This window comes from Narcine bancroftii, chromosome 3 (genome assembly GCF_036971445.1).
Source record: "Narcine bancroftii isolate sNarBan1 chromosome 3, sNarBan1.hap1, whole genome shotgun sequence".
NCBI lineage: Eukaryota > Metazoa > Chordata > Chondrichthyes > Torpediniformes > Narcinidae > Narcine > Narcine bancroftii.
The window spans coordinates 67,984,623-68,056,711 of NC_091471.1; the positions used below are offsets into that span (position 1 = coordinate 67,984,623).

The following is a 72,089-nucleotide window of genomic DNA, read 5'->3' on the forward strand; positions in this document are numbered from 1 at the left end:
TTCCCCAGCATTTCATCTTGTAAAGTGCAACACTTAAAATCCACATGCAATTTCTCCACCCATATCTACAACTGATCTACAGTGTATCCTGCCATGTCTTTAATAGCCAGCTGCACTATCCACAACTCCACCAATCATCACATTATCTGCAAACATACCTCAGCCACCCACCCTTCTGCTGTTTCATCCAGTTCATTTATGTAAATCCCAGCCCTGATCCACCACAATCCTCTGAGGGCAAGTCAATTCTGAATTTAAGCTATCAATTCACCATGGATCCCATGGATCTTCATTCTCGATCAGCCTACCATGTAGGACATTGTAATTTTGAAATAGATATTTAACTTGTGTTACACATAACAATCAAGTTTATCTGCCCTAAAATGTGATCAAATTAGTTCATTGTGCTCGAGGCCACGAAGTTTCCTTCTCCTTAAATGTCCACTGCCGCAAACTACAGAGAGCAAAAAAAGCTAAAAATATCAGATTCAATTGTTGACATGGCATATTAATTTATAAAAGCTGCCTTACAGTTCCCAGGGAAATGTTGACATTTTACCTTGTATGTCAAAGCTCATTCCAAAGCTACAAGCATTTTATGTTAATCATTTCCCCATACAGTCACAAACAGCACACTAATGTGCAAAGGTCATCTGTCTTATTAAACTTGATCTTCACATTTACTGCCTTCAGCATATTTTAGCTGAAACAATTTCAGTTGGATTTTGACATCCTATCAAGGTTACCTAAAATGTAAATCGAAATAGTCTCTTAAATTTATTAAATAACTGAATTATACGACATCCTTTTATTCCCTTGTCAGTCAAAAATATTTGAAAATATGAACCTAAAACTTTTGGCTACATGTATTGTCAAAGCTTTGATACGAATGCTGCATATTCTAAAATAAGTAAATGAAATAACTTTAAACTGCGGCTTTAATTTAAACTAACTTACTTGTAAAGCTGGATTCTGTGATTTTCAAAAAGAAAATGCAGTTTCTCTAAAAATTCATAAACATTATTAAATTGGTATAAAGATTAATATCCATGTTACTTGCAAGTAATCCATCAGAGTTTACAAACAAGAATTATGTGAGTATCATCTTCAAAACTGTTTTTCATTGTTTCATTTATTGCCAGTGTGACTTACTTTAAAAAAAATAATTTTCTAAAATCTTTCAGAAGAGGAAGTACATTTTATGTGAATTATAGATAGTGTAGTCATGAATATTTTATTGCTATTTATCCCTTGGAGAAAAGCATTTTCAAAATCGCAGTAAATTCAACATGATTAATATCTGTCCATAAACTAATATAGCTCTTAAGTTACAGTTGTTTGTGTATGATTTTCAAATACATGATTATTTATACATACCTATTTATTTTCAGCTTTTTTCAAAATGAAATGTGAGTGGTCAATTGTAGTAAATTTTGATCTTTAATGTTTATAGGCTGCGTATATAATCGAGTTGCTGAAAAATCCATGAGGGCATTTGATATGTGCCTTTCACCAGTAAATGGTAAGAATGCAGAACTCCTGACCATAATCAGTGAGAGCATTTAAGGGTTAGCTAGATAAAGTCAAGGGGGAAAGGTATGAGAGCAGGGTTTGAATAAAGCATAGGAGAATGTGGATTTTAGTCAGAAAATGTGGATGTATTGGAAAGATTTAATTCTCATCAATGATACCATTGCAGCAGGATTAAAATCATATTTTTAAAAACATTATTATTAAGCCCATCTAATTTTGCCTAACAGCTGCCCTGCAAAGATGGTGGAGCTGCAAATTCTTGCAACACCATAGTTGTGTTGTTGAGTTTGTGCTTGAAAGGCTGTTGGATGTGGCATTTCATTATCCTGATGCAACAAAATGATAGAGCTATCCGTATAATCTCCTGTCAGGACGGTTTATGACATTGGAATAATGGGATTTCTATGCATCTGCTACTTTGGCCCTTCAAAGTATTGGAGTTTGCAGGTTTTGGAGGTATTGCTGAAGAGCTGATGAATAAGACGCTGATCAAGCAGATTGCTTTGTTCGAGACATTGTTGAGCCTTGAGCATTGTTACAGCTGTACCTTCTGAACAGCGATCTATTGTTAGGAATTAAAGTACCTTTAAAGAAATTGCTCGAGACAAAAATTGAGAACAAAGAACATTTATTACTACAACAATGCAAAGTTGGGTGCTTCTCCTTACCCTGGGAATACACACACATACTGGGGCTCACCCAACTTTTATACAGTCAATTTCAGTATCAGAATGCCCTCCCCCTTACATTCTTCTGCCCCCTGGATGGGTTTGGCATAGGTAATTCTTCCTGCCTACGTGCAGTTTCAGTACACTTGGAGAACCAGGGGGTATCCTGTGGGTGCCCCATCATGTCATTGTCCTTATTCACACCTTCCTGATTCTCTGGGCTACAGTCTCTTAATATGCAGAGTTGACTCATTCTATCTAGGGTTGGCTAATTTCATATGTATAAATCTGTGTATGGTTAGCTAATTAGAAATGTATGACTTGGTACTTCTGTCCAGGGCTAGGAGACCCTTATCTGATCCAGACTACCTCAACTTCCTACATTCTATTGTACCTTACCATTCCTTATCTTAGTCCTATGGTCTTGTCACAAAGGATAGAAGATTCTTATGTTAATCGTGCTGACTCTGCTTTCCTGCATCCTAAGCCCCAAACTTATCCTGTTTGAACTGGTTTCAGCCATTTTACTGATGAACTTTAGTTTCTTCCATGTTCATAATTTTAGATCAATTTTCCCATCTCTCACAATCCTCACTTTTCTTTTAGATCAGTAATACTGATCTTTCACCATGATCAGTGTTACTGATCTTTGGTTACTAGTGTCAGTGTGACTGATCCCCCCCCCCCTCTCCTCACTTTTCTTTTAGATCAGTAACACTGATCTTTCAAGTGTAAGGTGTAGTTTTACCCAGCTGGTCAATAACCGAATTGTAATGTCTGTGTAAAGTCTTTAGGTAGGGGAGCACCATGAAGGTCAGGGGAGTGAGTCCAGCTGCTTATTAGGGTTTGGAGTATCAGGCTCCAGTTCTCAGTAAAGAGTCTAGTCCATCCCATACGTTGAAATATTGAAGCAGTGTCTTTGAAGCACACGACCTTTGTAAGTGTTGTCCCGACGAAGTCTGTGAGAGGCGCTGCCTACAGCAGCGAACGAGTAGCAGTCTCTGAGAAGCGCTGCCTTCAGCAGCGAACGAGTAGCAGTAGTCAGGCGGTTCCGTTTGATTGTGGCTCGTATCTGATGTCCTCTTCAGCCCCGAACCCTAGGGCCACCGATCTCCGAAGGCTGTTTGGAGCCTGATATTAAAGTGTCAAGCAGCTCACGTTGTTGGAAACTGGTGCTCCCCTTCATGGGGTGATGAAAAGTGACCAAGCAGGGGGGGGATTGTTTCTTGTGATTTAACTGTGTGTTGCAGCTTGTCTGCTAACATTAGCATATATATCATTGAACTTGTGAGTTGCAGCCTGTCTGTGTACATTAGCATATGTATTAACTCTCTCTCTCTCTGTTACATGTACAATGCTGACTACCATTCTGTCTGTCTTTGTCCCACCATGTCCTTTGTGCTATCGCTTCAAAACTCCTGTCTTTAATACCTGTGTAGGCTATGATACAAATTAGATGTACTCCACTAAAGCTGTTTAATTCCCCTGGTCCGTATTGGGATCCCTTATATCCCATTATGATTATACATTAAATCTATGCCCTGTCTACATTCTAAAGGAGCTGAATTGTAACCTCTGCTGCCCCTATTCCAGGGGGGCTTAAAACATTAACGAACAATATTCCAAAAAATGAGTAAAACAACAATGAAAGTAAAACCCATTGAAAGCAGCAATAAAATATAACAATAACTGAATAAACAACAATAAATGTAAAGCTCATTGAAAACAGCAATAAAATACACAAAAACTGAATAAACCACGATAAATGTAAAGCTCATTGAAAACAGCAATAAAATACACAAAAACTGAATAAACCACGATAAATGTAAAGCTCATTGAAAACAGCAATAAAATACACAAAAACTGAATAAACCACGATAAATGTAAAGCTCATTGAAAACAGCAATAAAATACACAAAACTGAATAAACCATTAAAAAAAACGAATAAAATTGTAACATTATGGCACTTTGTCATTAATTCTTTGAATGTGGGTCCAGCCTTTCTCTCTTGTTCTTACTGCGGTGTCTGTAATTAAAAGTACACAGAAGGGACCATCCCAGGCAGGTTTTAGTTGATCCTCTTGCCATGCTTTTACATATAACCAATCACTAGATTTTAATAAAATGAATAACAATCTGACTTTCCTTTGTGTTAGTGTAAAAATTGTAAAATGAAACACAAACCATATTTGCATGGGTTTTGAATATGTTAGACCTTATTAAAATGCAGTTGGAGCTGCTTGTCTGTATGGGGCACAACCCTCCAATTTGTTAGAGTGAGTACATAACAGACATTGCAGCACAAGAGCCCCTGCAAGAGAACTTGAAACATATTCAACCTTTAGTTCTGCCTTAAGTAAAATGCCTTGTGCCACAGCTCACAGGAGCTGGCCTTATTTAAAACAGTCTGTAAAACAGGCACCAAAAAAAGTTAAAAGATGTTCTTATGAAGATTGCACACACAATAATTTAAGTACAGGCTAGTTTCTATTATATTCCACTTAAAAGTTCTGCTGCATGAATCCTGGAGCTTGTGGAGTCATTATTGAATCAAGAAATATTGGTACCATGCCAATCTCATTCTAACATGCCAATTTCTCCAGTCCTTAAGTCAAGATGTACTGAATAGCATCTGGTACAAGATCTGTGAGTTCTTAATGATATTATTATTCTTATGCACCCAATTGTTCTGAACTATGCCACCAATTTAAATCATATTCCACCTATTGCAGTACTCACACACCACCATAGACCAGTTCGCAGGTTTATTTCTCCATTAAGCTGAATCCAGTTGCGCAGGATTTACCTCCGTGATTATTTACCATGTAACATCCGCACTACCGGATTTAAATATAAACCTGATGAATGGGGGAAAGTTATCATGAATTAAATAACAGCGGCAATACAGAGAAATTGTGCTGAGGCATTAATTTCACTCCGGAGGAAAATGCACCAGAGAAATGAATGATTAAACTTATAGGAATCCCCATAGGAATCCCCAGAGGTATCTTTATTCTCCAGAGGTGGGTGATCTTTAAACTCACGGACCTTGACTGCTGAATGTGTAGAAGAAATGTATTAAATGTGTTGATAGGGCTCCATACCTCTAACTGCAAGACAAGAGCCTGAAGCCTCAATTTCAAGTGCCACAGTGCACTTAAAGGGACATGCACACTCCCCCTTCAACTGGCTGATCCAGCCACTTTACACATCAGATCCTTTCTTTATCTCACATACACTTAAAGTTAAGATGTATAGAACTCACCCTATTTGCGCAAACATTTCTCCCTGCAAATGTTATAACATCACTATTCTCAGGTACTCCCTGTGCAAAATCACTTTTAAATACAATTTATTTCATAAATTGGAATTAACTGGTAGTTAAATTCGCTAATTCTACAGTATTGAAAAACGATCATTTATGACATTTAATTTTTAGCATGAATTTTAATCAATATTGGTCAGTGACTGAAGTGGGAAGTCGTGATTTATGAAATTATCTCTGGTCTCTACTCTCCCACTCCCTGCACTTCTCCCAACATTCAGGAGCTGGCACACAGTCCCTGCCTTTTTTTTTCTCATGTTACTCATCTACTATTCCTTTAACTGCTTGCATCAAAATGTTAGCCTTTGCTTTCTGCTTATCCTCAGATGTCTGGACAAATGCTTTTTGTGTGATCTGTAGAAGCTGGGTTATTCCCTGCTCATGCCAATTTTCTGTCTTTTGTAATTTTCTCTTAATGTCTGGGGCTGAGTTGGTAACAAAACCTGTTAGTACCAATTGTTCCCCTGCTGGGGATTCTATGTCGAGACCCCCATATTGTATATATATTTGGTCCCAAAAATTGGTCTAACTGTTCAGCACATCCCTGGGGATCTTCTATCAGGGAGGTCAGTTCTTTCTTAAAGTTACACACTTCAGTACTGGTCAGGGGCACATTTACGAAACCGAGACCCTCTCCCATGGGAACTTCCCACAGTGGTCTCATCCAATTGGTTTCTAGCTTATTAGGTCTGGGTTCCTGCTCCCTGGGAAATGAATCAAAGGGTTCTGCCCTTTCTTCCTGAAGAGTCTCACGCTGTTCTGAATTAAAGTTACCTCTCTCTCCTGCCAACAGAGGTGGTAATCGAGTGCTTTGTGAGCAAGTTATCATACCACTCCTGCTCTCTTCTCTCTTCTCTAGTGGTGGGGGAGGTGGGGAAGGTGCAGAAGGGTAGGTCATAGGAGGGGAAGGAAAGATAGGAGCCGGCATAGGAGGAACATAGGGTGGAGGGAGGGAATGTAACACATCCCAACCCTGTGATTCAGGGACAAGAGGTTCCTCCTCTCTCTTATCCCTGGATTCTTTCTCATTCAAAACCAGCTGTTCAATGGATCCCTTGAGCCAGCAGGCTGCATATTCCCTGCTCTCAACATTGTCTGGCTGGTTTTGATAGAGCCATAAGTTCAAAGCTTCACACATCCATTCATCCTCGGATCCGAATTTTGGCCAGTACACGGAGCTCCCTTTAACCGGGTATCCCACCCATTCATTACAACAATACCTGACCGTCGTCAGTTTGTCTTTACCGCGGGTCTTTCCTGTGCCCCACTCAGATAACATCATCCCAAGCGGGCTGTACGTAGCTATCTGGTGGTCACGTCCTGTGTCAGGACTCTCATCTCTACTGCCCGCTATTCCCATACTTAGGAACAAGTAAAATACTCTTACCGAGTTCTGGCAGTACTGCTCTAGCGCGCGTCCTTCCGCCGTTTGTTCTCAATGCCTCTTCTCGGATATCACTCGCTTCTTCCACTGACCAGCCACCCGTCGCCCGTGAGTCCAGCTGAATCAGCCGGGGTGCACCTACTCTCGTCGTCGGGGTACTCTGTCAGTGGAGGGAGTGTGATCCCGGACGAGCCCCCATTTGTTAGGAATTAAAGTACCTTTAAAGAAATTGCTCGAGACAAAAATTGAGAACAAAGAACATTTATTACTACAACAATGCAAAGTTGGGTGCTTCCCCTTACCCTGGGAATACACACACATACTGGGGCTCACCCAACTTTTATACAGTCAATTTCAGTATCAGAATGCCCTCCCCCTTACATTCTTCTGCCCCCTGGATGGGTTTGGCATAGGTAATTCTTCCTGCCTACGTGCAGTTTCAGTACACTTGGAGGACCAGGGGGTATCCTGTGGGTGCCCCATCATGTCATTGTCCTTATTCACACCTTCCTGATTCTCTGGGCTACAGTCTCTTAATATGCAGAGTTGACTCATTCTATCTAGGGTTGGCTAATTTCATATGTATAAATCTGTGTATGGTTAGCTAATTAGAAATGTATGACTTGGTACTTCTGTCCAGGGCTAGGAGACCCTTATCTGATCCAGACTACCTCAACTTCCTACATTCTATTGTACCTTACCATTCCTTATCTTAGTCCTATGGTCTTGTCACAAAGGATAGAAGATTCTTATGTTAATCGTGCTGACTCTGCTTTCCTGCATCCTAAGCCCCAAACTTATCCTGTTTGAACTGGTTTCAGCCATTTTACTGATGAACTTTAGTTTCTTCCATGTTCATAATTTTAGATCAATTTTCCCATCTCTCACACTATCAACCTCCTGTGAGAGATGGGAAAATTGATCTAAAATTATGAACATGGAAGAAACTAAAGTTCATCAGTAAAATGGCTGTAACCAGTTCAAACAGGATAAGCTTGGGGCTTAGGATGCAGGAAAGCAGAGTCAGCACGATTAACATAAGAATCTTCTAGTCTTTGTGACAAGACCATAGCACTAAGATAAGGAATGGTAAGGTACAATAGAATGTAGGAAGTTGAGGTAGTCTGGATCAGATAAGGGTCTCCTAGCCCTGGACAGAAGTACCAAGTCATACATTTCTAATTAGCTAACCATACACAGATTTATACATATGAAATTAGCCAACCCTAGATAGAATGAGTCAACTCTGCATATCAAGAGACTGTAGCCCAGAGAATCAGGAAGGTGTGAATAAGGACAATGACCTGATGGGGCACCCACAGGATACCCCCTGGTCCTCCAAGTGTACTGAAACTGCACGTAGGCAGGAAGGATTACCTATGCCAAACCCATCCAGGGGGCAGAAGAATGTAAGGGGGAGGGCACTCTGATACTGAAATTGACTGTATAAAAGTTGGGTGAGCCCCAGTGTATGTGTGTATTCCCAGGGTAAGGGGAAGCACCCAACTTTGCATTGTTGTAGTAATAAATGTTCTTTGTTCTCAATTTTTGTCTCGAGCAATTTCTTTAAAGGTACTTTAATTTCTAACACTCCTAACTCAGACATCTTAGGTAGGAACAAGCTAAGGGAATTAAGAAATTAACATTTGCTCTCCTGCCCCATTTTATTGAAAGCTTTCAACTAATTTAAGTAAACGAGAGGTTTTTTTTTTAAAAGCATCATTCTTATCACAGTTTAAAGCAGAAAAGATTTATTAGCAGAAAGTTTGAAAAGCACAAGTTGATCTCGACACAGTATTAGAATAAGGCTGAAACCCAGGTATGACGATGAGAAAAATGGTAAGAGGAACCACTGCTCCAAAGATAAGCAGCGAGAAACAGTAAAAGGTAGTTTAATTTCTAAATATTTGGTACTTCCACTGTAGCTACATAGCATGGCTACCGGCCCGATGGCCCAGCTTGTCCATGCCAATCAGGATGCCTTTGTGAACCACTTCCATTTTCTCATGCTGGGCCCATATCCCTCTAAACCTTGCTTACAAACATAGAACCATGGAACACTACAGCATGGAAACAGGGCCTTCAGTCCTTTTAGTCTGTGCTGAATTATTATTCAACTTACTCCCACTGAACTGCACCCATACTACATCCCTCCTTACTTGTCCAATGTTTTTTAAATGTCAAAATTGAACTTGCATTCATCACTTCAGCTGGCAGCTCATTCCACATTCCCACTACTCTCTGTGTGAAGAAGTTTATCCTAATGCTCCCCTTAAACTTTTTCTCCTTCATCCTTAACCCATGTTCTCTAGTTTTTAACTCATCCAACCTCAGTGAAAAAAGCCTGCTTGCATTTACTCTATCTGTACCCATTATAATTTTGTGTACCTCTATCAAATCTCCCCTCATTTTTCAAGGGTAGTGATCTCTGCAGTACTCCTGATGCCATGTGTTAGTTAACTCAGAAAAAGGAAGATAGGCCAGATTAATTTGTGTTAAGGAGCAGGGACAGGAATCCAGGTTTATGGATCATTTGGATCTCTTCTGGGGGGGGAGTCAACCTGTTCAAGTGAGATGAGGGGCACTTGAACCAGAGAGTGACCAGGTTCACTCAAGCTATACTGGTGGGTTTAAACTAGATTGGCATGAGGGTGGGATCCTATGCAGGGCTGAGGCAGGTGAGAGATTAGAATTTTATGACATGTTCATTTCAATAAATTCCAATTGGTGTGAAAGATGATGAGAGAAAGTTTAGAGGGCAGGAGAAAGACAGAGAGTGTGGCGGCTCACCACAAGACAGGCGAACCGGCCTCATTTGTAAGCCACGCGGCGGGGCAGCCGGCAAAAATGGCGCCATCGGGGGGTTTCCCTTCCTTCCAGCTCGGGGCTCAGAAACCCATGCTTGGGGACCACATGATGCCCGGGATACATCAGCGCCCTCCAGCGCGATTCTCAGCCAGGTCCGGGTTGGGAATATAAGTGCAGCCCAGCAGCTTGCAATAAATCAGTCTGCTCACTGAGCTCAAACCATCTGGTTGTGTGTGTTATTGAAGGAGTAGTGTAGCCGCCACTACAAGAGCATGGAAGGACTGTTGGTTTTAACTGCATTTATTTAAATGCTAAAGGCTTGTCATGTAAGATGGATGAACTTATAAGCAATTGATTGGATTGTGGTAACCATTATTGAAACCTTGTTAAAAGAGAGGCGGGGGGGCGTGGCAAGATGGCGTAAGGAATAGACGTGCCTTTCAGCCCTCTCCCGACTCTTTGGTATTGTTTTGTCTTTAAATGCCCGTTAAAACCTTTTCAAGGTTAGATATAGTTAGAGCTGTTAAACTAGTTTTCAATGCTACAATTGTTGAAAAAAAGCAAGAAAAAAACGGCAACAGATCATTAAGAAATTACATTTTCCGAAGATATCAGCCTGTTTACAAGAAGCCAGGACTCAGCGTGGAATGGATCCAGGAGGAGAAGCACAGGAATCAGCAGCGGAGCTCCATTCTCTGCCGGTAGGGCTCTTTAAAAATGGCGCCCGGCAGCCCTTAGAACAAAGGGCTCGCTGGGCGCGTGTATTTCAATCAATGCCCACTATGAGCGCTGTTACAGAGCCTTTGACAGCTGAAACAGCTGGGAAGCCATCAGCTGAAGGCTTGCAGTTAAAGGGACGTCCACTGACTGATGTAGCGGTGGCGCTGCGAAGTGCACCACCTGCAATGAAGATTTCTACAGACTTTAATGTGTCGGAGATGCTTGACAGAATATGGCTTGGGGATAACCCTCACCATCAACCTCCAGATATTACTGGGGAGGTTATGGCAGGGGTTTCTACACGAAGTCACACTGCAAGAAAAGCAGTTAAATTAAGGGAGGGAATACAAGATCCTTTGGCTATTCAGAAACAACAGGACCCTATTGTGTCTGAATCTACTTCAGTGGATAAGTTTCTTAAGAGTCTTGAATCTAAGTTAGCTGTTCCATTGAAAGAATTTGCTAAAACTTTAGATCAACTTGATACTAAACTTAATAACTTGGTGGATATTAATACTCAACAGATGGCTGATTATGGAGCTTTTAAGCTTAAAACGAGTGAAAGACTTGATTTTTGTGACCAAGGTTTAGTTGAGGTACAAGATCAATTACAAGATGTCAATAAAACAATTGAAACTTTACAAATTCAGAATAAAAATTTAGTGAAAAAGGTTGATTATTTGGAGAATCAATCCAGACGGGATAATATAAAAATTGTTGGTTTACCAGAAGATATGGAAGGATCAGATCCAAGAAAATTTTTTACTGAGTGGATTCCACAAGTATTAGGACAAGATAAGTTCCCAGAAGGCTTAATACTGGAACATGCTGATAGAGCTTTGAGAAGAAAGCCTTCTTTTGGACAAAAGCCACAACCTGTTTTGGTTCGTTGTTTAAATTATTATGATAGAGAGACAATTTTGCATGTGGCCATAAGAAGTGCATAACAAAGATTTCCTTTGATGGTTCAGAATAATCGTGCTTTTTTTAATCCGGATTTGAGTCAAGAAGTTATGTCTCAGCGACGTGAATTTAACTTTGTGAAAGAAGTGTTGTGGAAAAAAGGTTATAAAGCAACATTTAGATATCCTGCAGTATTGAAGATTTTTCAAGATGGTTACCAACCAAAATTTTTTGATGATCCTAAGGAAGCTATGGATTTTGCTCAATCGTTACCAATTACACAATTTCCGGAAAGATGTAGTCCTCCACGGTCCCCAAAGAGAGTGGAGACACAAGATGGGAATCGAATTCCAAGGAGAAATGGAAATAATGATGGTCGAAGTGATAAAATTGATTAAAAAAATAATAATAAAAAGAAGTTTTTTTTTTCTTTGAGAAAATTTTAAATAATGATGATAGTTTAAGTGAAACGTGAGTTGGGAGAGGGAGCTAGGTGGGCACTATTTTCCAGAAGTCATCAGCTACGTGTGAGTTATCTCACATCCAATATTTTGTGGGACTTACCGCAATGAGCGGTTGACCCAGGAGGAGGTAGCAGTTGCCTCCTGCCTGGGTTTTTTTATTCTTATTAATTTTTGGATTGAGGAGTGAAGGTTTTTTTTTATTTTTTAAATTTTTTTAAATTTTTTTTGTAGTTCTAGGAGGGGATAAGGGGAGGGGGTGTTTTTTTTCTTTCTTTCTTTTTTTTCCTTCTTTTTTGTGTTTTTTTTAAGTAATGTTTAAATTTAAATTTGTTTTTTTAATATTTATGGTTTTAATAACTTTATTAAGCATAAGAAAGTATTTGATTGTTTTAAAAATTAAAAGTTGATGTGGTTTTATGTAAAGTTTATTTAGTAGATAAGGAATAGTTGAAATTTAATTGTGAATGGGATGGATAAGCTTTTTATTCTCTCTTTAACTTCAAGGTGAAAGGAGCGGTAATTCTGGTGTATATTATTTTATTATTTTAGTTATAAAATGAAGGGAATAATGGTGAAAGTTATAAATTGAATTGTACAATTCTTAATGAGGCTTGAATTTTGTTTGTGGTTTATGCTCCGTTTGTTGAAGATATAGTTTTTGTAGTAGATGTGTTTTTATTATTTGGATATGTGAATTTTAATGTAATGATTGGGGATATTTAAATGTGGTATTGGAGCTTTTATTGGATAAGTATTCAAGAGTAAAAGGGAAAAATGGTGGAAGAGTACTAAAATTGAATTGTACAATGCTTAATGTGGTTTGAATTTTGTTTTAAGATGGTGGTTTATGTGACTAATATGATGACAGATGTGAAGTTAGTTGATATTTGGTGAAGGTTTATTTCTATAGAGAAAGTTTTTTTTCATGCTACAATTCTTTTTTAAGAATTGATTATTGTTTAAGAATTTTTGATAGATAATATTACTAATTTTACTAATTTTTTATATTAAGTTTGAGTTAAATACATGTTTTATTTTGACTCCGTTTGTTAAATATATGCATTTAAGTTTGATTTAAATATGTTTTTAAGTGTGATATCTTAGTATTAATTACTTCTCTTTTTGTTAGTATTTTAATCTGTTATGTTTTTGTTTTTTTTTGTAAGTGGTTTTTTTTCTTACATATATTACTAACTTTATTAATTCTTCACTCTTTATTTTGGGGAAGCGGGGGGGGTTGGACTAATTTGAGTTGGGTTATTAATGTTGTGTAATAATTATTGGGGGGGTATAGTTTATTTAGATTACTGATGCTGTATTGTAATTTCATTATCTTATTCTTAATTTTTTTAATGTAATCTTATATTTTATTCATGTTATAAAATCTTAAATAAAGTTTTAAAAAAAAGAGAGGCAGGAATGGCAGCTCAACATTTCAGGATGCAGTATTCCAGGAAGGACAGAGGTGGGATAAAAAAGGAGGTATTGCTTTATAGGTGAAAGAGAATGTCACACCAATTGTCAATGTTGGCATTACAGATGGGTCGATGAGTAAAACTATATGGGATGAGGAACAAAGGCATGATCACCCTGTTGGGGATGTACTACAAGCCTGTAGTCAACAGGAATCAATGGAAACAAAATGCTAGGAGATAACTGCCAGGTCAAACAACTTTGTCATTGCAGGGGATTTTCCAAATATTAATTTGGAAAGTTAGAGTGCGAAAGGTTGGAATAGAGTGGAATTTGTTAAATGTGTGCAGGAAAGTTTGTTCCAGTTTATTGGAGATGGTAACACTTGATCTGGTCTTGGGAAACTGGGAAGAGAAAATGGATAATGACTTCAGGAACAAGTGTGCATAGATGAGAGTTTGCACATGTTCAGAACGGATCAAGCTCCTACTCTATGAGGAATGAATAAAGCTGCTATCAACAGTGCTGCTCTGCAGGCTCTTCCTTCTTTGGAGTCAGAGGCAGACTCGTAAGCGCTCGTTTTTACATCTAGTGATTTGGAAGGAGAAGAAGAAGATCAAGTTAGAGAGGAGGAAGAAGGAGTAGAAGATGGAGATGAAGAAGCCCATCTATTACAAAGAATAGAAGCCATGCAGGTAGATATTCCTGAAGTTAGAGGTGAAGGTATGGGTAGATAAGTACAACCTTTTATCTTGAACCAATCGCAGACAATGAATGAGAAGATTGATATGCAATTTGAATCTGTAGGATGTGATATTAATACAAAATTTGAATATGTCAAGGGGGAAATAAAAAAATATTAAGGAGAAAATGAAAAGATGTACTAAAGTGGTTGACAAAGTTAAAGCACGTTCAGAAAATTGAAGATAATATGCAAGAGAACCTTGATCAGGTGGATCAATGTAAGGATGCAATTAATAAAGTTAAAGATTCATCTATGGGCATGGGATTTCAGAGGAATGAATTTTAGCAAAAAATTGAAATATTGGAAAATCATAGCCAAAGAAATAATGTGAAGATTATTGGGATGATAGAAGATTTTCAAGGCTGTAATCCTGTACAACTTTTTTCAAAAATGATTCCAGAGGTTTTTGGTTCTGATAATTTTCTGAATGGAATTGAATTGGATAGAGCTAATAGAAAAAAAACCATTGCCGGAACAGGCTACATGTTCTGTTTTGATTAGATGCCTGCATTATCAAGATAAAGAAATAATACTGAGAGTGGCTGTCCAGAATGCTCAGAAACATCAGGGCCCATTGATGGGGTTGAAGAGAAAGCATATATATATATTTTTTTTTTAAATTATTTTTCACACTATGAACCATATCAATCAAAATACATACAAACTTTTCCCTCTTAAATCTACACAGTGGCATTTTCTCCCCTTTTTATCCCCCTACCTTCCCTCTCCCCTTCCCACCCCCCTCCAAACCCATTAAATGTTCAACATATACAATACAATAAAACCATTAAACAATGTCATCACACAGTGAAAATAAACAATAAAAAATTGTGTCATCTACTTTTACACACTGGATCAGGTCATTTTGTCTTCTTTTCATTTTATAATTTTAGGGGGTCAAGGTCCGAGGTAGGCCCTCTCTGTGGTGTTCCATCTACGGTTCCCAAATTTGTTCAAATAATGTTACTTTGTTTTTAAAATTATGTTATTTTTTCCAATGGAATACATTTATTCATTTCTTTATACCATTGGTGTACTCTCAGGTTCTCTTCTGATTTACAGGTTGATGTTATACATTTTTTTTGCTACAGTTAAGGCTGTCATAATAAATCTTTTTTGCGCTTCATCCAGTTTGAGGCCTAATTTTTTACTTCTTATATTACTTAGAAGAAAAATCTCTGGATTTTTTTGGTATGTTGCTTTGTGTGATTTTATTTAATAACTTATTTAGATCTTCCCAAAACTTTTCCACTTTCTCACATGCCCAAATTGCATGTACTGTTGTTCCCGTTTCCTTCTTACAGCGAAAACATCTATCTGATACTGTTGGATCCCATTTATTTAACTTTTGGGGTGTGATATATAGCTTGTGTAACCAGTTATATTGTATTATCCGTAACCTCGTGTTTATTATATTTTTCGTAGTTCCAGAGCATAATTTTTCCCAGATTTTATTTTTTATCTTTATGTTTAAATCTTTTTCCCACTTTTGTTTGGGTTTATAACTTATTTCATCATTTTTCTTCCCTTGCAGCTTGATGTACATGTTCATTATAAATCTTTTTTATTATCGTTGTTTCTGTAATCACATATTCAAAGCTGCTTCCTTCTGGTAATCTCAGTCTGCTTCTCAATTTGTCCTTTAAGTAGGTTTTCAGTTGGTAGTATGAAAACATTGTACCATGAGTTATTCCATATTTCTACTTCATTTGTTCAAATGTTAATAAATTATTTCCCAAAAATCAATTCTCTATACTTTTAATTCTTTTTCTCTCCCATTCTCTAAAGAAAGGTTATCTATTGTGAAAGGGATTCGTTGATTTTGTGTCAATAATAATTTTGGTAATTAGTCATTTGTTTTTTCCTTTCTTCTTCCATATGTTGAGTAAATGGTGCAGTACTGGTGAATGTTTATGTTGCACCAGTTTTTCATCCCACTTATAAAGTATATGTTCCAGTACCTTCTCCCCTATTTTATCTAGCTCTATCTTGGTCCAATTTGGTTTTTCCCTTGATTGATAAAAATCTGATAGATACCTTAATTGAGCTGCTCTATAATAATTTTTAAAGTTTGGTAGCTGTAAACCATCTTGTTTTACCATTCTGCTAATTTATCTAGCGCTATCTTCGGTTTCCCCCCTTTCCATAAGAATTTTCTTATTATTCTCTTTAGTTCATTAAAGAATTTATCTGTTAATGATTGAAATGTTTGAAATGATTGGTAATGATTGAAATAGGTATTGTATCCTTGGGAAGTCATTCATTTTAATGCAATTTACCCTCCCTATCAATGTTAGTGGCAATTCTTTCCAATGTTCTAAGTCATCCTTTAATTTCTTCATTAATGGCTGATAATTTAATTTGTATAGGTGGCCGAAATTATTATCTAATCTAATACCTAAGTATTGGATTGCTTGTGTTTTCCATTTAAATGGTGATTCTTTTTTAAACTCTGTGTAATCTGCATTATTCATTGGCATCGCTTCACTTTTATTTGTGTTGATCTTGTACCCTGATATTTCTCCATATTCCTTCAATTTCTTACGTAATTCTTTTATTTATATTTCTGGTTCTGTTAAGTATACTATGATGCAATTTCGGTAGTTCAATTTTAGCTAAGAACTCATCTATTTTGTCTTCTTTCCCTTTGTTCTCAGTTTGGTATAATTGTTCGTAGAATTCATTAAAGTTTTCATTAATCTCTGTATGTAATTTGTTTGTCCTTTTCCTTGATGCCAATACAGTTTCTTTTCACTTGTTCTGTTTTAAGTTGCCAGGCTAATATCTTGTGCATTTTTTCTCCTAGCTCGTAATACTTCTGCTTTATTTTCATTATGTTCTTCTCTGTAATGTTTCGTATTTTATTTTTTTGTCCACCAATTCTCTTCCTTTTGTTGTATCTTCCCTTGTTGCTAGTTCTTTTTCTGTACTTACTATTTCCCTTTCCAACTGTTCTATTTCCCGATTGTAGTCCTTTTTCATCTTAGTTATATAACTTATTATCTGCCCTCTAATGAAGGCTTTCATTGCATCCCATAATATAAATTTGTCTTTCACTGATTCCGTATTTATTTCAAAATACATTTTAATTTGACGTTCAATAAATTCTCTAAATTCCTGTCTTTTAAATAGCATGGAGTTTAATCTCCATCTATATGTTCTTGGTGGGATGTCCTCCAGTTCTATTGCTAATAACAGGGGTGAATGATCAGATAGCAATCTAGCTTTATATTCCATTTTCCTAACTCTCCCTTTGATATGGGCTGACAACAGGAACATGTCAATCCTTGACATGTTTTATGTCTACTCAAATAAAATGAGTATTCCTTCTCCCTTGGGTGCTGCCTCCTCCATATATCCAAAAGTTGCATTTCCCGCAATGATTTAACCATAAATTTGGCCACTTTATTCTTTTTGCTAGTCTTTTGTCCAGTTTTATCCATCTTTGGGTCCAAATTAAGGTTAAAATCCCCTCCTATCAATATATTCCCCTGTGTATCTACAATCTTCAAAAAAATATCTTGCATAAACTTTTGATCCTCTTCATTAGGTGCATATATATTGACCAAATTCCCATGGCTATCTCATACTCTGTTTACACCTCATTTCCACTTCCTCACCACCACCTTTCCCCTTTTCCCCATTTTCATCTCTCAGTTTTCCCTTTTTGAACTCAATGTATGACAACATTTCTAAAACATAAAATACTTCCACAACTCCCACATCTAAAATTCCCTTAACCCCAAATGTCCCCCCCCTCTCTGAGTTGCCCCTTGTCCCTTGCCAGGCAACCACAACTCCCCTCTCCATTTGGATTGCGAACCCGCTCACAAGTGTCAACTGAATTTGCAGTGACTGTTATTCTCTCCCACCCAATCCCCTCCAGAAAATACTTTTGTCTTTACATTTAACAAAGTTCACCCTCTTTTCTTTTTTTCCCTCAATTATTTCCCTCTTCCTTCTCTTTTCTTTCCCTTCTTTAGTTCTTACTTGTAAATTATTTTTACATCTTTATATGTAGTTTGTTATCGTTCTTTGTTCTTGTTACATCTCTTCATCTCTCCTTCTGTCCTGCAGACATTGTGCAAATTCTCGTGCTTTCTCTGCATCCAAGAACAGTCTGTTTTGCTCCCCCGGGATAAATATTTTAAACACAGCTGGATATCTTAACATAAATTTATAGCCTTTTTTTCTATAGGATCGATTTTGCTGTGTTAAACTCCTTCCTCTTCTTTAGGAGTTCAAAACTTATGTCTGGGTAAAACAATATTTTTTGACCCTTGTATTCCAATAGTTTTTTGTCTTCTCTAATTTTATTCCTTGCCCTCTCCAATATATTTTCTCTTGTCATGTATCTCAAAATTCTACTAAAATGGATCTTGGTTTTTGTTGTGACTGTGGTTTCGTGGCTAGTGTTCTGTGTGCCCTTTCTATTTCCATTCCTTCCTGTATTTCTGGCATTCCCAGGACCTTTGCGATCCATTCTTTTATAAATTCTTTCATATTTTTGCCTTTTTCATCTTCCTTTAGGCCCACTATCTTTATGTTGTTTCGCCTACTATAATTTTACAACATATCAATCTTCTGAGCTAACAACTCTTGTGACTCTTTAACTTTATTTCACTGTCTTTCAATTTTCTTCTTAGGTCGTTCACTTCCATTTCTACAGCCATTTTTCATTCTTCCACATTTTCTAATCTTTTCCCTATTTCTGTCATGACCAGCTCTATTCTACTCACTTTTTCTTCTGTACTTTTCATTTTTTCTTTTCATTTCACTAAATTCTAATGGCAACCATTCTTTTAATGCTCTCATTTGTTTATGTATTTTTAAAAAAATCTATATACCATCCATTTACTACTACTTCTTCTTCTTCTTCTTGTTCTTCTTCTTGTTCTTCTTGTTCTTCTTCTTCTCCTCCTCCTCCTGTGTTTGTGTCTTCTACTTCTCTTCCTTGTATCTGTGTCTCTTCTGACTTTCATGTTGAGCTGCTTGCCTCAGTTTGTTGGGAGTTTTTTTCCATAGCTTCTTGTTGTTGGGCCTCATTTCTGGGATAGTTTTCTGTTGGGCTTCCTGTTGCTGTTTTTCTTTCTTATCATTACCTTTCCTGTTGCTTTCCTCTTATTCCAGCTGAGATCCCTGCTGTTGGGCATCTCTCAGCTGGTCATACTCTGTAAGTTCACTCCACAGCTGGGCCCCCCCTCCTGTTGGTGTTTTCCTTTTCCTTGGTGTGCTCATTGTACAGTTCTGTTTGGCTCAGAGAGCCATTTTTGCAGTCCCGTGGTCGGGAGGTCGTGACTCTGCGGGTTCGCCACTAACCTTGGGGAGCAGGCTCCTCTCTCCTTGATGGCTCCCTGCCTCTTCATGCAGGTAAGGCCTTCTCCTTTCTCTTCCAGCATCTTTTCTTCTTTTTTCCCCATTGTTTTTGCTTTTTCCTTCTTGAGTGCCATCTTCTTTCTTTTCTCCACACCTTTATCTTTTATTTGTTGTGTTTTGTATTTCTTGAACTTTGTGTTTTCTTCACTTTATTTCTTCTTTTCTGGAGAGGGCTGGTATTCTCCTACTGGGCACTACTCCATCACGTGACTTCTCCCGAGAAAGTATATTTTTAATGTGGATTTAAGTCATGGCCATTGTGGGGGGGGGGGGGGGGTGGGGGGGGAAAGAAAGAAGTTTAACCTGGCTAAATCAATTTTGTGGAGAAAAGGAGATGTTTTTCTTTTGTCATCCACCTACACTTAAGATGTTTTTGGGAGAAAACCAAGTACTATTTTGTTTTGTAAATGAAAGGAAGCTTTGGAGTTTGCAAATTCTCTTTCAAGTATTAAACAGGATCAACAAATTGGTGTACAAAACTTGGGCATCCAATAAGCTTTATCAGACCAATCAGAGGTGATACAATTTGCAGGAAAAATATTTATTCAACTAGAAATTAAAGACCTTGATAACGAACAAATTAATAGAGATCTTGAAGCGGCTGTCTACACATATAAATGAACTGTTTAAAAATATATCTATATATAATTATTGTTCTCACCGTGGGGGGGGGGAAGGGGGGAGGGTAGCAGAGGTTTTTCCCTTCTCCTTTCTTGACCATTATGTGCTACCTTGTGGTGATGGCCACTTCCCACACAATAGAGATGGACAGTAATGGCATTTTATTGGCAGTAACTTTTCATTTTGGGGGTCTCCTTTGGACGGAGATGTCAAATGTGACTAAAAGTCTTAAGATGCAGAGGCCCAGGCGGAGAGGCAAAAGGGAGCTCTGAATTTTTTGTAAGTAGAGAAATGGCGGTCAGTAGGGTATTAAATTTTGTAAGTTTTAATATAAATGGGCTTAATAATAAAATTAAGAGAAAAAGGGTGTTAGCTTATATGAAGAAAATGAAAGTTGATCATTGCTTTTTGATAAGAGACTCATTTGACAGAGAAGGAACATCAGAAACTAAAAAAAAGATTGGAAGGTCAAGTGATAGCTTCAACATTTAACTCAAAAGCAAGAGGAATGGCAATATTAATTAAGAAGACTTTAGCTGTTAAAATTCAAAAAGTGGTTATGGATCATGTGGAGAGATTTTATTTTGATTCATTGGCAAATTTTTTCTGAAATATGGACACTTATGAGTAGTTATGAACCAAATGTAGATGATGAAGTATTTATTTGGGTTGCTCTTATGTTTTGGCTGAAGCACATAATAAAATTTTGATAAGAGGAGAATTTAACTGCTGTCTTGATCTAGTGTTGGATAAGTCAGGAAGATTTCTTACACAAGCTAAAGTGGCAAAGATAACTTTGAGTTTGATGACAGAGTTGAATTTGATAGATAAGAAAGGGATTATTCATTTTTTATGCACATAGGCATGATATTTGCTTGAGAATAGATTTATTTTTTTAATATCAGAGCAATTGCAAGAAAAAATTATGCAAGCAGAGTATAAGGCTTGGATTTTGTCTGATCATTCACCACTTCTGATGACATGCTTGGTTCCTGAGAAAGAGCAATCAGTTTACAGGTGGAGATTTCATCCTACATGGTTGATGAGGGTGGATTTCTGTAAATTTATAAGAAAACAAATTCAAGATTTTTTTTAGAAATAAACTCTAATTCAGTGTTTGGGGTACATTGAAAGTTTATTTGAGAGGCCAGATAATAAGGTATATGGCGAATGTTAAAGATTATATGAAAGAGGTTGGTCAATTGCAAAAATAAATAGAAGGTTTGGATAAAGATTTACAAAGAAAGGCTTCTGATGAGAAAAAGAAGAAGTTAATAACAAAAAACCTCATTCCAACATGATTCAGATTTATAGAATAGAAAAATTAATTGAAATGATCAAGCAAAGTTATTATGAATTAGGAGAAAGGGCTCATAAACTTCTTGCTTGGCAATTGAAAATGGAACAAAGTTCCAGAACATTTAATGCTATTAAAAGATTCCAAGGTGGTTACTTATAAAGCTCAAAAATTATTTATTTATATAAATTGTTTAACTTTAAGTTATATAAATCTGAGAATAAGATTGAGAATTTTTTTTATCCCAAATAAGTTTCCCTAGCTTGAATCATCAGGATCAAAGAGATTTAGATGCTCTCTTTATGACAAGACAAGTTAGTGAGGTATTCAGTTCAATGCAAAGTGGTAAGTCACCAGGGGAGGATGGTTTTGTGTCTGAGTTTTTAAAGAAATTTAAGGACCTTATATTGGAGGTGTTCAACAAAGCAGCAGAATCTCATTCTCTACCAGAATCTTTTTAACTGCAATTATTATACTACTGAAAGATAGAGATCTGTTAAAACTACCATCTTATCTTTACTTTCTTTCTTCTTTGGCTTGGCTTCACGGACGAAGATTTATGGAGGGGTATGTTATCGTCTGCTGCAGGCTCATTGGTGACTGACAAGTCCGATGCGGGACTGGCAGGCACGGTTGCAGCAGTTGCAAGGGAAAATTGGTTGGTTGGGGTTGGGTGTTGGGTATTTCCTCCTTTGTCTTTTGTCAGTGAGGTGGGCTCTGCGGTCTTCTTCAAAGGAAGTTGCTGCCCGCCAAACTGTGAGGCGCCAAGATGCACAGTTGGAGGCGATATCAGCCCACTGGGGGTAGTCAATGTGGCAGGCACCAAGAGATTTCTTTAAGCAGTCCTTGTACTTCTTCTTTGGTGCACTTCTGTCTCGGTGGCCAGTGGAGAGCTCGCCATATAACACGATCTTGGGAAGGTGATGGTCCTCCATTCTGGAGACGTGACCTACCCAGCGCCGTTGGATCTTCAGAAGCATGGATTCGATGCTGTCGGACTCTGCTAGCTCGACTATTTCGATGTTGGTGATGAAGTCACTCCAATGAATGTTGAAGATGGAGTGGAGACAGCGCTGATGGAAGCATTCTAGGAGCCATAGGTGATGCCGGTAGAGGACCCATGATTCGGAGCCGAACAGGAGAGTGGGTATTACAATGGCTCTGTACACGCTGATCTTTGTGTGTTTCTTCAGGTGGTAGTTTTTCCAGACTCTTTTGTGTAGTCTTCCAAAGGTGCTATTTGCCTTGGTGAGTCTGTTGTCTCTCTCATTGTCGATCCTTGCATCAGATGAAATGGTGCAGCCGAGGTAGGTAAACTGGTTGACCGTTTTGAGTTCTGTGTGCCTGATAGAGATGTGGGTGGGCTGGTAGTCATGGTGGGGAGCTGGCTGATGGAGGACCTCAGTTTTCTTCAGGCTGACTTCCAGGCCAAACATTTTGGCAGTTTCCGCAAAACAGGACGTCATGTGCTGGAGAGCTGGCTCTGAATGGGCAACTAAAGCGGCATCGTCTACAAAGAGTAGTTCACGGACAAGTTGCTCTTGTGTCTTGGTGTGAGCTTGCAGGCGCCTCAGATTGAAGAGACTGCCATCTGTGTGGTACCGGATGTAAACAGCGTCTTCATTGTTGAGGTCCTTCATGGCTTGTTTCAGCATCATGTTGAAGAAGATAGTAAAGAGGGTTGGTGCGAGGATGCAGCCTTGCTTCATGCCGTTGTCAATGGAGAAGGGCGAATCTTATAGACCAATATCATTATTGAATGCAGATGATAAAATCATTGCTACAATTTTAGCAAATGGATTAGCTAAATATATAATTCATATGGATCAAACAGGATTTGTTAAAAAGTGAAAATTTGCTGATAATATTGCTAGATAAACTGAGGTCCTCCATCAGCCAGCTCCCCACCATGACTACCAGCCCCCCCCCCCCCCCCCACATCTCCATCGGGCACACAAAACTCAAAACGGTCAACCAGTTTACCTATCTCGGCTGCACCATTTCATCGGATGCAAGGATCGACAACGAGATAGACAACAGACTCGCCAAGGCAAATAGCGCCTTTGGAAGACTACACAAAAGAGTCTGGAAAAACAACCAACTGAAAAACCTCACAAAGATTAGCGTATACAGAGCCGTTGTCATACCCACAATCCTGTTTGGATCTGAATCATGGGTCCTCTACCGGCATCACCTACGGCTCCTAGAACGCTTCCACCAACGTTGTCTCCGCTCCATCCTCAACATTCATTGGAGCGACGTCATCCCTATCATCGAAGTACTCGAGATGGCAGAGGCCGACAACTTCGAATCCACGCTGCTGAAGATCCAACTGCACTGGGTAGGTCACGTCTCCAGAATGGAGGACCATCGCCTTCCCAAGATTGTGTTATATGGCGAGCTCTCCACTGACCACCGTGACAGAGGTGCACCAAAGAAGAGGTACAAGGACTGCCTAAAGAAATCTCTTGGTGCCTGCCACATTGACTACCGCCAGTGGGCTGATATCACCTCAAACTGTACATCTTGGCGCCTCACAGTTCGGCGGGCAACAACCTCCTTTGAAGAAGATCGCAGAGCCCACCTCACTGACAAAAGACAAAGGAGGAAAAACCCAACACCCAACCCCAACCGACCAATTTTCCCCTGCAACCGCTGCAACCGAGTCTGCCTGTCCCGTATCGGACTTATCAGCCACAAACAAGCCTGCAGCTGACGTGGACATTTACCCCTCCATAAATCCTCGTCCGCGAAGCCAAGCCAAAGAAGAGAGAAGATTGCTAGATTTATTAACCTAATTCATTTAGCTCAGAAATGGGTTGTCTTAAGTGTGGCAGTAGCTTTGGATGCAGAGAAGTCCTTTGACAGGCTAGAATGGGAAATTTTGTTGAAGGTATTATAAAGTTTGGTTTTGGGGCAACATTTATACATTGGATTGAAGTCTTATATAAAAGTCTGTTTGCAAAGGTGATGACTAATGAACAAATTTTCCACTTCTTTTCAATTAACTAGATTGAGTAGACAGGTTTGTCCTTTATCACCAGCCCTGTTTATTTCAGCAATAGAGCCTTTAGTGGAGTTAATAAGACAAGATTTTAATATTAAGGGTATAAAGATTAATCAAGAAGTATATAAAATAAATCTTTTTGTTGATGATGTTTTGGTTTACTAGTCAGATCCTCTGAATTCTTTGTATCAATTCAAACAAGACTGGAAGAATATGGTGAAGTATATGGGTATAACATTAATTGAGATAAAAGGGAAATTTTGCCTTTAGTTAAGAGTGATTAAACTCATTGTAGAAAGGCCACTCAATTTAGGTTGCTAGATGCTGGAATTAAAAATTTAGGTATTTGGGGCAACAGTGATTTGAATAATTTATATAAATTAAATTACTTAACATTACATTTTAAAATTATTGAGGATTTGAATAAGTGGAATACCCTACCTATTTCTTTGGTAGGTAGAATAAATTGTATTAAGATGAATATTTTTCCTAGAGTTCAATATCATTTTCAGTCGAACCCCATCTCAATTCCTCAAATTTTTTTAAGGTTTTGAATACAAGAGTTAAAAAAAATTTTAATGGTGAAGGAAACTGGTATTGGTTTCTTTGAACAAATTGAATTGAAAGTTTGAATTGGAGGGTTTACAACTTCCCCATTTTAAGAATTTTATAAGGCTGCCCAATTGAGATTTATTAATGTACTCTTTGGTGTACATGGTGTCCCTCTTTTACATGATAGAGGAATTAGGGGATATGGGGAGAAGGCAGATAGGTGGAGTTAGGTCATAAATTAGATCAGCCATGTTCATATTGAATGGCGGAGCAGGCTCAATGGGCCATTTTTGGCCTACACCTGTTCCTACTTCCTATGTTCCTATGTGTAGCTAAAATTCCTGCTTGGGTTTACATAGAATTTAGTAAAATAGGAAAAATAAATTTACAGGATTTTATTTATAAATGGAATTCTAAATTGTTGGTTGGAAGTAGAAATACACCTATTTTAAAACATTTGATTAAATTATGGAATACAATTGATTATGAAATAGGCCCGAGAGGTTTAGTTTCAGAAAAAAATGCCTTTATGTCCAAACAGACATTCCATTTTCTATGGGTAATCAATTTTAGAGGAAATGGATGTGGATGGGTATTGAAAGGATAGAAGATTGTTTTGAAGATGGAAGATTTATGACATTTGAACAAATGAAGAGTAAATATAATGTGCCTAATAATACCTTCTTTTGTTACTATCAATTTAAGGCCTTTTTGACTGATACAATAGGTTGGAGTTTAATGTTACCTAGCCACAGTGAACTGGAATTAATTTTTTTCTCTGTAATGTATAATTGACTTCGAAAGGAAACTCTTAAAATACAGGTGCATAAATCGAGATTAAGATGGGAAGTTGATTTAATTAGACAAATAATTGAGAAATAATGGATGCAATTAGGTAAAGGTAATATGACAAATAATATTAATGTTAGATATAGGTTGGTTCGATATAATTCTTTGCAACAGTTATATTTGACTCCTCAAAAATGAAAAAAGATTTAACCCTGCATTATTAGATTTGTGTTTTAGATGTTGGTGATAAAGTGGATCATTTTTGCATTCTGCTTGGCAATGTGCTAAAGTTAAACATTTCTTGATGGAAGTTGGTAATTTTCTGGAAAAGTTCCCACTGGATCTGATTTTTTTTTAGGTAATATTAGAGTTATAAGGACAAAATTGAAAGTAAGGATGTATCAAACTGAATTTGTGGAAACTCTTTAGAAGTTTCTAGGAAGTATATAGCAATAATTTAGAAATGGATCACAGACTTAGGGATGGAGAGACGACATGCAGAACTTCAAGTTACATTTTCCAGCAGCAATTGGGAGGTGCACAAACAAATGTGTTTCACTCAAAATTTATTAACAAACAATAATAGAATTAATGTGATAAAACCTGAACACCAGCTTTAATGGTAACTCTATGTAAACAACATATTATACAGCGTACGTGGAAAATAAAACCTAAACCATTACAGACCAGGGTGAAATGCACCCCCAAAAAATCACCAAAATTCCCAAAAACAAAGCCCCCACGTCAGCCACGTCAAGTCTGTCAGTCAAGGAGGAACAGCTCTCGGATCTGGTCTCCAGGCTTGGGATTATTTGTTTCCTTGCCCACTAGTCTTTTAGTGTGAGGTTGTATCCAAATGATCGTGGTCCCTATAGGCTTTCAGCACTGCCAAGGGTACATGAGACTGGCTTGAGTTTTGAATGTGGCAAAACCACCTCCTGGTCACCACAAGAGATTCTCTCCTCTGAAGCCTTATTTAGGATTAACAAGTGACCTTCTGTCACATGAGTCTTTTTAAAGTCATCTTCAGGGTTAACAAGTGACCTTCTGTCACGCAAGACATCTCTTAGGACACCCTGGCTTGAGTGGTCCTGTGACTCCTGTCACACGAAGACCTCCTCTTGAAAGGGGGAAAAAGAGGCAATGGTCAGTCCCACACACACTCTGGGTATCAGAGTTCCCCAAACTGCTGTCAGAACAACAGTGCTGATACACATGGACAAAATAGCTCAGTCTTCCTTTTCCCACTGAAACTATTGGGCGAGCACTCTGACATACAGCTCAAGACAGCAGTGCTGGCACCCGTGAACAAAGCAACTCAGCATTTTGCTTGCTGAAGCTTCTGGTGAGCACTCACAATCAGACCGACTGACTACCTGCAGTCCAATCTACTGACCAACCTCTTCAAAACCAGCATGTTGGGGTTTTTTAAACTGCCCAGTGCATGCCTCCAGCAATCCTCATTGGTGGAGAGAAGTTAACAGCTGTAGTGTCATTCTCCTGCGAGCCCACAGACTTCCAGCATGTGGTTCCCATGCTTTGACAGTTATCAAAGTCCCCTAGTGGTAGCCCAGTCCTATTACAGCTCCTAGAAACTGTCAAATCCCCCCAGTAGGTTCAGTTCTATCCTCAGTCAAAAAAAAATTGTCCAAGGTCTATAAGATTCATAGCTATATTCCACTTGAGAAGATTACTTGCAGTTTACAAAATAAATATCAGGTAAATATGGGCACCATTTTTTCCAAAATACAAAATGTGGGTATGAATGTTTAACGGACTCTCTGAAGACCTCATTTCTTGGTAACCTCCAGTATTACATTTTATGATATATATAGTTTATCCCCTTGACTTTGTCCAGTACTTATTTTTCTACCTTCTTTCTTTTCTTTATTTTTTACTTTTTTTTGGGGGGGGGGGAGTGTTGAATACCACATGTATATTTTTTGAAAGTTCTTCATTGAATGAAATGTATTTACTGTTGTGGTTTAAAATATTCAAAAAATGGCAGAGGTTAATCTTGCTTGCCTGATTAATTTATAAAAAGGTAAATAATGTTTCAGGATCTAATTATGAACAGTTGTGTGTCCTCAAGGAGGGCTCAAAGAAACTTGATACACATGGAGTGTATTTGCAATGCATGCCATTGATAAGGATGATCTTCCATGTTAAAGTCACTGGATGAAATCAGTAATCTTATTAAATCGTCCGTCCCCCAACTCTCAACAGAAATCATCTATTAAATATCTCATGTATAATATTTGCCTACCCATTGGTAAATTGTATTCAGTGCGAAATTTCTTTCTTCATAGGCTTTTTATTTTAAAGTTGTTTGATGAACCTTGTGACAAATATTACAGGGAATATAATATGAACTTTAGCATTCAAATAAAATATTTAATTTATTTCTCAATTGCTTTATTATACCAGTCCTCATTTTACAACTAATTTATTTAATCTTAAATGCTTGTTGTTGAACCCTCTATCTTTTATTCTCAACTTCATTAATTTGTTGCTGAAACTTGTAAGTTCTCATTAATATACCTCAAATGAGACAAGTCTTTGACTTTTCATCAGGATTCTTGGACCCTGTTCTGGACTCCAAGGAACACAGGATCTTAAACAATTAAAAGTCTAGGTGATTAATTGCACAGCAAAGAAGTGTCCAATAATTTAAAGCAGGAGCATTTGCTTGAGGCAGTTGATGTAAGGAAAGAATCTGAAGTATCATGGTTCAGAAAAGTTAAGAGGTAATTCTGAGAAGAATTGTCTCTTAGACTGGGGTGTAAAGTACAATAGTTAGCATATATCCTGTCTAAGGATGTCAAATGGCATAATGGGTGATAGATGAATTGCTCAAGTGACTTCCTATTATCTTGGCATCACTTTGGCTCAGAATTGTTCCAGGAATTAACTCTTCTTGGTTGCCAAGGAGACCAACTTTGTGAAAGTATATTTTAAGAGAATGGGTATTATCTTAAAAAAAATCAATTTTATTGGATAGAATACTTGAAAACCATGGAAATTGTTTGGCATTTGAAGAGCTTATTGCTTTTTTTCATGTTTTGCCTGGTTCTTTTAAAAAAAATGATATGTGAGGTCTGTAACAAAGTCAGATAGGTGCTTAGGATTACTGTATAGGACAAAATATTTATTTAAATAAAATGTGCTTAATCATTTGCAAGTAGAAATTTAATAATTGAATTGAAGAATTGCAGAATTGAAGCGATAGCATCGTGAATTTTGGGATTAGCTTTGTAAAATACCTCAGGATTTTTTTTTTTAGGGGCACCATCTCTAAACGTTCAAACTAGAATAAAGAAAGAAACACAAAAACAGTGACCAGAATTTTTTAAAAGCATTAAGCTCTATGGAACACCTTCAATGAATGAAAGGCATGAAATAGTGGAATGAGGGAATCCCAGAGTTTGGAACCAGGATTGCTGAAAGCACATCAGCCATTGATGTAGCGAAGAAGAGTGGTGGAATGGGGGAGTTGGGCAGGGTGGTATTCTACCTAAAAATTTGGAGAGTTGGAGGGCAGATAAAGTTGCAAATATAGCCAGGGTCAAAGTACAGGACAGATTTGAATATGAGAATTTATAGAAGCATTTTGCTGCAGGTGATTGAAATCAAGGAGGATCGGTGAGGACATTGATGAGAGATATGGTAGGATCAGAAAGTTTTTAAAGATTGCGATGCACTGTGGTGACAGTAAGCAGACACAAGATTCGTAAAGACTGAACAACAGGCTTTATTCCATTTAAAGTCTTCTGCTGTACTCAGCTGCACTCCGAGTGACTGACCTCAAGGGGCCGGATGCGGTTTATACCCCGGTGGATGATTGGCAGCCAACCGGGTGGAGCTTGATCCATTCAGGTTGGCTGAGAGACAGCTGGCCAGGTGTGGTCTGTCCTCCAGTGATCTTCCTGCAAGTACACAGGTTGCCCCCTGCAGTATGCTAGTGGTGTATCACTGCAATGATATCTAGTTGATTGACAATGAAAAGTAAGCAGACTGGACATAAATTTAGAAGTGCTAAATCATTATGTTTTCATGATCAGTAGATGTGTGGTCAAATATAAGAATTTCACCTCTCAGCATTAGTTTTCCTCAGCATGTCAATGTACTTGTTTGATTTGGCCACTCTTTTTGGCCAGCATGGGGCCACCTAGTTTTGATAAAATGTTAATCCAGATCCTTGACCCCTATATTTCCAACTGTCAGTCCTTTATGCCACCTCCTCATTTCCTGCCTTGTGTGCCAAAAAAACAAGCAACAAGCATTTTGCTTCATTCAATTACACCCACTGCAAAGTGATGATGGAATTCTGGGTTCCTGAGCTACCTGGATAAAGAGAGTTCCCAATAGATCTTTGAAGGAATGTGACAAAAATTTTGCCCCTCTGGCATATCTCATTTTATTTAAGGAGCTAATTGTTGATTTTAGGAAGGGAAAACCAAGAGTATGCGATCCAGTGATCATTGAGGGATCAGAGGTGAAGAATGTGAGAAGATTTCAGTTTTTGGGAGTAACTATCTCAGAGGATCTTTCATGGATCCAACACCCTAATGGCATTATACAGAATGCATGTCAGCCCCTCTACTTCCTCAGGAGTTTGCGAAAGTTTGGACACCAGAAAACCTAGTAAACATCTACAGATATATATGGTTGAAAATGTGCTGACTGACTGCTTCACGATCTGGTATGGGGACACCAATAGCCCTGAGCATAAAGCCCTCTGATAGGTAGTGGACCCCCCCCCAGGCAAAACCCTCCTCACTATCAAGAATATCTACAGAGAACAACGGCAATCATCAAGGATCCACACTACCCAGCACCCGCACTGCTCTCACTGCTACCATCAGGAAAAAGATGTCAGTTCCACAAGACTCACACCACCAGGTTCAGGAACAGCTGCTACCACTCCACCATCAGTGTCCTCAACAACAAACTCAATCGGGGGCACCTGTAAGGACTCTTACTTGAGATCTTTATTTGCTCTGTATTGCAGTCAGTTTGTTTACATTTGTTATTTGTTTACATGTTTATTTTGTGTAGTTTCTTTTTTTGCACTACCAATAAGTGGTAATTCTGCCTGCAGATAAAAAAAAATCTCAGGTTTGCATGTACTCTGACAATAAATCTGAATGCTTTACTATATTGTACTTAACATAAATATTACAAAATATCTGTAATTGGAAAATTAAATTGCACCTAAACTATTCCTAGATTTTGGAAACAGATATGGCTCTTGACAAATTTTACTACTCTCTAACCTGCAAAAGCTTGGTATTAAATTTAAGCATGGAACCATATTCTGTGTAAAATGGTCATTATTGTGTTGAAAGTTAGCCTTGCTATGTACTTTGGAGCCATGTTAAAATACACAAGAATCGTATCCATCAGCAGGGTCCTCCAGTATCATTACTTTTGTTTCAAATTTCAGTTGTTCTTTTTTTTTGAGCTCTAGAAGCTGAGCTATGTTCAAGGAATCACATCACAGTTATCGCTGAGGCAAATTCATTTGGTAACTAATGGACAGATTCAAAATTTTTTATGAAATTCATGGGGAGGCAGAGGGCAAGATGTTATGCAAATCACACTAAGCTTCACCACTAGCTACAGAATAATTTGCCGACAATAATAATGTTTTTTTTTGCTTGTGGAGTTAGATTCTAGTTGACAATACTTGGATACTCACATAATTTCCTATCATTTATGTCCCTGTTTAATGTTTACCCATTCATTTGCTTTCTCATGTGTCAGCAGGAATTCATTTTATGGGCCTCTACTTTCTTTTTAGGTCAGTAAATTGTGGGTTGAATTCCCATTTCGGAAACTCAAGCCAAACAAAATAAAAGCTGGCTGTTTCATATATTATTTAGCGGTCTCTCTGCAACCTGAAAATACATTTGTTTTCTCTCATATTAAAAAGAGAAAATGTTTGTGGTCAGGCAGGATCATTAGAAAGAGAAACTGTTAATGCTACAGGTCAAAGGCCCCTTTTCAGAACTGGTAAATAGAAAACAAAATCTGTTTGTTAAAGAGGGTGAGGGAAGAATGGATAGGACCAGGAAATATTTATGACTGGAAGAGACTTTGTCTTGGGTAAACTTATACCTCTCATTTTGTTCGTTTTAGATTGGTCACAGTGTTTGAACTACCAAAAGAAAATAGACACACACACCGAGAGCAGTTCAGATTATACAAATGTTTATTACAAATTCAAAAGCTGATTTCACACTACAATATGCAAGCCCTTCCCAACTATACTTATCAATGCTTGGACTGGTCCCAACTGCCGAAGCGAGGCAACGACTGCAGACTTGTAGTAGGTTGTCAGAGTGCCGGTAGCAGCTTCTCCACCTCCCCTGACCGGGACGTTGGCTGGACTCCAGAAGTCGTCTTCTTCTTCTTGAGAGATGTTGCCACCTCTCGGAGAGTCTCCTAACTTCAGCAGCGGGACCATGGCTTATATTACCCAAAAACTGCTAACCCAAGCACCTATTCCCAGCACAGCAAGAAAGATAAGCAAGCAAGCTAGCATGCTAGGCTTCTAACGAATAACATAATTTTCAGCTTATCACTTTGAATACAATGGTTTATTTTGCATCAAGGCTAGGCCTCTGACAGTCTGTGACCAAAACAAGCAAGAAGATTAAATGTTCTTGGTACACAGATGTCCTTTCGTCAGATAACTGGAGCTCTAGCCCCTTGGTGGAATTTTGCTTATGTCTGCTGATTCTAAAACACAAGCAGGTTCTCAGCCTTGCAGAACCCAAAGCTGCAAGTTTTTAAAAAAAGGTTCTCATCTCTACAGAACCAAGAGCTGGGAATTAAGAAAAAATAGGTTAAAAAATAGGTGTTAAAAAATAGGTTAGAATCTTCCATTACAGACTTGTTGCAGGGATGAGATGTAGATGAAGTTATCTGATTGGTCAAAGATGGAATGAGAGCGAGAGAATAAAATAAAACTAATATGAAAGCTGTGTGCAATCAGCTGATCATGGTTATGCCATGGGAAAATAAAAATTGATACATCACAGATGGATAAAGTACAATAGAATCAGCCAGTGCTGGTAAGAAACAATGGTAGCAAATTGCCTGAAATGGTTGAATTCACTATTTTGTGTGTAAAGCTACAACATGCCTGCACAGGAGATGAAGTGTTGGTCCTCAAGCTTTAATTGGGGTTCATTACAACAGTTGAAAAGGCAACAGTCATGGTTGGGTAGGTGTAAAATGACAGAACATAGAAAGCAGAAGGTCAGCCATATAGCCAGAACAAAGATGTTCTACAAAACAATTGCTCAGTCTATGTTTCTTTTCCCATTAGCATAACCTGATCAGCTGATTGCACACAGCTTTCATATTAGTTTTATTTTATTCTCTCTCTCGTTCCATCTTTGATCAATCCGTTAACTTCATCTACATCTCATCCCTGCAACAAGTCATAGATATTTCCTGGTCCTATCTATTCCTCCCTCACCTTCTCAGTGGAGGAGTTTGTTTCACAGTTTTAGTGAAGCGTCATTGACATGAGATATTAACCTGGTTTCTCTTCCCACATTTCATAGCTGACAAGCTGAGTTTTTTTTTCAGATTTTTCATTTATGATTTTTGATTTTCTTTTCAGATTGTTCTGTTTCAAGATCACACAGCGTGAACCTGGAAAAGAGCAGTTGATCCAAGCAGCAAAGGAACAAATTAATGGCTGTTTCACTACAATATAATAATAATAATTAATAATAAATGTTTCTTGCTCAACATTTAGAAACATCATCTGAATAATAATAGATTAAATTTATCTTGTGAATGCTAGTGCTTCCTGTTTTCTCAATGAAGAAACAAGCCATCATAATGACGTGAGCACATGCATTTCCTTTCTCTTTCATTTCATTTAAGTGCCAACATACCACCTTTAAGTAATCCCTTATTAACCAAAAAGCACCTATGGCTTTAGATGTGAGAGGAAAGTAGTGCACTTGGAAGAAACCCATGCAAACTCCACACAGGCAGTACCAGAGATCAGGCTTGAACACTGTGGATTTAACTGTGAGGCAGGTGCTCTCCTAGCTCTGCCACTGTGCAATGCTTACCAAATGTGGATGTTGTTTCATCCCACTTCTCATCGCTTAATAGATGAAGCTTTCTTTTAAACGTTCTTGAAAATCTCTTTTCCAAAGAAGATGCTGGAAATCTCCTGAAATTATTCTCTGTATTCAAGAATGAAGAATAAGGGAAATGATTTGGGTTAACATGTCTGGTTTTGATTTTTTACCAGTATTGAGATCATGGGAAAAGATGCAGGTCATTTCATACTTGGAGGATGGAGAACTATTTAATTAGATCATGCTTGATCCTTTTAACCTTAAGACCATGCATCATAGGAGCTGCAGAGAACACTAAAAGAAAGAAATAGGCCCCTTTGGCCCTTCTAGTCTGACCCAAACCATCTTTATTTGGCCTAGTCCCACTGAACTATACCAAGTCCATAGCTCCTAATACTGCTTCCATCCATGTATCTGTCCAAATTCTTCTTAAATGTTAAAATTGAGCCTGCAGTAACCTCAGCTGGCAGCTCATTCCATACTCCCACCACTCTGTGTGAAGATGTTCTCCCTCACATTCCCCCTAAATTTTTCCCCTTTCACTCTTAATGTATGTGCTCAGGTTCGTATCTCACCTACTCTCAGTGGGAAAAGCCTACCCACATGTACTCTGTCTATCCCCCTCATAATTGTAAATCCTCTATCAAATCTCCCCTCATTCTTCTACGCTCATGGGAATAAAGTCCAAACCTGCTTAACCCTTTCTCTGTAATTCAGTTGCTGAAGACCAGGCAACATCCTAGAAAATATTCTCTGCACTCTTTCTATCTTATTGAGATCGTTCCTGTAGTTAGGTGACCAAAACTGTACACGATATTTCAAATTTGGCCTCATCAATGTCTTATACAATTTTACCATACATTCCAACTCCTGTACTCAATACTTTGATTTATGAAAACTAATATTCCAAAAGTTCTTTTTACAACCCTATCCATCTATGACACAATTTTCAGGGAATTATTTATATGTATTCCAAGGTCCCTCTGTTGTACCATGCTCCTCAGAGCCCTAACTTTCACTGTGTACATCCTTTCTTGGATTGGCCTTCCAAACTGAAACACTTCACATTATATTCTGCATTAAATTCTATCTGCCATTCTTCAGCCCAATGATCTAGAAACCTGAAGCCCACCCTCCTGCACCATGTATTTAGCCACATGTTAAGCTGCATTATCCTTTTACTGGTATTTATAACCTCTCTAGCATGTGGCACAGGTAGCAATCTTGAGATCACAACCCTGGTGGTCCTGTCCTTCAACCTAGTGCCTAACTCTGTGAACGCTCCTTGCAGGACCTCCTCACCCTTCCAACCCATGTCATTGGTCTCTACATGGACAAATGATATCTGGCTGCTCACTGTCCATCCTATGAATGCCATGAACTTGATCTGAGTTATCGCAGACCCTGGCACCAGGGAGGCAAAATACCATCTGGGATACTCAATCTCTTCCACAGAACTTCTTATCTGTCCCCCTAACTATGGAATACCCTACACTATAGTGTGCCTCTTCTCCTCCCTTCCTTTCTTAATGACAGGATCAGACACCATGCAAGAGACCTGATCGTCATGGTTTGTCCTTGGTCATTCCACCAACATTATTCAAAATGGTATACTTCTTATTGAAGGGAACAGCCATAGGGATGACCTGTACTGTTCCCTTTCCCTCTCTTGACTGTCACCCATTTATCCTCCACCTGCCTCCTAGATGTGATAGTGACCCGCTAACTCGTTTATCACTCCTCCGCCTCCTGAATGATCCAGAGTTCATCCAACTCCAGCTTCAATTCCTTAACACTGCATGTCAGGACCTGAACCTGGATGCACTTCTCGCAGATGAAGTAATCAGGGATACTGCTGGCTTCCCTGACATTCTGCAAGTGGAGCATTCACTGCCTTTGTTGCCATTCCCACTGTTTATGACTTAAGAAACAAAATATATGATCTATAAAACCTGCCCTTTCCTTTGCAGACCTGCTGAATTCTTTTTGTTCCTTGAAAAAGGTGGCCCTTTTTTACTTTAGCTCTCACTATTCCTCGCCTCTTATCTGTTCTTGCTGAAGCCTGTAGAGCCAATGCTCTAGAACTCTTTTAACTCAGTCCACTCAATGACCGCTCCGCCACACTTTTATAGTGATATTCAGCTTCTTCCTCCATCATGAGGCTATTCAACCAATCTAGTCTGTTCTTTCAGTCCATCATGGCTGACTTTCTATCCTTTATACCCCATTCTTCCACCTTTTCCCCATTACCCATAATCACCTTCCTCATCAAGAACTATCTACCTCTTAAATATGCTTAATGACTTGCCTCCACATCAACGAATTCCACAGATTCACCACCCTCTAGGTAAAGGAATTCCTCCTCATCTCTGTTCTAGGAGACATTTTTGTATTCTGAGGCAGTTCAAATTTCAGATTTATTGTCAGTGTACATACAAGACATCACATAATACCTAGAGATTCTTTCCCTTGCAGGCCAAGAATATTTTTTCACTTATCAGTAGTGCAAAAAGAACTGTATGTATACAAAAGCAAGAAATGTAACAAAGAAAGAAATATAAACAAACTGTTCAATGCTGGTAAAAAAAAAAATTCCGTAATAAATGATGTGCAAAACAAAAGTTCTTAAATGAGTTTCTGATTGAGTTTCTTGTTTAAGAGTCTGATGGTGGAGGGGTAGCAAGTGTTCCTGAACCTGGTGGTATGAATATTGTGGCTCTTTCCTGATGGCAGAGAATAGAGCCTGTCCTGGTTTGAGTGCAGCTGTGCAAATAATTCTGACGTAAAGTCCACAGACTGTATAACAGGCTTTAATTAGCTTAATCTTGGACACCAGTCTCAGTATCTTTGCTGGCTCCACGTGTCTTGACTCTCAGAAGGGGCTGGCTCGAGTCTTTATATGGGCTGATGGTTGACAGCTAGCAGGTGGGGCCAGCCTACTGGGTAGAAATGCGGCCAGTGTCGTGGTTGTATCATCACACCTGGGTGGTGTGGATCCTTGATAATTGCTGATGTTCTCAATGGGGCGGGGGGGGGGGGAATGTTTTGACTGTGATGTATGAATTGTATCCACTACCTTTTGCGGGGTTTTACACTCAGAGGTATTGGTACCCCCAAACCAGACCAGAATTCAACCAGTCAACACACTTTCTCCCACACATCTGTGGAAATTTGCCAGGGTTTTCAATGACATAGCAAACCTCCGCAAACTCCTGAGCAAGTAGTGGTGCTGACCTGCTTTCTTACAACAACATTAGTGTGTTAAATCCAGGAAAGGTCCTCCGAGATAGTGACTCCTAGGAATTTAAATTTTCTCCCCTTCTCTCTGTCTTGATCCCCTCTGTCCCAGACTCCCTCACCATGGGAAACATCCATTCCATGTTCACTCTATCCAGGAGTTTCAGTATTTGATCTTTTAATGTAATCCCCCCCTCATTCTTCTAAACTGTTGTGAATCCAATCCTCTCCTCCGTGAGCTCCTCATATGATAACTCATTCATTCCATGGAACATTCTTGTTAACCTCATCTGGGTTAACCCAGCACATCTTTTCTATTTTCCTATTTTTTTTACTCAAACATAATAACCTTACTTAATAAAAATCTTTCAGTCTTTCAAAATGTTTGGCTGACTTAGCTTCAGCTTACTTGAAGGGAAATTTTATGATTTCCACAAAGTTTGTTTGAAAAAGTGTCTTTTGTCAGCAAAAATACCACATGGTTATTTCTTCATTTTCTTTCCCCAAGTATTTCCCTGCGATATCTGAGATCCTCCGTAGATCCTGCCGTGGGGATGGAACAACTCAACCACCAATATCAATTCCTATCAGAAATTATTGTTTCCTTGGAAACCAGCTGCATGATCCTTGCAGTGTAAGGATGTTATTATTATGAATAAACATTGAACTAATAAAAACCACTAAATAAAATTAATTTAATGAAGTGACACTTTCATTATTTGTCTTGTTAAATTAATTGACAACTCTCTCTCTCTCAATAGTTTGAAATTGATTATTAGGTACAAATCATAATTAGTGAAATCACAGCAACTATTATTTATTTATTTATTCTTCTTCTTCTTTCTCTTCTTTGGCTTGGCTTCGCGGACGAAGATTTATGGAGGGGGTAAAAAGTCCACGTCAGCTGCAGGCTCGTTTGTGGCTGACCAGTCCGATGCGGGACAGGCAGACACGATTGCAGCGGTTGCAAGGGAAAATTGGTTGGTTGGGGTTGGGTGTTGGGTTTTTCCTCCTTTGCCTTTTGTCAGTGAGGTAGGCTCTGCGGTCTTCTTCAAAGGAGGCTGCTGCCCGCCAAACTGTGAGGCGCCAAGATGCACGGTTTGAGGCGTTATCAGCCCACTGGCGGTGGTCAATGTGGCAGGCACTAAGAGATTTCTTTAGGCAGTCCTTGTACCTTTTCTTTGGTGCACCTCTGTCACGGTGGCCAGTGGAGAGCTCACCATATAACACGATCTTGGGAAGGCGATGGTCCTCCATTCTGGAGATGTGACCCATCCAGCGCAGCTGGATCTTCAGCAGCGTGGACTCGATGCTGTCGACCTCTGCCACATACCAAAATGCGTAAATTGTTGCCAAGGCATCTAGTTGGCCAGATGAGAAGTTTTCTGAAAGATACAGTGAAAGGGGAAGATGCAGAGAGGATTGGAAGAAAACCCCTGAGCTTAAGGGTTTGGAGATGGAAGAAACATGCACCTTCAAATTAGCATGAAGCTGGCATGAAATGGAGATAAAATAATTGGACCGTTTGCCAACAGGAGATCGAGGAACAGAATACGCAGGCAGGCCATGCAAAGATGCAAAAGCAAAATGTGTGTCATGCCGAGTAATTTCCTTGATATTGACTGGGACTTGCTTGCTGCAATAGGCTAAGATGGGCAAAGATTGAGAGTTTCTTGAAAGAGAACATAGGTAGTCTGTGGTACAACAAGGCAGTGAATGTATACTGTACAGACTGGCCCAACTCTGACTCTGTTACTCCTTCCCTGTAAGATTCCCCAATAAAGGCTGAACCACCCTAGTCTCTTCTCTTCATACCAGCCTTGGAACTGGGCCAGCAGCATGTGAAGACGCACCTGTGTTTAAAGTTATTAAAGCCTTTAATCCCTCACTTGAAGTCTCCTTGTTGTTATTGATTGCACTACAATTTAAGAACCTAAATAACTGCCATAGACAATGTGATTCATGTGGAGAAGTTGGAGACCAATCCCAGGAATCCAGAGGCCTCCATTAAGTTTGTAATGTAGCTGCACTGTCTACCACTTTTTCGAGGGCCTGCAACCTCCCCTATTCAGTGCAGGAGATCAGGGAGCTGACTTGTAACTGCTCAGTCTGTGCAGAGTGCAAGCCACACTTCTACTGGCCAGAGAAGGCTCAATTGATCAAGGCCACCCACCCCTTTGAACGTCTCAGTATGGACTTCAAGGGCCCCCTCCCATCCACAAATCTGAGCATGTACTTCCTCAACATCGTGGGTGCATACTCTAACTTACCATTCGCTATTCCCTGTCTGGATATGACCACACCCATAGTCATTAAAGCTCTCCACCACCTCTTCATCTTATACGGATACCCCAGTTACATTCATAGTGATCGAGGTCTTCATTTATGAGTGAGGAGTTACGCGAATATTTCCTGACCAAGGGCATAACCACCAACAGGACCATCAGCTACAAACCCCATGGGAATGGGCAGGTGGAAAGGGAGAATGGCACAATTTGGAAGACTGTCCTCTTGGCCCTTAAGTCAAAAGTGATGCTTGTCTCCCAGTAGCAAGAGGTCCTTCCAGAAGCTCCACATTCCACCTATGAACACCACCCCACATGAAAAACTGTTCTACTTCCCCAGGAGGTCAGGATTAGAAACCACGCTGCCAGTCTAGCTGACAACTCCAGGGCAGGTGCAACTCCGCAGGCATAATAGGAACCACAAGGCTGACCCACTGGTTGAGGAGGTGCACCTCCAGTATGCAAACCCCCAATATGTCCGCGTGCAGTACCAGGATGGGCAGAAATTTACGGTGTCTATCCGGGACCTGGCTCTCGCAGGGGCTCCATCAGCTGAGGTACATCTGGGAACCCTCATCAGTGACCATTGTATCTTTCCAACAAATGAGTGCTTGAACCCACCACAACTATCCCTCAGGCCTCTGCCCCCACCACCCCTGCAACCACGAACTGAAGCACAAAAACCTAAATGTCCCTCTGAACTGGTTCAGACTAACACAGTCCAGCCCCTGGACATTCAGCCATCTATACAGGTCACCGCCCCACAGGAGCAGACAACTACATGACTGTCGTTGCAGCAATCACAACGGTGGATAAAGCCACCAGACCTGCTAGATCTGCGAACTGTAAAAGATTTTACAAATGGTAACAATGGACTCTGTTACACTTCATCCCACTAGACTTTATCTAAAAAGAAGGAATGAATCAGATGGAACATGGCATTGCATGTACTCTTTAAATACTCCCCGTAAGATTCCCCAATAAAGGTTGACTCCTTCATTCCAGCCTTGGAGCTGGGACAGCCGCATGTAATGATGTGCCTGTGTTTTAGGTTATTAAAGCCTTTAATCACTCACTTCAAGTCTCCTTGTGGTTATTGATCGCACTACGTAGTCCAATTAAGCAGACCTTGTATTGGTAAATGAACCTGGCCAGGTGATTGGCATTTCATTGTGAGAACATTGTAGGGAATGTAATCGCAACTCTTTATTTTAAGATCATCCCCAATGATCTCCTTCTTCAAACATTGTGACTTCCCCTCTACCACCATCAACTTGGTCCCCACCCTCCATTATCTACACATCATGCACAACATGGATAGGATTCCCCTTGATTTCACCTACCACCCGATTAAACCATATCATCCTCTCCCTTTTCTGCCACCTACTACATGATCACACCACCTGACGCATCTTCCTTGGTCCTCCCCCTCCCCTTTTTGCAAGTACCGGTCCTCTGTGACTCCCTCATCCACTCTTCCCTTCCAACAAATCACCCCCTTGGCACGTACCCCTATTACGGCAGGAGGTGCTCCACTTGCTCCCACACCTTCTCCCTCTCCATTATTTGGGCTGCAAATAATCCTTGCAAGTGAAGCAACATTTCACTTGTGAATCTGCAGGTGTCAGGTGATTTCCTCTACATTGGAGAGACTGGGCACAGTCTGTGAGTTTGATTTGCATCTCTGCTCTGTTCATCGTAATAGCGGGGATCTCCCCATTCCCTTGCCAACATGTCTGTCTATGGTCTCCTTTCCAATAGCTCTGTCTCGCTCTCTCTTCCCCATTTCCCTCTGTGTCATTCACCTCAGCACTACATTCTCAGAGCCAACTCCCACCCCTATCAATTCTCACCTCTCATCTCTCCTGGCCTCTTCTCCATATCTAAATATCACCTTGGTCTGTTGGTCTGTAGTCCTCCCCCTGCCATTTCTTTTATTCAGGCCCCTCCTGCTTTTTCTCATACCTTGAATAAGGCCTCAGGCCTGAAACATCAGTGATATAGCTTTACCTACTATGGACGCGTGGGACCTACTGAGTTTCTCCTGCATCTCTGACTTCTTACTTATTATTAGGCAGGTGCAGAGGTAAGTAGGTGATGAGCAGCTGTTGAAAAGAGAGAGGCTGTGTACACTGGAATCTGAGTGGGTGGAAAATATCTTTTTCTTTGGCTTGGCTTCGCGGACGAAGATTTATGGAGGGGGTAAAAAGTTCACGTCAGCTGCAGGCTCGTTTGTGGCTGACAAGTCCGATGCGGGACAGGCAGACACGATTGCAGCGGTTGCAAGGGAAAATTGGTTGGTTGGGGTTGGGTGTTGGGTTTTTCCTCCTTTGCCTTTTGTCAGTGAGGTGGGCTCTGCGGTCTTCTTCAAAGGAGGTTGCTGCCCGCCAAACTGTGAGGCGCCAAGATGCACGGTTTGAGGCGTTATCAGCCCACTGGCGGTGGTCAATGTGGCAGGCACCAAGAGATTTCTTTAGGCAGTCCTTGTACCTTTTCTTTGGTGCACCTCTGTCACGGTGGCCAGTGGAGAGCTCGCCATATAATACGATCTTGGGAAGGCGATGGTCCTCCATTCTGGAGACGTGACCCATCCAGCGCAGCTGGATCTTCAGCAGCGTGGACTCGATGCTGTCGACCTCTGCCATCTCGAGTACTTCGACGTTAGGGGTGTAAGCGCTCCAATGGATGTTGAGGATGGAGCGGAGACAACGCTGGTGGAAGCGTTCTAGGAGCCTTAGGTGGTGCCGGTAGAGGACCCATGATTCGGCTTGGCTTCGCGGACGAAGATTTATGGAGGGGGTAAAAAGTCCACGTCAGCTGCGGGCTCGTTTGTGGCTGACAAGTCCGATGCGGGACAGGCAGACACGATTGCAGCGGTTGCAGGGGAAAATTGGTTGGTTGGGGTTGGGTGTTGGGTTTTTCCTCCTTTGCCTTTTGTCAGTGAGGTGGGCTCTGCGGTCTTCTTCAAAGGAGGTTGCTGCCCGCCAAACTGTGAGGCGCAAAGATGCACGGTTTGAGGCGATATCAGCCCACTGGCGGTGGTCAATGTGGCAGGCACCAAGAGATTTCTTTAGGCAGTCCTTGCACCTCTTCTTTGGTGCACCTCTGTCACGGTGGCCAGTGGAGAGCTCGCCATATAACACGATCTTGGGAAGGCGATGGTCCTCCATTCTGGAGACGTGACCCATCCAGCGCAGCTGGATCTTCAGCAGCGTGGACTCGATGCTGTCGACCTCTGCCATCTCGAGTACTTCGACGTTAGGGATGTAAGCGCTCCAATGGATGTTGAGGATGGAGCGGAGACAACGCTGGTGGTAGCGTTCTAGGAGCCGTAGGTGGTGCCGGTAGAGGACCCATGATTCGGAGCCGAACAGGAGTGTGGGTATGACAACGGCTCTGTATACGCTTATCTTTGTGAGGTTTTTCAGTTGGTTGTTTTTCCAGACTCTTTTGTGTAGTCTTCCAAAGGCGCTATTTGCCTTGGCGAGTCTGTTGTCTATCTCATTGTCGATCCTTGCATCTGATGAAATGGTGCAGCCGAGATAGGTAAACTGGTTGACCGTTTTGAGTTTTGTGTGCCCGATGGAGATGTGGGGGGGCTGGTAATCATGGTGGGGAGCTGGCTGATGGAGGACCTCAGTTTTCTTCAGGCTGACTTCCAGGCCAAACATTTTGGCAGTTTCAATATACGCAGGAAGAAATTGTTTGGGAGCATATATTAGGCAAGTCCACAACTGACATGGGTGAGTCATTTCAAGGCCATCGAGTCAGAAACCAGGTCTGGCATGTTCCAGTGGGGAAGTAAGAGAGGGATTGCAAGGTATGGGATCTTTGGAAAATGAGGGATGTTGTAAAATCAGTCAAAAAGAGGAAAAAGAAGCATATGTAAAGTTTAGGAAGCTGCAATCAGACTGGACCCTCAAGGAATATTAAGAAAACAGGAAAGAACTCAATGAATCAGCAAAGCCAAAGAGATTGGATGAGGTGACAGAGACAAGGAGACTCAAAAATAGAGAGATTTGAAAGCAAATCTAGGAATTTTTAAATCAAGGCATTGCTTAAGTGGGAGCAAATAAAGGGCAGTGAGAGAACAATGATGAGAAAAGAATAAGCCTTTCAACCATGATGTCTGTACTAAACACAATGTCAAGCTAAACTCCCTGCTGCCTGCACATGATCCATATCCCTTCATATTTATGTGTCTATTTAAAAGCCTCTTAAACTCTACTATTTTATTTGATTCCACCACTACATCTGGCAATCCATTTCAGGCACTTGTGCAAAAACCTTGTCTTGGATGTGCCCCTCAAACTTTTCTCTCTCATCTTTAATGGATGTCCTCGAGTTCTGGACTTGTAAAATAATTTACAATTTTCTTTAATCTTGCCAATTAGTCTTGTCTCATGTCCCTTCTTTAACTCCTCATTGTTTTTGTTTAACCCGTACCCCCCCAACTCCAAGTTCAATTTTGCCTTGCTGCCTCTCCTGTTTTCTCTACCAGTCAGAAGCTGCAGAGATTGTAATAGCAGTTTGTCAGCATTTTCACTTTGAACTCTCATAATTTGATTTTCAAATGACTCCCATATGTCAGATCTAGACTTACCTAGAATTGGCCCTAGTCCACTTTTCAGATGGGACTAGCTGGATTTCTATTTTTTTTATATACATACAAACTTTATTCAAACTACAGCATTACAAAGATAAAACACACATAGAGCTACAACTAAAACCAAAAACTACCATAACATGTGGCAACAAAACTGTGAGAAGCAGTAATTATGACCACCTCTCTATTACACATTAAATTAAAACACGATTTTCGTCATTTACCAAACATACAATCTCCTGGGGGATGTACTGTTCCCTGAACTTGGCCACTGACCCCTCAGATACCATATGTTTCCACTCCAACATCGCACAGGTCCAGATTGTGATGAATCTGTGCCATGCTGTCAGTCTTTTGCTGGGCTTAGTCTGCTCTCCTGACATTGGACGCGTATTATCTCTACCACTAAAGACACTCCCCTTGGGTATAACTGTGGATGTGCCCATTATCATTCATTATTGTATTACTAAGTTTCTACTAATAAAAGCCATGATTTCTGATTAACTACACAGTCTTCGGTTTCTTCATTTACTGGCACTTCACGGACGTAACCCCAAAAGACGGGCAGGCAGTCAACTCTCCCCACCCCCTCGACTGCCCGCCGCCTCAACCCGTGAATGGCCAGTTTCGTCAACCCCAGCAGCGACTCCACAAGGAGATCCACTGAATGTCCGGCACCCTTCCACACCGTGTAGATCAGGAACGTGGGTCTGAAGTGCAACCAGGATTTGTGAAGCAGCCCTTTCTGGTAGGCAAAGAGGGGCTGCAATCTCACACCTTCCACAAAGATGTGGTACACCGTCTCCTTCCAGCTGCAGAAGTGACAGGCGGCCGGGGTGGCTGGATTGCTCTTACCTAAAACAGCATGGACTTGATGGACAAATCGTTTCTCTTTGAATTGTTGCTATCTCATGACTCTAGGAATATGGGATAAAAGAAGAGTAGGACGTTAAATATTCAGGAGTTCAGAAGGCAAAAGAAATATGAACTCGTAATTCAAAAGAATACAGGCATTGACGTTGGCAGTTCAGAAGGAAAATTGTGGGATGGATCATAACCTTCTGGGGGCTATTGACCAGTAGTTTCTAAAGGTGGTCAAAGAGTTGGGACCAGCATACAAGTGGGTTGGTTGCTGGATCATAGATGATTGTTGGAGAGGTTAGTGCTGTGTTGCGAACGCCTGGAGCATGAAATATAGTAATTCACTGAAGAAACCCGTACCCTGACCTTATGCTGCATTAGGGAGATGGACACTCTTGCCGCAACCCATTTTAAGCTTGCCTGTCAAATGATGTCATCCCATGTACCCCTGATCTGGAATTTGTGTCAGGGTCATAAACGTGAGTGCTAACCAGAAGTAGCAAGTGAAATTTCTGGAGCAGCAGCAAGTGACCTTGAAATGATGAGTAATTGTGTTTCACTTCAGAAAAAAAATCAATTCTTGTTTGTGGAACACCAAAACAAGTAAATTTAATTTTTAGGCACCCGGGTCAAAACTTTGAAGAAAACAGTTGTCCCTGGTGTCCTGATGTCATTCATTGGTCATTAACCTTGATGCAGCTTGCAGGAACTTGTCCAGCACAAATTGGCTGCTGTGTTTCCTACATTACAGCACTTTTAAGTTTCAACACTTTGACTGCACTTCATTACCTTTAAGCACTTGGGAAGGTCCTTAGTTCATGAAGACCAAACAGCTTTCATTTTTTGTGTGTTTGCCCACTTCAGACAATACCTGAGCAGTTTACATTCCTCCTGCTCCTGTCAGCGAAAATCAAGGATTCTGCCATGAAGGAGGCACTAACATTATTATTCCATTGTGTGGATTATTGACAAAAAGATCACCTGGGAAATGCTAAATAGATTCTATTCAAAGTGCTGTGAGAGGAAATTTTGTGTTCAGCTACAACCACAAGCGACAAGCATACATTAAATTGCAGAAACATTTAATTTATACAAAGTAATTAAAAGGTCATTTATATTCTATGGTACAAAGTTGGATTCTGCTCTGGGCGATAGCAAATACTGTTGTTGCAGTACTACTTAGCTGAATATCATTTGAATTTTAACCTACCCTTGCTGCCCCTACCTACCCGTGTCACAAACTGCTTCCAGAGCCTTCAGAGTACCATTCTTGAAGTGGAAGTACTGATAAAACATGCATACTTTTATTTAACTTGTAATTCAGAATATTTGAGTGATGATGGGAAGAAGAGAAATATTGCCTTTATGTCTTTAAAAGAACCAAATGGAAAGTAGAGATATACAGCACAACTCCGATTATCCAAAATGGTCAGGATAAGTGGTCATTTTTTAAAAACAGCCCAGTAGCAACAGAAAATCATTTGTTACATTGTTTCTTCTTTGGCTTGCCTTCGCGGACGAAGATTTATGGAGGGGGTAAAAAGTCCACGTCAGCTGCAGGCTCGTTTGTGGCTGACCAGTCCGATGCGGGACAGGCAGACACGATTGCAGCGGTTGCAAGGGAAAATTGGTTGGTTGGGGTTGGGTGTTGGGTTTTTCCTCCTTTGCCTTTTGTCAGTGAGGTGGGCTCTGCGGTCTTCTTCAAAGGAGGCTGCTGCCCGCCAAACTGTGAGGCGCCAAGATGCACGGTTTGAGGCGTTATCAGCCCACTGGCGGTGGTCAATGTGGCAGGCACCAAGAGATTTCTTTAGGCAGTCCTTGTACCTTTTCTTTGGTGCACCTCTGTCACGGTGGCCAGTGGAGAGCTCGCCATATAATACGATCTTGGGAAGGCGATGGTCCTCCATTCTGGAGACGTGACCCATCCAGCGCAGCTGGATCTTCAGCAGCGTGGACTCGATGCTGTCGACCTCTGCCATCTCGAGTACCTCGACGTTAGGGGTGTGAGCGCTCCAATGGATGTTGAGGATGGAGCGGAGACAACGCTGGTGGAAGCGTTCTAGGAGCATTGTTTAAAAAACAACAAACAACAAGGGAAGACTTTTAACCATGAAATAACGTTTAATTCTCACAAAAAAAACCCTGAACAAAATAAGATAAATACAACACCAAAAACTCAAAATTCTATTCAGAGTTTTTTCCAAAATCCCAAAACTTTTTCAACCTGTGATGTTAGTTCAGCTCTGAAAATAATTTCAGATCAATGAGAATTTCTTTTTCAGAGACAAAAATTACATAATTTCAGCAATGAAATTTTTTGGATAAATGGGGATTTCTGATTTTTCTGAAATTCTCAATTATTTGAAAAAAATTTCAGAGCTGAACAGACGTCACTTCCGGATCCAAAAATATTCAGATAACTGAGGATTTCATAGAATACGATTTTGGATAATTGGAGTTGTAGGGTGCACGTAACAGGTCTTCATAGAGCATGTCAATATTGCAAAAGTTTCTGAAGATAAAACACAGAGATTCACATTTAAAAAAAAATTAGACATACAGTAATGTAACAGACCATTTTAGCCACTAGAGTCTTTGCCGCCCAATTTACGCCCAATTAATCTACACCTCTGATTCGTTTTGAATGGTGGGATGAAACTGGAACCCCTAGGCAAAACCATCACAGACAGGGGGAGAAGGTACAAACTCCTTACAGCAAGTGCTGGATTCAAATCCCGGTCCCGATCGCGAGCGCTTTAAAGGCGCTGTGCCACTTCTTTTCTACAATATATTGAAGGGTGATGTTTTGGATAGACAGACACCACAGATATTGATTGACAAACAGATAAGACCATGACACATGTTTCTGCCAAGTGGCAAAATAGTAAGTCCGGAACCTTTGATCCACATCACAATGGTGCAAAATATGGTTTATAATGTCTGATGCCTGTTCCCAATGGTCCAATTAACATACCTCCATTTTATATATATATTAAATGATGATTGCCATGTCAATTTTCAATGCACATTTCTTAAGTGGCTTGCTGTAAACCAGACGTTTGTGTGTTCACAGACTCTGGTGTTTGATTATGCAGCTGTCTTTTTCATTTCAATCTGATTATCACTTGCATCTGATATTTGGAGTCAGTTTGAAGTCTGGTTCTTGATTGAGTTAATGGCTAGTATATCTTCTTTTGAATTCTTTGACAATGACCGCTATGCCCATACATTGCTCATTACTAGTACCCTTTGAAGGGGTGTTGTTGATGGCGTTATGGAGAGCTCTCCACTTTGATACCCATTAACATTAGTTTTATCAGCACCCTTGTTATGTAATATTTATTAATCAATCCAAGAGTCTGGAGTATGGAATACAAGGATGACATTGTCTTGTAATGCTGAAGGAATGTTGATCCAGAAGAACTCTGCTAGTTGGTGAGGTTAAGCTCACCCCCCCTCCCCCTCTGCTCAGCAGGATCCACAGTTTTGATGAAGGACATGGATATCTGACCCAAAGTGAATGTTTATCCCTCTACTGACATCACTAAAGCTGATTATCAAATAAGCACATTTGTTTTGAGAGCAATTTCTCTGCACAAATTCAGGGTTATATAGGTTTATGTTATGACAGCTGTTAAAACTGTAAAAAAAAACACTTAATTAGCTTTAAAGCACCTTATGATTCCTGACAAGACTTTTTTTCTGAACACCATGATGAGTCTCTCAAATGAAAATGAGCATTCAGGAGGCAGATAGTTGCAGGGCAGAAACTGTCATTAATCCTGTTCATGTGTAGTTTCACACATAAGCCTTCTCCCTGATGGTGGCGGGAAAATTGTGCCTGGTTCTTTCAGAATGTTGCCTGCCTTTCCAAGGCAGTGCAAGATGCCGATGAAGTCTATGGAGTGGAGGGAAGTAAGCATAATATTCATTTTCTTTATAGTTTCTTCTAGTCTTGAGCAGATCAGCCTAAATACCACACTATGATGCATCCACTAGGTATGCTTTCAATAGTGCACCTGTGGAAGTTGTTGAGGGACAGGTTGTGGAGGGTGAGACCATACTGAATTTTGTCTTCTAACAAAGTGGAGGCTTGGTGCACGTTCTTGATCTTCACATCTCTGAGCTTGTTGCAGGTCAGGCCTTTGGAGATATTTATTGCTATCAAGTTGATGTTATTTCTTCTTTCCACTTAAGTACTATTAATGTGGATAGGGGTGTGGACTCTGCCCTGTCTCAAAGTCAGTGGTAATCTTTCTCTTTAAAATATTTATAAATACAGTCATGTGTGTGTGTGTGATGGGAGCATAGTTGGAGAATGAGTTCACATCCTTATTTGGCGCTGGTGTAGAGTATAATTGTGGAAAGGATGTTACCCATCTTCACTAATTGCAGTTTGTTAGTGAAAGTCTGGGATCCAGCTGCAGAGGAGGTGCTGAGGCCTCGATCTGAAAGTTTGACCTCAGTTCACTAATTAAATTCCATTTGTGAGCTTTTCACTTAATCACTCAATTTATATCATGTTACAGAATCACAAGACTCCAAACACTGCATGCCCATGTCCTTCATGATTCTTCATTCTTTGTGATTGAAACTTTTACAAGATCGATGCAGAAAGTTATTTTAACACAATGATAATTTCTACTTGTTTTGCTATTAATTCAACAGACTCATTATATGGAGGTTTCACACCCAGCCAAGCTACTTTCTTATTTATATATTCATGGAAAGTCTTATTGTCTATTTTCAAGTTCAAGTTCAGGCATATTTGCCATCTGAATGTACTAATACATCCCGACGAAACAGTGTTCTCTGGTCCATGGTGTAGAACAGTGAAAATACACAACCAGACATAACACTCATACAGACCAATGATACATATACACAATACACGTGCAAGGACAGAGGGACCTTGGGGTTCAAATCCATTGATCTCTCAAGGTTGCTGCTCAGGTTGATAGGATAGTTAAGAAGGCCTATGGAATGCTGGGCTTAATTAGTTGGCAGATTGATTTCAGGAGTTGTGAGGTGATGTTGCAGCTCAATAAATGAGACTATACTTGTGTTCGGTTCCGGTCACCTTATTACAGGAAGGATGTGGAAGCTATGGAGAGGGTGCAAAGAAGATTTACCAGGATGTTGCCTGGATTGTAAACTAAGTCTTATGAGGCAAGGTTTGTAGAGCTAGAGGTTTTCTCTTTAGAGCGAAGAATGATGAGAGGTGACTTAATAGAGGTCCACAAGATTATGAAGGGCCCAGATAACGTGAAACACCAGCACCTTTTTCCCAAGGTGGGAGTCGCCAATACCAGAGGACATTAGAACAAAGTGAAGGGAGGAAGGTTTAGAGAAGACATCAGGGGTATGTTTTTCACACAGAGAGTTGTGGGTTCCTGGAATGCACTGTCAGGGGTGAGGGTGGAGGCATTTAAGAAACTCTTAGTTAGGCACATGGATGAAAGAAAAATAGAGAGTTATGAGATGGGGAGGGTTTAGGTTTTTTTTTAGGTATATACAAGTCGGCCTGTACTGTGCACATATGTACATATATAAAAATAAATATTATTAATAAATAGTAGAAATCAGGAGTTGATTTTGCAGACTCTCAGCAGTCTCACTGCCTATGGGAAGATATTTTGATATTAAATGCAAGTTCTTTCTCAAATATTGATTTTTTCTACCTCCAATGACTGTTTTGGTTGTTCACTTTTGGAAACTAAAAAGAAAATTCCCAGTTCTTTGGCTCGGCACCAGCCCCAACCACTTCTTTAGTTCTTTTGCCCACAACCTCTTAAGTTTATCAGGTACAGAATCAGATAAACAAAATCTTAAGGAGGAACTCAGTGTCAACCAGCATCAGTAGGAGTGGACAAAATGATTTTGGCTGGAACTCTTCAATCTTGATGAAGGGCTTCAGGTGAAAATTGTGACCATTCTCATTCTCCAATGCTGCTCAACCCACTGAGTTCCTCCAGCAAATTATATTTTGGTTGAGGTTCCAGCATGTATTTACAGATTTGGATCACCATGTTAATATTTTAAATCAGCATTTGATCATTGCCAGTTGCGCACCTTTTTAAAATAATGAAGTCAACATCAACATTATAGCATTTGATTTATACAGCCTAGACCAAATCATTTGCAGCTGGCCAAGACTCTTTCATGAATCATTTTCTTGTAGACTTGTTCAGAACTATTGGAGTCAATGATTGTCACAAGGAAAGCAGCACATACCTGTCATTTTGGAATTACACTCCCACAGGCGTTCACCATCAAAAGCATTTTGTATTGGAAAAACACACAAGGAGCAAATCAATAGATGGAGAGAGGTGATATCGTCTGTTTAAACTACTCAGGCAGATTTTCCTTAATATCACAAAAATTATATGATGGTCAAAGAGTATATTTGACTTGAGGCATAAATAATTAAAAAATAAGTCTCCATGTAATAATTCAGGTTATTAAGAAATAGCCAAACTCCAAAAATATTAACAAAAGTGTATTGATAACTTTGGGAGGTTGATTTTGTTATTGTAAATGTGGACATTTCAGGTGCGGACATTTTGGCCCTCAGAGTTTGGAGCCAGACATTTTGACGGCCACACTTTGGCATGTCCGCCCCACTCACTGTCATATGGCCAGTTCTGTCCCACCACAGTACCTGAATCTCCGGCGTTGCAGAAACTCCCTCCCCCCACGTAACCACTCTCCTGACAAACAAGGGCTTTTCGTACCTTATAGCGATATACTTAAGTTATTAAAATCAGGTAACAATCAAAAACAAGGGCTTTTGGTAAATTATAATGCTATATTTATTATATTTATTATGTTTAAATACATATAATGGAATATACAATTAACTGAATTAAAATATTTAAAAATATAACAAAATCACTTGGTAAAAATAATCCAGTTGTCAAAAAGACTATTAATTAAATTATTAAAATGACAACCATTGATCCAATACACAAAGGGTCTCCAAAATGGAGACACAAGGGTCTCCAATCTCAATTCTTGGAGATTGATGGAACTACCAAGGGGTTGAAAATGCTAAGGGTTGAAAGGGGGTCAATAAATGCCAGGGGTCAATTGAACATTTGAGGTTGACAGAATTGTAAAACTGGAGGTCCCCACTCCAGATGGGAGCCCGAAGTGGCTTCTTAGATGCGGACAGCACTGCATCCAATGTTGAGAATGGAGTTGCTGTCGGCAATGCTGAAGACTTGGACCCAGCCCTGTTTGGCATCTTCCCAGCCAGAGGCAAAGGCTTTACTGTTATTGTAATCACTCGCTTATTAATTTACAGATTTGTTACTTGGAGATTGGAGTGTTGTAACAAGATTTGAGTTGTTGCTGGGAGGCCTAGACAACATGCACGTGGTACACAGTTTCCCTCACTAATTCATATGGAAACTGCATAGCACATGGATTTGTATAATAAGTGATTAATTGTATAAAGGTGATTATTTGTAATAAATATAACAATAAATCCCAAAATATTGTTTTCCTCTCCACACAGAGTTAGACTGACCAAAAACCCTTGTTTTTGATTATTCCCCAACTGTTTTTAATAATTTAAGTATAAGCTACGAAAAACCCTTGTTTGACGGGAAGAGGTTTCCTGGAGGGAGGAAGTTTCTGAAATGTCGGGCATTCAAGCAGTGTGACAGGATAGAGTGCGGCAGGGAGTTGGGCCAAAACTGTAGGTGCCAAAATATCTGAAGGGCTACAAAAATTTTTTTTTTCACCAAAATGTCCATCGCCAAAATACAAGTGCCACAATATCCCGCGCTAAACTGGGGGTACCAAAATGTCTGATTCTGCTATCCCACCCTGATGTTAAATTGATGGAAAAGAGTTATGCTGGCTGTCTGTCCTCAAGTTCCAATGTTCTGGATTAGTAACAGCAGGTTTTTTGATTATCTTTCTTTTCTATTTCTTGTCACTATTTCCTCTCTGCATCATCATTGAGCCTGTTACGAGAAAAATTGCCAGTTTATATTCTTATCTTGCCAGGATTAAATTGCTGGGTATAGGAACAGGGCTGTAGTGAGATGTGTGTTGATAGCTTATTCAAAGAGTCAGCTCTAGGATAATGAGCAGAATGGCCACTTGGCTGAATGATTCTGCCTTTCTTCATCTCCAACTCAAGAATATAAGTGCAAATCAAAATCAAAGGGTTCAGCTGGGCAAAGCAACATTTGAAAACCACATCTGATATTTTAGGTCAAGGACATTTCATCAGAGCTCAAAAAAAAGAGAAGACAGGCATATTTTAAGTTGCAAAGAGTCACAAGGCTGGAGAGGACTGAGGGGATGCCAGTAATAGAATAAGGTTATCAGATAGCAACTGTTTGATCATTGACAATTGGAATAAAGTGATACAAACATAAAGTGACAAATTGAAACAAACTCTTAGCTATTTGTGAAGAAAAGGCACACTTCTAGTGGGGAGAATGCAGTTTTTTTGCATACAGATATGCTTGTAGCACTGATATATTACTTTATCCTTTACATTTGCATAATGTAACAACTGTCAGGTGTGCTGCAGTCCTGACTAGAGATTTCAACAATGACAAGCCAGAATTCCTTATTCTATTTTTTAAATGAATTTATTTTGAGAATTTTCAATCGGCATGCAGTCAAAATGAAGAAAAATCAAAAAGAAAAATATCAATATCAATAATATTAACAAAATAATACATATGTTGATCAGCCTGTTGTTATTAAAGGAAGTGAGAAAGAAAGAAAGAAAGAAAGAAAGAAAGAAAGAAAGAAAGAAAGAAAGAAAGAAAGAAAGAAAGAAAGAAAGAAAAAATCCAATAATGCTAAAACCATGCAAATTCAATGTCCATGTTGATCCAAAGGGAGAAAAAGATAACAGAGAAAGAACAAAATAAGAGAAACTTCCCACCCACCAAAAAATTGAAAGAAGAAAAAGAAAGAATAAGAAAAAGAAAAGATTGGCTTCAACTAGGATAAACCCTACTCCCATCAAGGGACAAATAACCTGACTTACCACTGGGAGCACCGGGGGAAAAAGACAGTACGGGAAATTGTTAAAGATTTACCCCGATGTACATTAGGTATGAATTCCATATTCTTAAAAATACATCAACCTGTTTGTGAGGTTGTAGATGATCTTCTCCAGTTATGTATTTCTATCTTCCTGCGGGATAAACCAAGTTGGGAATCAGATTTCCAAGTAACTGTTATGCATTTTCTGGCCACTGCTGAAGCAAGCTTAACAAATTTTAATTGATATTTCAACAGCCTCATTTTAGGTCTTAAGTCTTCTAAATTCCTCAATAAAAACAATTCAGGTATCTGAGGTTATCGAATTCCAGTAATTTTTTTTTCCCAGGAGATTACCCAAATCTTCCCAGAAAGGCTTTACTTTAGGGCATGACCTAGTTAAATGCAAGAAAGTACTTATTTCTTGACCACATCAAAAACATTGGTCTGATATTTATGATTTGAATTTATGTAATTTTTGTGCATTAAGGTATAGCTGATTCAAGAAGTTGTATTGCACCAGCCGATACCTTACATTAATCGTGTTAATCATGCTGTCCTGACACAAGTCGGACCAGCAAAATGGTTCAATTTCAATACCCAAATCTGATTCCCACTTTTGTCTTAATTTATTGTTTATGGGTTCCTGCCTGAAGTATGGAATACATTTTTGAAATAATTTTTTGTGCTCCCCTTTCAAACTAGATTCTCTGTTTCACTCTGGTAAGTGTAATGCACTATCAAACAGAAGCAAGCACACAAAACATAAAGTCTGTGCAACAGGCTTTATTCCACATAAACTTCCACAGAGCTGGCTTTGAAGAATCCTGTTGCAAGCTCTGAGACTGTCTTTGAAGGAATGAGGGTGATTGATAGCCGACCGGGTGGGGCTTGGTCCATTCAGGATGGCTGATTGACAGTTGGCCAGGTGTTGTCTTGTTCCCCCTGCTCTTCTACAGGTGCAGAGGTCGCCACCTGCAGAAGACTTGTGGTGTACCACCACATTCACCCCTTCTTTAAAATTGTCCAGGATGGAGGTTGCAGTCCGTGGCCTACCTAGAGCCCCAAAACGTATACATTTTATTTACAGATTGAGATAGTCTGGGAGCTGTCGGAGACTCTGCAATCTCTGCAGGACTGGCTCCTGGTCACTAGTCAATGAGAGCATGTGGGGGCTGGGAGCATGGGCTGGAGTGGCTGGCGAGGTGAAGTGTGGAGGGGTAGCCAGGGGGGGCTGGGGTTGAGGTGTGTGTGTGTGTCTCATTGGATGGGTAGGGGGGCAGGTTTGTCCCCCATGGTTGTAGTGATTCCTCAGTGCCCAAGGTGTTCTTGAGTGTCCCATAGCTGTCCGAGGTCGGGGGTGTGTGTCAAGCCAGCGTGGTCCTGGGCTGGAGGGTGCTGTGCTGTGGTGGGTGCTCCTGCTGGCGCAGGTCCCTGGTTGAGACGGTGTCCTCTCTGCCGCTGCTGAACCTAACATTGGCGTAGTTGTGGTTTGCATGTAGGAAGAACACCTGCTCGACCAGGGGTTTGGCCTTTTGTGCCCGCATGTGTCTACGCAGGAGCACCAGTCCTGGGGATGCGAGGCATGCTAGCAGAGACGTTTCCGTCGCATATTTCCTGGGGAACTAAAACAGGCATTTGTGAGGGGTCTCGTTGGTAGCCGTGCACAGGAGTGACCTAATGGCATGGAGTTCCTCGGGATGGGCATCCTGCTAGTATTCTATGGACCACCCCTTTGACTTAAGGGTCAGGAGAACTGCCATCCAGATCACCCTGTTTTCGCATTCCACTTGTCCATTATCTCTCGGGTTGTAACTAGTTGTGTGAATAGACACGATGCTCTTTGCTGTCAGGTACTGACATAGTTCCTCACTCATGAAGCTAGACCCCCGGTTGCTGTGGATAAATGCGGGATAACCGAACATGGAGAAGATCTGTGTCAGTGCCCTGATGATGGTGGCCGTGGAGGTGTCTGGGCAAAGGATAGCAAAAGGAAAGCAGAAGTACTCATCTATGACCGTGATGAAGTAGACGTTCGGATTTGTGAAAGGCCCCTTGAAGTCCATGCTGAGGTGCTTGAAGGGCCAAGTGGCCTTTATGACAAGAGTCTGGGGTGGGTGGAAGAAGCGAGGTTTGCATTCTGCACAGACCTGGCATGCCTCGGAAATGGTCCTGACGTCCCTGATGATGTACGGGAGGTTCCAGGACTTAATGAAATGGTATAAGCGCATGACGCCCGGGTGGCAGAGGGACTCATGCAGTGCCTGCAGTTGGTCATCGTGGAGAGACAAGCAGGTCCGGGAGAGGGCATTGGGGGAGTCATTAAACGTCCCCAGACAATACTGGATGTTGTAGCTGTATATTGTCAGCTTGACTCATCAGCACGAGAACTTATCATTCTTAATATTGCCCCTGTGGGTGGTGTCGAACACGATTGCACGGCCCGCTGGTCGGTGAGGAGGGTGAACCTCCTGTTGGTCAAATAGTGGCGCCAGTGGTGAACAGCTTCCACAATCGCCAGGGCTTCCTTTTCAATGGTAGAGGGCCCTTGCTTGGAGCCATGGAGGTCCAGGAGAAGAAGGCAAACGGGCGCTTCCCTTGGTTGAGGGTAGCGGCGAGGGCTACATCAGAGGCATCGCTTTCCACCTGAAAAGGGGAGTCCTCATCCACGGCATGCATTGTGGCATCTGCGATATCCTGCCTGATGCGCGTGAAGGCTGCCTGCGCCTCAGGTGGGAGAGGAAAAGTTGTGGCCTAGGCAATATACGAACCTTGTCCGAGAAGTAAGGAACCCTCTGTGAGTAGTAAGAGAATAAGCCAAGCCATCTGTGGAGGGCTTTGAGCATCGGGCGGGGGGGGGGGGGGGGCAGCGCCATTAATGGGCGCATCTGTTCTGGATCTGGGCCAATGACACAATGTGCCATGATGTACCCCAGAATGGCGAGGTGGGTGGTGCTGAACACACACTTCTCTTTGTTGTAAGTGAAGTTCAGCTCCTCAGCCGTACGGAGAAATTTCTCCAGGTTGGCATTATGGTCCTGCTGGTCATGGCCGCAGATGGTGACATTCTCCAGGTACGGGAAAGTCACCTTTAGCTTGTGCTGGTCTACCATCCAATCCATCTCCCGCTGGAAGATGGAGACCCCATTCGTGACCCCAAACGGAACTTGGTGGAACAGGTACAGATGCCTGCCCACCTCAAAGGTGGTATAAGGCTTGTTCCACGGGTGGATGGGGTATTGGTGATAGGCCAACTTCAGGTCATTTGTGGAGAAGACCCGATAGTGGGCTATCTCATTGACCATGCCGGCTATCCTCGGTAATGAGTAGGTATCCAGGTTTGTTTACCGGTTGATGGTCTGGCTGCAATCCATGACCATTCACAGCTTGCTTCCCCCTTTGACCATGAGACCTTGAGGACTTGGGCTCTCCAAGGGCTGCTGCTGGGCTCTATGACACCTTCCGCCAGAAGCTTTCACACCTTCGTCCTGATAAATCTCTGTCTGCGGTGCAGTAGTGCCTACTTCTGGCAGCTATCAGCTTTCAGTCTGGTGTGAGGTGTGAGAAGAGTGCAGGAGGGTCAATGCAGTGCATGGAGAGGTTACAGGTTGGCCAGGGCTAGTTGGACGGTGCGCTGTGGAGTGTGAGTGGGGCAGGGGCCCCCGAAAGTGAGGGTGATGCTTTGCAGGTGGCATTGGAAGTATAAGCCCAGGAGGACTGGGGCACAGGGTTTGGGTATGACCAGGAGCCTGAACCCGGTGTACCTCTCCCCCCCTCACAGTCAGATCAGGTGAGCAGCGCCTTGATGGCAAAGGCGATAGAGAAGGTGGTGGGATGGATTTTTGCTTTAGGGAGTGGGCCACGCTCCAGTGAATAAAACTCTTGGTGCTGCCACTGTCGATTAGGCACTTTGTTACCTGCCCATTGAATATGACATCCATCATGGAGTACCCAAGGTCATGAAGGATGTTCCTGGTCAGGGTGGTGGCCTCTAGGACCATCTCATGGTCGTTCCCTGATGGTGGAGATGAGGCAAGGCCGTCGGCATCCTCTACAGGTGTCGGGAGAGGTGTATATCAACTGGTGGTGCTCTCTGTAGGCATGGGATGTGGTGTGCTGTGGTTAGTGGCATCCGGAGTCTTGGGGGTGTTGGTATGGTGGCCTGGTCAGTGCCTGTGTTGACCATGTCATCATTATTATTGGTCTCATCTTCATTAGAGGCCTGGGAGGTCCTGGGTGGTGGTGGCGCCTGCGTCTGACTGGCCCAAATTGGCGACACTGCATGGGAAGGCGAGGCATGGCTGGCCTTCTTCCCTGGCCTCACTAGTTGCGGCGGGGGAAGTGATATTATGCTGCCGGCTGTCAGTGAGGGTGATGTCATCATGTAGGGTGGAAATGACGTCATTCCATAGACCAGAAGTGATGTCATTGTAGACTTCGGGAGGCAGCACTGGCGAGAACGAGGGCTGGTCTGGGTGCATGGTGTGCATGCAGTGATCATTGCTGGTGAGGCCAGAAGTTGGGCTGCCAGGGTTGGGGAGGCCAGAAGTGGCTGTGGGGGCAATGGCGTCGCCCGGCAATTGAACGTGGCAGGGATTGTGAGGGGGGGAGGAGGTCGTAGAGGGTCGCTGAGCTGCCAGCTGGCTTTGAGAGGCATACTTTGATGAATTGGTTTTCTTGCCATATCTTGAACAATACTGGTTTTTGGCCAGGCAATTTTGGAGCAATTAACAATCAGACCCACACCGAGACCCACAGTACTTACAAAGGCTCTGGGCACTTGCAGCAGTGATGTTTTCATCCCCAGTCTGGTCTATGGCCACAGCAGCTAACTGTGGAGTCCTGAGGAAGCCTGGAATCGAAGGCTTTGGTATGCAGGGCTTCTGCCTCCAGGGTTCGGATTTCCTCCACTGTTTTGGCTAGGGAGTAGATATTGTCCTCTAGCAGCTTCTGCCTGACGGCTTTTAGTGCGTAGCCCTTGGACGTAGGCATCTCTGATCAGTCTCTCGACCTCCCTTTCATTTACCCCGGGTTCAGCCAGACAAGGTAGGGCCAACTCACGCAGGGTTCCCAGGTAGGACTCGGCTGGCTTCCTGGGTACATTGCAAAGAACACATTTGTAGGAGGTTTATAGATGGTCTCAAGGGTGTTCATCGCTTCCGAGTACCCGGTGCAGTTTTTGACGACCCAGCTTCGATCGGAGTAAGATGAGCCTCTGTCATTTGGTGTCCATGATGTCGTAGACATGATCCTCGATGATTGCTTCAACAGTGTGTTTCCAGATCTCGAAGCGTGTGTGTGCTTTCAGGTGGCGTGAGTCAATTTCAAGGCTCCCGGTGCTCAGGAGCTTTTCCATTGCAGCTTTAAAATTTTATGTTGAATAAGTTGTGGTGCGCTATCGAACAGAAGCAAACAAAACAAAACATAAAGTCTGTTCTACAGGCTTTATTTGACATAAACTTCCTCAGACCTAGCTGTGAGGAATACTGTTGCAAGCTCTGAGACTGTCTTCGAAGGGCCGGCTCTGGCTTATATCCCAGAAGGTGAATGACAGCTGACCGACCGGTGGGGCTTTGTCCATTCAGGTCTGCTGATTAACAGCCGGCCAGGTGTTGTCTTGTCCCCATGCTCTTCTGCAGGTGCAGAGGTCACCCCCTGCATTAGGCTGGTGGTGTACCATCACAATAAGGTTAGTGCTGGACCTAATTTGTGCCTTAAATAAGATCTTAACTAAAGATAGCAGAAAAAAAGATATATTTAAAACTCCATATTTATTCCTAATTTTATCAAATGTCATAAATTGTCCCTGCGCATATCAATCCTCAATACACTTGACCCCTCTCTGGGACCAAGTGTCCAGGATTTTATTATCAATCATTAATGGAATTAACATACTTTAAGTCAGGGGTGTTTTAGTTGAAAAACCCCCTTGTCCCCAATTTGACCATTAAATTTATTCCATATTGTAATTATATGATTTAATAGTGGTGGTGGGGGGGGTGGGGGCTTCTTTAATCCAGATAATAATTTAGAATTCCATTTCTGTTTAGAACTAGTTATCATTTTTTCCATTTTATAGTATATATTGTATTATATTTATGCTTTTCATTAATTAACCATCTATGTTTATCCTCTGAGCCCACTCACTGAGGTCCTTTTCCAAAACTGTAATCTCCTTTTCCAATTTTTCCACATCCTTGTATACTATTTTTTAATCCTAGAGGCATAGCATATTATTTGACCTCTCAAATATGCCTTTAACATGTCCCATAGAAGAAGTGTATCCACAGTGGAATTGCAGTTGAGCTCAAAGAACACAATTATTTGGGTCTGAATTAAGTTACAAAAATCCATCCTTTTTAACAGCAATGTATTAAGGCACCATCTGTAGACAATCTCCTTCTTATCTGGCACATACAAGAGGTGAATGATCTGATAAGAGTCTCGCCTTATATTCAATTTCCGTGATCCTGCTGTGTAAATGGGCTGAATCCAAAAATAAATCTATCCTTGAGAAGGAGTTATGTTGTCTTGAATAGAAGGATTCAGGCAGAAATTAAAGTCCAGAAGTCCAGAAAATACCTTTCCTGAGGTTGAGAACTTACAACATGCTTAATGTAACAACTGACTTTGATTATCTACTCCTCCTTGCTACATTAAACATTGCTATTCACAACTCTTCCATTGATCCCATGAGAATAGGCCATAATGGGCAAGTTCAAATTCCTGGCTGAAACTTTTCTCAGTGATCCACATCTGAACTACCAGTTCCCTTCTCCTGCAGCAGATATGACCCTGACTTTAGTGTTGAATAATCCCAATTTAAAAGCAAAACATCCCAATGCCACAGTGAATGAAAACTGTTGAATTTCCCTTGCCCCCTGCAGCCTGAACAGTTCTCTTCCTCTCTCCTCTCTGATCCTGTAGTAAAAGAGACAGCTGCAGTACAGCACAGAAACAGCCCTGTCAGCTATACCTCAACTAGTCCTTGGGATCATGATGTCCTTCTGAGTCAATCCCATTTGTTTGCATTTTGTGCATATCTTTCCAAACCTTTCCTGTCCATATACCTGGGCAAATGCCTTTCAATAATTGCAAAAGGAACACATTAAGCTTTGAAACTTTCCTGCACATTGTTTGCATATCAATGTTTCTGAATGTTTCTTGGAATAAATTTCAGAAACACACACAGTTTGGCTATTGTGCAGGTTACCACTTTAGATATATAAATACCAAGAGACTGTCCAAATTTCTCATGCCCCACTGTCACAGTTTTTGCGATTCTAAGCTCAGAGGCTCAGAGCCCTCCACAGCTAGTTTCTCTCAAAGATGAAGGAAAGGAGAAACACATTTTTTCAGCCAGTTTCTTAAAGATGTGGGACTGGAGTTGTCAGGAATTTGCATGTGGCTTTGGGAGCAATCCAAAGATTATTTGGTTCTTCTTTTTCACTTTAGTCCCTAGCTGCTCAAATTCCCTCAACAGAATCTATTTCTTAGTTATACCTTCATCATTGGATCCACGCAACCGTGACAGCTGGATTTTTACCCTCCCACACCAAATTCCTCTGCAAGTATGATGAGATGTTCCAAACACTGGAGTCTGGCAGGTAACACAACCTTTCTCGATCCTCACCACAGATCCCCTGACTATGCCATCCTCAATTACCACTACATTTCTCTTCTCTCCCACTCTTGAATGGCTTCCTGAATTATTATTTAAAAGTTTTTTTTAGACATACAGCACGGTAACAGGCCATTTGGGCCCACGAGTCTATGCCGCCCAATTTACACTCCTTTAACTTACATTTGGAATGGTGGGAGGAAACCAGAGCCCTCGGAAAAAAATCCATGCAGACACAGGGAGAATGTAGAAACAAACTCCTTACAGAGAGCATGGGACTAGAAACCTGGTCCAGTCCCAATCGCTGGCGCTGTAAAGGCGTTGCACTAACCATTACTCAAATCGTTTCTTTCCCAGTACGCCCACTCTCACCCACAGTGTCAGAAACTCCAATCTACTGGACAAGCTCAAGGACTGCGGCTCTTCAGCACCTCCTCTTGGATATTCCAACCTGCCTTCTGTCCCCATCCAGAGATTAAATTTGAAGCACTTATTTTAATGGGTGTGACTAGCTCCTGAAACACTATTACCAGAAAGCACAGGTAACTCTCCTCCTCCCTGATGTGTCAGTATTAAATGCTCAGATGCTAGTCATCAATTTTGAGCCCCAATCCACAAGCACCAAATGTTGCTGCAGGTGTGGTCACCAGGAATTACAACAGGGTTCACCAGTTCTCATATTGTGTAGCTATAACACATCGCCTGATCCCTTGTCCTTACTTTGTTTAATTAGTTATGATTTTGTGGTTTTTTTATTTAATTTAATTACTATGTTGTTAGTAACCTAATTTAAGTCTCAAGTGCAAGCAATTCGTCCATCTGAATAATTTAATGAGGAAGGTTTAAAGGTCTTGGAATACACAGAAGTGCTGGAGAAACCCAGCAGGTCATGCAACAACTATAGGAAGGAAAGGGTAACCAATATTCTGAGCCCGTGCCCCTCGTCAAGGTATGAGGAGAAAACAGAAAGACACCTGAACAAAAAGTTGGGGGAGGGAGGGGAGAGGAGGAGAGGAAGGGGCACAGGCTAACTGGGAAGATAGAAGTGAAAAAAAAATTGAGAAGTGATAGGAAGAAGGGATAGGTCTCTGAATGGAGAGGGAAGGGAAGGAGGTGGGGAGATGGAGGAAACGGGATAGAGGAGTAGAAGAAGAGGGAGACTCAGGGGAGGGGTTTAAGGAAACAGGAAAAATTGATGTCAATACCATTTGGTTAGAGAGTTCCCAGACACAATATAAGCTGTTGTTTCTCCACTTTGCAGGTAATCTCCTTTTGGTAGTGCATGAAGCTATGGATAGACAATTTAGCTATCAATAACTCCAAAGACTAGAAGTTACCTGACTGATAGGCTTTTATTACCATAAACAGAAGGTATGTCTTATGTTGTTGACCCAAAACCCTGGGGGAGGGGTTATGGCATTCCTGTCTTTATTAGGGGAATCAAGGGGGAGTCATGGGTACAATCAACAAGGGGCAGACCAGCCATATATATAAACACAGTAACACAGTATTTCCACCACATTCGACCCCTCTTTTAAAATGAAGTCCGGTGGGGTGAAGTGAGTTCACAAATTCAGTCTGTCTACTGTTGTGACTGTCATAGAGCCGGCTATCGTTCAGCTGTTGACTCCTAGATGGGCTGGTCTTTGACAATGGGTGGGGTGTCTGGTGACTGAACTGAGACAGTTGGGGTGCGGACTGGGATAGAGTGACATGATAGATCATGGGGTGGAGGATATACTGGTTGGTCGGCCATAGTCTCGGGGTCTCCCGGATGGACTCAGTGACCTCATGCCTATCTGAGTTGGCCACATAGATGTATTGAGGGTTGGTGTGGATGAGGTGGACCCTTTCAACCAGTATGATGTACTTGTGACTTCTCAAGTGCTTCTGGAACAAAACTGGCCCTGGGGACATCAAATAGGATGGCAACGTGGTCCCCAACATGGGACTTCCTGGTGAAGGGAAACAACCTTTCATGTAGGGTGGCATTCATGGTGGTTTACTGCAGGGATCTGATTGCTCATGGCAATACCTCTGGCCATCAGATATTCATGCAGCTCATCACTCTTGAAGGAGGCCCCCCCCCCCCCCCCCCCCGGGCACTATGAATGTAGCAGGGGCATCCAAACAGGTGAAGAGTTTGCGCAAGGCTTTAATGACCATGACAGCAGTCATGACCAGGCAGGGAATGGCAAATGAGAAATGTGAGTACTCATCAATTATGTTGAGGAAGTACATTTTAAGGTTTAAAGAGAGCATGGGCCCCTTAAAATCCATGCTCAGGCACTCAAAGGGGTGGGAGGCCTTAATCAGATGTGAACTGTCCGATTGCACTCCACACAGACCTGGCAGTTTCTGATCATCATCCTGATGTCCTCAACCAAATAGGGTAAGTTGATGCCTTTGACGAAATGGAAGAACCTGGTGAGGTTGTTGTGGAGGGCTTGTAAAACAATCTTTCTGCGCACTGATGCAAATCGCTCGGGACTGGCATCAGGAAACTCATTGATATATCATAGTTATAGGTGGAGAGTTTGATTCTTCACCTCAGAATCTTGTCATTTTTGATTTTACTCCGCTGCTTGTTATGGAACATGAAAACCACTGCATGTTGATCAGTCAGCAAGGTAAGTGCTGTACTGCCTCAGTGATGGCCTGGGCCTCTTTCTTGAGTGAGGAGTGTTGGTTCTCAAAGCCGTAGAGAGTGTGGGAGAAAAGTGCTATGGGACTGCCCACCTTGTTAAGTGCGGCGGCTAGGTCAAAGTCAGATGCATCACTCCACCTGCAATGGAATAGATTCGTCCACAGTGTGCTTCGATGCCTTGGTAATATCACCTTTGATGAGCTGAAGGCCTCACGGGCCTCTGCTGACAGGGGAAAGGAGGTGGCTTTTACAAGGGGGTGGGCCTTATCCACATAGTTGTGGACACATTGAACATAATTGGAGAAAAACCCCAGCCACCATTTCAAGGTCTTGAGGGTGTGGGGAAGTGGAAGATCCAACAAGGGGTGCATGCAGTCAGGATCGGGGCCAATGAATCCATTCTCCAGGATACAGCTGAGTATAGCCAGGTGTGATATGCAAAATGCACACTTATCTTTGTTGTAGGTGAGGTTAAAGCTTTTGGCTGGAGGAATTTCTGAAGGTTGGCATCATAGTCCTGCAGATCATGGTCGCAGATAGTGACATTGTCAAGGTAGGGAAATGTAGCCAGCAGCCCGTGCTTGTCCATCACCCTCTGGAAAATGGAGACTCCATTGATGACCCAGAAAGGGACCCTCAAGAAGTGGTAGTTGCAGTCATCCACTTCGAACGCGTTGTACTGGTGGTTCTCCAGGCGGATAGAGAGCTGGTGTTATGCCCACTTTAAGTCAATGGTGGAAAATACCCAATACTGGGCAATTTGGTTTACCATGTCAGCTATGAGGGGGGAGGGGGTGCATGTCCAGTTGCATGAACCTGTTAATGGTCTGGTCATAGACGATGATCATTCGGTGTTTTTCCCTACCATTAACACAACTACCTGAGCTCTTCAGGTGCTTGTACTGGGTTCGATGATCCCCTCGGTCTGGAGCTATCTCAACTCTGATTTGATAATGGCCCTGTCCACAGTGCTGCATCGCCTGCTGTTTGTGGTGATGGGCTTACAGTCAGGAGTGAGGTTGATGAACAGAGGTGGGGGGGAGATCTAGAGGGTGGAGAGCCTGCAGGTCATGTTCTGTGGGTGGATTGTGGGTTGCTGGTTGAACACGTTCGGAAGGGAGAGTGTGTGGTTTAAAAACTGTTGGTTGTAAGCCGTGAGGAGGGATGAGGGCCATCATATTCCATGATGATGCTCTTAAGGTGGCACTGAAAGTCCAACCCGATACTATGGGCACATACACTGAGCCACGCACATTGAGTGTCACTATGCATCTGCCATGGTGTCTGCTGAGTGGGACTAAGCCATGGAGACTCTGTAACTCATTGGTCTCATTATGAGGGAGTAACACTGCATCATGTAGGGGTGGATGAAGCTCTCCATGCTCCTGCTATCGAACAGGCAGCTCATCTTACACCCATTTACCTCTATGACCATCATTGATCTGGTGGGCTGATGAGGGCTGCTTCGGTTGACTGTGACTGAAGCCAGAGTAGTGTCACTGTCTGATGCACTGCACTGGCTCATGGTCTGGTAAGATGGTGGCATCCAAGATTTCAGCCCCCTCAGTGCATATGTGGTGCAACTTGGATTAGAAGGTTGCTTGGATTTGTATCACTTTGTGTAATGTCCCATCTTCCCACAGCTGGAACCGACCACGTCCTATGCCGGGCAGCACTTTCTGGAGTACTTCTTCTGGACACAGAAGTAGCACTTCCAGTGCTTGTCAATGGCGATGGCCGTCGTCAGGTTGGGATTTGGGGTGGAATGTGATCCCATGTCCCAAGAAGGCAGCGCCCACATTACCCACATGATGACAGCATTATCGGTCAAGAAAAAGTCAACATTGCGGAGGGGTACATGCAGAGTTTTAGCCAGTTCAGTGACTTTCTGCAGTTTCAGCTCACCCTGTTCTAGGAGTCATTGGTTAATGTAATCTGATCTGATGCCTGTTACACAGGCATCTCGGATCAGCTCCTCTGTGAACTCTTCTGCTGATATGGCCTTGCAGCCTCGGGCCTGTCCGAGGTCTCGCAGGTAATCATCGATCGATTCCCCGGGTTGCTGCTTACACTTGGCTCGGACGTTCCAGGCGTGGACTCCATTCATCTAAGGCAACTACTGGCCTTTCAGAATGTCCATTGCTTCTGTGAATGTCTTGCAGTCTCTGGTCATTGGGTAAATGCCATGCCTGACGCGAGAGAACAGTGTGATAGTACAGATTCTATCACCAATGTGTATATATACATATGTACAGATGGTAGTGTAGGATGACTGTGATTGGGTGAGATTGTAGCCACACCTACTGGCAGGTCTTAAAGGATTGCTCCTAGCCAGACCAGGTCATTCTGGACTGGTCGACCTACATGTGATATGCTCCAGTCTTTTAGTTAATAAAAGCCTTGGATTGGATCAACAAGTCTTTAGTTCTTTCGACATGTATTACAAACAGGAAGTGCAACTTGTCTGTGTTGGATTGGATGGTCACTTTAGAGACCTGCAGAAACACATTGAAGCAGTGTAGCCAGAGTTTAAACTTGTTGGATGCTTCCAGTGATTGTGGGTTGATTTCCAGCCTATCTGGTCTCAGCAACTGCCCGACTCATGTTGCTGACCCAGGACCAGAGCTTCATCTGGGGGGAGGGGTTATGGTGTTGCCACCTTGATTAGTGAAATCAAGGGGAAGAAGCCACAGGAACAACTAGCAAGGGGCAGGCCAGCCATACACATACAAGCGATATTAACAGTGGTTCCACCACAGTCGGTGTGGGAATGGGGAGTGAAATTAAAATGGTTGCCACTGGGACATCCCTGTTATTGCAGCAGACATAGCCAAGGTGTTCATCCCTTTACATTAAGGCTCTCCAATGCAGAGGAGGCCACCGTAGGCGTGGCCTCTGATCTCAAGAGTTTCATTAAATGAGAGGTGACCTCAGTACACCATGCAAAATACTGACAGGCCTCAATGGAATACATTATTTGGAATTCTCCATTGCAGATGGTTGAGGATTTTCATTCTAATTACTTTCAAAATGAAGATCAATAGATTTCTGGATATTAGAGCACTCAAATGATATGGAGATAGTGGAAGTACAGCAGCAAAATGTTTACCACTGATCATGTTGAACAATGGAGCAGCTTGAGGAACTAAACAACCTACTCCTGCTTCTATTCCTTATCTCAATAATTGGAGAAACATAGCCCATGTTGCAAAATATTAATATTAATATTTGCTTGTTTAAAATTATTTCTTAGAGTTCTTCCCATTTCCAATATGAGAAACTGATCTAATTTAATTGTCCTATGCAAAACCTAAACTACTTAACACAAGATTTTTTAAATTAATTGTTTTAATATTTTGATACTTGAATGAGAACAATCATTGTGCAGTTGCCTTTTGTTTGCATTATTTAAAATCATGAAATAGATCAAGAGGATTTGGATTCCTGTCTTTCAGACACAATAGACCATAAGTCCATGATTCAAAAATGTCAAGAAACATTCAGAATAAGTTTCTTTTTCAGGAGTTTCCTCCATCTAAAGTGCAATTTGACACAACAACACAAATTTTAATTCGTTCTATCAGCTGCAAATGAGATAGGAGCAAAATTAATGATAATCCAAGTCCTGCCTTATTGGTTTAGCCACAAGACACATGTTGCTCTTCTGGAAGTCGTGTGTTGCCTGTGAAACATGCCGAATAGGACTGGATCTGAGCAACTGCTGCAAGAGCTGTGGAACTCATCTGACAGAGGTATAGAGCTTCCGGCCTGACTGAGTGGAGGAAGCCAAGACTCTGCGATGCTGGAGGTGGCAGTTCTTCGGCTCTCTGAAAGTGTTGTCGGAAGTGTCTACTGTCATGCTGAGTGGAAAGACAAGCGGCAGAGTCGGAGATGGTGACCAGTGCAGATGAGGGTTGCAGAGCCGTGCCAGGCTCAGAGGCCAGGGGAGACGTGCCTAGATCCCATGGACAATAGGGAGGAATTGAGGATGTGATGTCTGGACCTCACAGGAAGGACGTCACTGGAGCTCGGGATGCGGGAACTTACAAATGAGTGGTGGTTGGTTTCCCTGCTGCTGGTGAACTTAAAATCTATGGGGGGGGGGGGGTCCAGAAACTCGACATGTTGTAGGCTGTGCGAACAGAGCCTGCAGAGGTCCCTCAGATTCAGAGAACGCTATTCTTCACCCATAACTGGTGGGTTTTTATAACATCTACATGTGACCTGTCTCCTGGTACCATAATCTTATTTCTGAACATTTATTATATATTGCATTGTATTGTTAGGCAGTTTTTGTTCTAGGTCAGGGGAACGTTAACTCATTTTTAATGGTCTAATGGTCTAGTGGCGACAAATATACTGATACCTGATCAAATTAATCCAAGCTGTGCATTGGGAAGTTGATGTTTTATGAGGTGAAAGAGATGGCACAGGGAGATATCAAGAAAGGAAGTAAGGCTGGTTTTTCTTTTGTGAAGGGGCTGAAGTGCCAGTTAATGAAGAAGACGAAGGCTGTGTAGTTAACCAGGAATCATGGCTTTTATTAGCAGAAACTAGTGGTACAATAATGAATGACAATGGGTGCATACACAGTTATACCCAAGGGGAGTGTTTTTAGTGGTAGAGATTATACACATCCACTGTCAGTAAAGCAGACTAAGCACAGTGAGAGATTGACAGCACAACACTGATTCACTACAGTCTCCTCCCAGCAGAAGTAGAGTTAAATTAAAGGGACAGCTGCTAAAGTAATATTCAAGCAGGCAAGCACATCTACTGTAAGCATAATGCAACAGTAAAATAAATGGCATTGAGGATTCACTGACATAGCCAAAACAAGGCCAGTAACTAGCAGAGTAATCAGAATATAATGAGATGTTTATGAATAGTGGAGCCTCTCGGGTTGTTCACGAACACGAGAAGACCTTCTTATTGGAGGAGGTGGTAGTTTTGCAGTACTGACAACCCTGGTCTGTAGTGTGAGATGTCAAGACTTCTGGACCCGCTCCAGAATCACCAGCGTGAGGCAGTGGGGCCGCAGCATGGCCTTCTGAATGCTTACTCGGGGTCATAGGCGAGGGTGGTGAGTCCAACCTCTCAGGATCACTCCAAGTAGGGGTGTGCAAAAGGGTGAACCAGGCAGGGCCAGATCTCTTAGGGGTACAGTGTCCGTGCCCCTGTCTGGAAATTTAATGTGGGCATAATTGAGATTAGTGTGCAGTAGTTGAACTGGCTGGACTAGAGGGTCCGTTTTACGTGTCTGAACATATTTCTTCACCAGTACAGTTCCAGGCTCAGATAGACAGGCTGGCCAGTCCATCACAGTTCCTGATTTCCTAGAAAAAGTAAACGTATGTTCATGAGGTGTTTGATTTGTTGCTGTACATACTAGGGACTGAATAGAATGTAGCGCCTCATGCAGCACCTTCTGCCAGCGAGTAACAGGGCAACCATGTGTCATTAACGCGAGGTTAACAGTCTTCCATATTGTGGCGTGAGTCCTTTCGACCTGCCCATTGCCCTGGGGGTTGTAGCTCGTGCTGCGGCTGGTGGGAAATACCTTGCGTAACAGAGCTTGGTGTAGCTCTGCGGTCAGGAATGCTGAGCCTGTGGGTTGGCAACTTCTTAAGGGGGGCCATTCTTTCAGGATTTGGGTGAATTTCACCCTCGTGAACAATGTAGCCCAGAATGGGTAGTTCTATTTCATTGAAAACACATTTACCCTTGTTAAATGTAAGGTTGAGTTCTTTAGCTGTTGTTAGAATTTTTTTTAGGTTGTGATCATGTTCAGTCTGGGTCTCATCATAGATAGTGACATTATCCAGATAGGGGAATGTACCCTGTAACTCATATAACCATATAACAATTACAGGATGGAAACAGGCCAATTTGGCCCTTCTAGTCCGCACTGATCCAAGTACACTCCTCTAATCCCACTTACCAGCACTCTGCCCATATCCCTCCATTCCCCTCCCATCCATATGCTTATCCAACTCTTTCTTAAATGACAAAATTGACCCTGCCTCCACCACCTTTCCCAAAAGCCTATTCCACACAGTAACCACTCTCTGAGTAAAGAAGTTCCCCCTCATGTTACTCCTAAACCTTTGCCCATCAATTCTCAACCCATGACCTCTTGTATCCCTCTCTCCTACTCTCAATTGGAAAAGTCTTTCCACATCAACTGTATCTATCCCTCTCATTATCTTAAACACCTCTATCAAAACCCCTCTCAGCCTTCTATGCTCCAAGGAATAAAGACCTAATTTGCTCAATCTTTCCTTGTATTCCAGATGCTGAAACCCAGCCGACATTTTTGTAAATCTTCTCTGCACTCTCTCTATCTTTCTGCACACAGTACTCTAAATTTGGCCTCACCAATGCCTTGTACAGTTTCATCATAACTTCCCAACTCCTATATTCTTTGCACTGAATTATATAGGCAAGCATACTAAAGGCGTTCTTCACCACCCTATCCACTTGCGCTCCTACCTTCAGCGAACAATGCACCGTTATTCCTAGATCTTTCTGCTCCACAGCATTCTTCATTGCCCTCCCATTTACCACATATGTCTTGTTTTGATTATTCTGTCCAAAATGAAGCACCTCACACTTATCAGCATTAAATTCTATCTGCATCTTTCTGCCCACTCCTCTAAGCAGTTTAAATCCCTCTGCAATCTTTGAAAACCCTTTACATCATCCACAATTTTAGTATCATCTGCATATTTACTCATCCAATTTACCGCTCCATCCTCCACATTATCAATATATGACAAACAGCAATGGTCCCAATATCGAACCCTGAGGTACACCGCTCGTCACCAGCCTCCATCCTGACAAACTATTATCTACTACCACTCTCTGGCACCTTCCCTCCAGCCACTATTGAATCCATACATTCTAACGATTTTATCCATCTCCCTCTGAAACACTGATACACTGTTAGTGACTCCAAAAGTACCCTCTTAAACTGGTATAGGCCCCCCCCCCCCCCCCCCACCATCAGCCTCAAATGCCGTATAGGGTCATTCGCTTTTTTTAATGGGGATTTGGTGGTAAGCTGCCTTAAGGTCGATAGTCGAGAACACTCTATATTGAGCTATCTGATTAACCATTTCATTGATGCGTGGCAGAGGGTAGGCGTCCAAGTTAGTATAACAGTTAATTGTCTGGCTGTAGTCAATAGGCAGTCGTTTCTTAGTATGATTTTTCACCATTACCACGTTACAGCAAAAGGGATCTCACCCAGTAAGGAATTCAGGTGGACCCACTGTATCACCTCATCAACCACGTTATTCCAAGCCATGTAGTAATCAAAACAAGCAATCCATCCAGTGGTTGAAGATTTTCTGGCCCTCGAGCCAGACTGGTCAATTATCAGCTGCCCTGGCTTGAGTGCTGCATCTGTTTCTGATAATAAAATTGGAGTGCCAGTTAATGAAGAGGATGAAGGCTGTGTAGTTAACCAGGAATCATGGCTTTTATTAACAGAAACTAGTGGTACAATAATGAATGACAATGGGTACATACACAGTTAAACCCAAGGGGAGTGTCTTTAGTGGTTGAGATAATACACGTCTAATGTCAGTAAAGCAGACGAAGCACAGTGAGAGACTGATAGCACAACACAGATTCACCACAGGGGCACCAGGTGGGAGCTCTCTCCAAACTCCTTGACCAGTGTTTCTGCACACTGGATCGGCTTCCAGAGCTGGCATGCTGCAATACAGTAGCCATTCAATTCCACATACCAATGGTTCTTTAGTGGCACTATTTGTAAAATGGGTCATTTAATTCCACATCCAATTCAATGTGAGATGGACAAATCAAGAAATGTATTAAGGCATAGTGAATTATTCTATATTAGATTATTAAGAACTGCAAATGCTAGTAATGACTTTCATAGATCAAGTGGGTTATAGATCAAGCATGCTTCTATTGGTCCACAGATAGCTTCTTATCTTTGGCTTGGCTTCGCGGACAAAGATTTATGGAGGGGGTAAATGTCCACGTCAGCTGCAGGCTCGTTTGTGGCTGACAAGTCCGATGCGGGACAGGCAGACACGGTTGCAGCGGTTGCAGGGGAAAATTGGTTGG

The 72,089-nt window shown here is 41.4% G+C and overlaps 1 long non-coding RNA gene across 1 annotated transcript; it reads left to right on the plus strand.

Moving 5' to 3' along the window:
• The first annotated feature begins 690 nt into the window (after positions 1 to 690).
• Positions 691 to 36,317, plus strand: LOC138756130 (uncharacterized). Its single transcript, XR_011352781.1, has 3 exons — positions 691 to 1,094; positions 1,454 to 1,522; positions 33,243 to 36,317. It is a non-coding gene; the product is annotated as an uncharacterized lncRNA (long non-coding RNA).
• Positions 36,318 to 72,089: the final 35,772 nt, after the last annotated feature.